The 72,089-nt window shown below is 43.8% G+C and overlaps 1 long non-coding RNA gene across 1 annotated transcript; it reads right to left on the bottom strand.

The window, feature by feature from the left end:
- Positions 1–34,747: 34,747 nt before the first annotated feature.
- On the bottom strand, positions 34,748–63,418 carry LOC123520243. Its single transcript, XR_006679208.1, has 3 exons — positions 63,159–63,418; positions 35,709–36,692; positions 34,748–34,784 (listed from the first exon to the last, which is right to left on the bottom strand). It is a non-coding gene; the product is annotated as an uncharacterized LOC123520243 (long non-coding RNA).
- Positions 63,419–72,089: the final 8,671 nt, after the last annotated feature.

Below are 72,089 nucleotides of genomic sequence, written 5' to 3'. Positions count from 1 at the left end.
GCCACAACCCCTCGAGTTACATCCCGTACCTATTTACTGCTAGGTGAACAGGGGCCACACATTAAGAGGCTTGCCCATTTACCTCGCCGCTTTCCGGGACTCGGACCCGAGCCTCTCGATTGTGAGTCGAGCGTGCTAACCACTACACTACGCGGTGTGTGTGTGTGTGTGTGTGTGTGTGTGTGTGTGTGTGTGTGTGTGTGTGTGTGTGTGTGTGTGTGTGTGTGTGTGTGTGTGTGTGTGTGTGTGTGTGTGTGTGTGTGTGTGTGTGTGTGTGTATGTGTAAGTTGGTTGACTGGCGGGCGTGTGTTTGTGAAAATATACCTACATGCAGGCCAACATAATACTTGAGTGAGACGCAAGATGTATAAGAGATGAGACCTGCAGGCAAAACTAATACCCTCATGTTCCTGTCAGACTATGTACCAAGTATTTTGTTTATACAACCTGTCATTATACAACCTGCGTGTCAATAACTGGCAATAGATTCTTCACAACTATTTCATTTTCATTCAAGGAAATACACGATTTACACCCATGGCAGGTTGCAAATGAAAATAACGTCCATGCCTTGCTCTCTCAAAAGCCACCACTAAACATACGTACCCTGCGAGGCTCCCACTGACTTACAAAAGCAACGTGGTAAAGTATAGATAGAAATGGATGTCTTCCTGGTCCCTGCGCGAATCAATAGAACAGGAAGACACGCCCGTCGGTCATCACTTGCCAGGCACACAAGTGACGCGGTCCTTCCCCTTCCCCGGACAGATAGTCATTGCAGTGCGATAATTAGTATCTGATGCAAGGCGATATTCAGTGCGGTGGGTGAGCGGCTGTCAGATGGCGGCGGAGAAATGAGCGGGGAGTGCCGAGAAGGGCTTTCCAGTGGCCAGAACAATCTATTCACTTGAAGAATATTATAATGATTACTTGACTTATGATAGAAAACAAAGCAAATGATCTCTTTTTTTCCCTTTTGTTGATACTGAAAGGATTCATCTCCACCTCGTTATCATATTACAAGAAAAGTTCAGAATACTTGCACTTAACATAATCACTTTCAGGAATGCCAGAAGTGGAAACTGCAATCCTTCAAACCCCTCAAAATAGATATCACAGAGAAGGTTTTGTTAAACTAGATCACCTAACAAGTATTTTCAGGCGCTAAGAATGTGAAATGCTGCACAAATATCGTGTTTCCCTTTACTTTTGCGACACCTGAGCTCGGATGAAACGCGCGATGAAAAGACATGAGTTGGCAGCAGCGTGAATCAAGAGCCACCTGTTGCCACACCGCCTTGACCCCCAGCTGGCAGCCAGGTAGATCCTCGTGGCAGTCAACCACTACAGCCACACCACAGCGGCCCCTCACTGGCAGAAAAGTTATCTAAACTCTCCATTTTTCTACTTCCACAACGCAATCTGCTTCAGAGAGAGAGAGAATGTGGTGGAAGCCTCATCATCATCACCACCACAAGCCCCATTATCAACACCAAGATTTCCATTATCATCACCAAAAGCCCCATCATCACTAAAAGCCCCATTATCAATACCAAAACTTCCATTATCATCACCACAAGCCCCATCATCACCACAAGTCCCATTATCATCACCAGCAGTCCCATTATCATCACCAAAAGAACCATCATCATCACCAGCAGCCCCGTTATTATCACCATCATCTGTCGCTTCAACCACCACCACCACCACCACCATGAAGATTAAAGATATTCGTATGTAAATGATCGGACGTGAAGTAGACATTACCTCACTCAGACCTCATCCAGCAGGATTTTCCCTTTCTCTTTCTCGCTTTCAGTGGGATTCAGTAACACAAAGGAATATGGAATGATAGAGAGAGAGAGAGAGAGAGAGAGAGAGAGAGAGAGAGAGAGAGAGAGAGAGAGAGAGAGAGAGAGAGAGAGAGAGAGAGAGAGAGAGAGAGAGAGAGAGAGAGAGAGAGAGAGAGAGAGAGAGAGAGAGAGAGAGAGAGAGAGAGAGAGAGAGAGAGAGAGAGAGAGAGAGAGAGAGAGACAGACAGACAGACAGACAGACAGACAGACAGACAGATAGATAGATAGATAGATAGAGAGAGAGACAGACAGAGAGACAGACAGAGACAGACAGACAAACAGACAGACAAACAGACAGACAAACAGACAGACAGAGACAGACAAACACACAGACAGACGGACACACAGACAGACAGACGGACAGAACCTTTTATTTAATGTAGTAGAAGAGCAGGGAAGTAAACAAAACCTTTCCGGAACTACCAAAAAGATTAATGCTTGCTTCACCTTGACTCTGCTAAGGCAAGGTACGTGAAGAACATAATGAACAACAGTGAAGAGACGAGGTAACACTAATAGCAGCTGCTGGAGTAGTAGTAGTAGTAGTAGTAGTAGTAGTAGTAGTAGTAGTAGTAGTAGTAGTAGTAGTAGTAGCAGTAGTAGTAGTAGTAGTAGTTGTTGTTGTTGTTGTTGTTGTTGTTGTTGTTGCTGTTGTTGTTGTTTTTGTTGTTATTGTAGTAGTAGTAGTAGTAGTAGTAGTAGTAGTAGTAGTAGTAGTAGTAGCAGTAGTAGTAGTTGTTGTTGTTGTTGTTGTTGTTGTTGTTGTTGTTGTTGTTGTTGTTGTTGTTGTTGTTGTGTAGTAGTAGTAGTAGTAGTAGTAGTGGTGGTAGTGGTAGTAGTAGTAGTGGTAGTAGTAGTGGTTGTTGTTGTTGTTGTTGTTGTTGTTGTTGTTGTTGTAGTGGTAGTGGTGGTGGTAGTGGTAGTGGTGGTGGTGGTAGTAGTAGTAGTAGTGGTAGTGGTAGGTAGTGGTGGTGGTGGTAGTGGTAGTAGTAGTAGTAGTAGTAGTAGTAGTAGTAGTAGTAGTAGTAGTAGTAGTAGAACAACAACAGCAGACGTAGCAGTAAAAGTGTCAGACCGAGTAAGCACCATCCATCACACACACACACACACACACACACACACACACACACACACACACATCACTGCATCACTCTATTACCTGCCACACAAAGAGCTTGGCAAATACATCAAGTGACGCTTCACGCCAAAAAAGACTGAGAGCTCCCCGTGCACAGAAGAACTCCATCAGGTCACCCAGTGGAGAGAGAACCACTGAATTTAACTCGCATGTTTTTTTATTCATTTATTTTTTCCCGTGGCCTTTTTCTCACCGCCACCAACGCCTCCTACGCCGCCGTCAACTTCATCACCATCATCACCAAACCCGCCCACACTGTCCTTTCCTCAGCCACCACGACCACCGCCGCCATCGCCCCCGCCTCTCATCATTAACGTTGTTATCACCTTACCTTCCAGCGACGTTATCACCTCACCGCCTCGCCGGGCTCGAAACACACACGAGTCTTTCCTGGACACACGGCACACCTACACACACTCAACACCACCACTACCACCACCACCACCTACACCCTTCCCTCCCTCCCTTACTGACAGCACAAAGACTCAACTATTAAATCAATTCTTACAAAGACACACAAAAAATGGCGTTATACTTCACGTCAACCGTTCAGAAACACCGTCCGCCAAAAATCTGCCGGGATAAACATATACTGATGACGTTCTGGCCCCTCACTGCCTGGGGCTCGCTCCCTATCAAGCACCTGGCTGAGCAGGGATGAGGCCCCAGATGAGGGAACGCCCAGGGAACCGCACCGCAAGGGGATATAAATGAGGAAATGTGCGAAGGAGCGTAATGAAAGGGAGCAGCGGGACCGAGAGAGTACAGGTAAAGGATGGAAAATGTGAATACTGATGAACGTGCTGAAAGAGAGAGGGAGAGAAAGAGACAGAGAAGAGAGAGAGAGAGAGAGAGAGAGAGAGAGAGAGAGAGAGAGAGAGAGAGAGAGAGAGAGAGAGAGAATGTGGAATACTTGAATGATGCAAAGTGAAAGAGTGAGAAGGTGAGTGACAGTGAAATGGAATAGGATTGTTGCAAGGGAGAAAATTGGCCATCAGTAGAGCTGGCTATTCAACGGAGAGAGGAGGAGGAAGAAGAAGAAGAAGAAGAAGAAGAAGAAGAAGAAGAAGATAATAATGATGATGATGAAGAAGAAGAAGAGGCAGAGGGGGAGAAAGAGAAGAAGGACAAGGAGTAGGAAGACGACAACAACAAGACAAACACAACAACAACAACAACAACAAAGGGATCCTAACAAGGCAAGGACAACAAGCTCAAACGGAACGAAAAAGAACACAAAACAGGAATAGCCCCAAAAAAATCCCACACATGAAATCAACAAACACTAAAAATTAAAAACACTTGACCAAAATAACAACAACAATAAAGTGAAGCAGACGAAGAGAAGGACACAGCATAAGGAGGGCCATGTGGAAGCAACATTTGGAACCGAGGCACCGCACGCCGCTAATGGCCGCCGAACAGCCTCTCGCTCCGTCAGGCATTCCACCATGGCGAGCCTGCAATTAAGGAGGGACGCTTCGCCAACACTCGTGCTTGGCTTTGGAGAGACAGGTAGGAAAGGAGGGAGGGAGAAAGGGAGGGAGAAAGTGATGGAGGGAGAGGATGGACGTGGGAGAGAGGGAGAGATGGAGGGAGGAAAGAGGGGAAGAAGGGAGGGAGGAAAGGAGGAAAAGAGGGAGGGTAAGAGGGAAAAAATAGAAAGAAGAAGGAAGGAACGAGCGATAAGGAAAGAGGAAAACCAAAAATAAATGAGCAGTAAAGTAAAAAAACGTAACTTCATCATTATTAATCACTGAAATGAACAAAAAATATACAGTAAACATTAAGTGAAAAGCGGGAAGACTGGAATAATGGAGTCTGGAATATTGGAGTATGGATGTACAACTTAACGTAATCTATACACTCTTAACTCGATCTATATGAAGTGTACACGTGTAGGAAAAGGATAATTCAGAGGCAGGTAAAGGCATTCACTCAGACAACAGGTGTGTGTACTATAAAAAGAGAGCGAGGTACTTTTCATTAGAGAATTTCACTGAGAATATCAAAATCGGATCAAATCATTCATCTCTCTCTCTCTCTCTCTCTCTCTCTCTCTCTCTCTCTCTCTCACACACAAGTTTCTCAGTAGAATTCCCAAACTCTTTTCCTCTCCCGTGTTTTCTATTTGTCCACTGTCTCCCTCTTCCTGTCCACACTTGAACTTCGATGACTTTTCTTGTTCTCGTTCACTTTTCCTCGTTCTATTTCACCCTCCCCCTCTTTTGACCTCCCATCATCCCCTCTCCCTCACACACGTTAAGTCTTCTCTATCTCTCTCCTCCTCGACCCTCCAGCGCCATCTTCTCAATGTTTCTCTTCACCTCTCATTGTAGCCTCGAGGGATCAGTGAATGAGTGCATAGATTTTTTTTTTTCAATTTAAGAGAGTTTGGCATCTTTTGAAGGCATTTTAAGAAGTTTGGCATATTTTGAGGGCATTTTAAGACAGTTTGGCATGTTTTGAGGTTTTTCAAGACAGTTTGGCATGTTTTGAGGGCATTTTAAGAAGTTTGGCATGTTTGGAGAGTATTTTAAAACAGTTTGGTATGTTTTGAGGGCATTTTAAGACAGTTTGGCATGTTTTGAAGACATTTTAAGAGTTTGGCATGTTTTCAAGGCATTTAAGACAGTTTCGCATGTTTTGAGGGCATTTTAAGACAGTTTGGCATGTTTTGAAGGCATTTTAAGACAGTTTGTCATGTTTCGAGGGCATTTTAAGACAGTTTGGCATCTTTTGAAGGCATTTTAAGACAGTTTGGCTATGATAAGACCATTTTGTTGACATTAGCAAGGGTGTACAGAGGGCAGAAGAGTAATGGTCACACTTTTCACCAGCACAGACTATTATTTTGGGGGGATCCAGCGTGATTTTCATTTTTTTTTTCTTTCTCTGCATGAAACGAAGCGATACTGAATCCGATGAATCATATACATCATTACGATTGAATTACGTTTCTTTCCACTTTATGCGTATTGGTTTTCAGAGAAGTTTTTTTTTTTTTCTCTCTTCACTTTATTTCTTTCGCAGATAATCCGAGCATTTTAATAGAATTTTCAGTTTCCAAAGGGATTATGTGTGCACAGTTTTAGACGTTATGTGTTTGTTTCTCTCTCTCTCTCTCTCTCTCTCTCTCTCTCTCTCTCTCTCTCTCTCTCTCTCTCTCTCTCTCTCTCTCTCTCTCTCTCTCTCTCTCTCACACACACACACACACACACACACACACACATCAGTTTATCCTAACCTTCCCTCCAGGGCTGGAAAAGATTCAGTTAGTTTTAAGTACAATAGGCACTTCTGTACAAATACTCATTGACAGGCTGGAGCTTCTTAAGTGAGAGCTTTATGCCGAACAGAGCAGTGCCACGTCCACCCTTGAGAGGAATTCCCGATACTGTCACAATAGGAAAAAAAAGAAAAAGAAAAAAATATAGATAGATAGATAGATAGATATTGATTGATTGATAGGTAGATAGATAGATAGACAGATAGATAGATATAGATATAGATATATATTGAACGAAATTGACGATAACAATTGAAAAACTTCAAGAACAAATTCCTGTGAATGTGATGGCAAGCTCGTTCATCCGATGCACCAACTGCTAATCCCACCACTGCTGCTGGTGCTAATAATGCTAATGCTGCTGCTGCTGCTGTTGCTGCTGCTTGTGCTGCTGCCGATGCTGCCACTACTATCTCCTCTACTAATACTGCTACTTAAACTACTATTATATAAATACTTTTACTTTTACTATTATTATTATTATTTTGTTATTATTATTATTATTATTATTATTATTATTATTATTATTATTATTATTATTATTATTATTATTATTATCATTATTATTATTATCATCATTACTATTATCAGTTACTATTATCATTGTCATTATTATCATTATCATTATTATTATCATTATTATTATCATTATTATTATTATCATCATTATTATTCCTATTAATAACATAATCATCATTATTACTATCACTACCATTATCATTAATCACTACCGCTGAACCTGCCACTACTTCACGACATGACTCTTCCAGGTAAGTAATGAGTGAGGAAGCAGGAGGATATTTCAGCAGCACAGGATGAGACCACCTACGGAATGATGAATTACTGGCAAATACTTACCAGGTTACCAGGAGCCATGCATATTTCTGGCGGAGAGTAAAGGCAATTATTGATCAGCGCCTCTTTTAATTAGTCCCTACTGAAAAATCTGGCAGGTAATGTCAACAAGGATTCTGCGATCGGATATCCAGCAGGGAATATGTGCGCAGCTTTGTGTGCACGCGTGGACAGAGTCAACTTTTCCTCAACCCAAATTGACCGTGTAGATATTGTTGAGCCTGACTGACGGAGGCAAGACCAGCTGCCTTATCTAGCCAGCACAGCCTGTCCCCCACCGCCCAGGGAAGCATGGTGGTGAGCGCGACCAGTAACGCTGTGTGTGTGTGTGTGTGTGTGTGTGTGTGTGTGTGTGTGTGTGTGTGTGTGTGTGTGTGTGTGTGTGTGTACTTCTCCTGCCAACAATCGCCTCCCTTTCACTGTTATGCTTCATTCTCACACACTTCCTTTAAAACAATACAAGCAAATCAAGCAAAGACTGTTGACGTCACCGAACAGTCTAACAAAGGTTTACTGTGCAGGCATCGCGTGGTCGGACTGTGTGAGTGCAGGGCGAGTGTGACTGAAGTGTTCTCTCTGTAGGCAGCAAGTATAGGAGGACAAAAACGTAAGACATGTATACTCTAAAGAAATCAAAACTTTTCTTCACCCATTGCATCATCCACTGTTTGTTGAGCTTATTAATTTCTTGCCAGTTTACAAGATTGTAAACGAAAATTTCATTGTTGTGAGAGAAAAGAAATATTTGGAGATTTATTTTTCTTCATTAGTAATCATGCAGAAGTAACAACTCTTATGCCAACGTCGTCAGAAAATCACTTCTCGGAGGCCATCACATCTCTCGTCACCTTCATCACAGCACAGCGAGACTCCTGCTTCATGCAAGGAGTAGACCGCACCGACTCAAGGAAACATCTCTGTCTTTTGTACATGTTGCACTATTTTCCACTCCACATCACCACCGAGACAACATTCTCCGACATACATTCAAATCATTCATTCAATTCATATAAATGTTTGCAAATATGTTTACGTAAAGCCTTTCACGTTGTTGCTTTCGGTGAAAACTACGGTTGTAAAACATTCAAAGTAATAAAGATCACAGAATCTAGTATTTAATTATGTTACAAGAGAATAATCAGACTAAAATCAATACTTTTACACCACACTCATGTTCTACATTCGAGAATAATTACCGTGAAAAATAAACAAAAAACATTCTGGTGTACATATCACAACATTTTTTATCTATTACTAAAACATTATGATATTTTCCCTGCTCATGCTCTGTACGTGCACCCGTGGCTGGTGAAGGCAGGGAAGTGTTGCCAGCATAACACATGTCCTCACCACGCCTTAGTGTCGTGTCACGAGTGTAACAAGCTCATTCCAGCCACTGTTGGAACCAGTTTATTCAAGAAGAAAAAGTTAGCACAAGCAGGCTCCTCTCTGTTCACGTATGAAGAAATGTATCCTTCTCGGAATAGTAATCATTATATATTCCTGTTAACGTTATTCATATTTTTGTTTACTTTTCTATTTTTTAAAGGAATTCTCTTGATGAAGTTTGAAGAATCCACCCCATTAATTGAAAGCACTGAATTAGCACGTTTGTGCACACAGACAAAAAAAAATGAGAACACAAACAGTAGTTCAGATTGAACTCCAAAATATAAAAGCTTCAATAAAACATCATTTTTGAAATGCGAGGTGGTAATGACTTGCTCCTCTGAAATTTCGGTATTTTATCAGTATTGTATCTACCGCTCCCGTATACTGAGCTCAGCATAAATCAATTTCACTTAACTAGTCCTCTTCTTCCTCCTCCTCCTCCTCCGTCTCCTCCTCCTCGTCTTCAGTCATATAATTTGCCTCACAGAAATCTCTTCCGTTTCACCGTCAGACACCCTTCATCCCTCTTCCTTTCTCTCCCTCCCCGGCTCCTCGACCTCCACTGGCGCCATGTTCCGTGGCGACTTGCTCCTTGGCGTCCTTCTGACTGGCGTCCTCCGGTGCTGAACTTATCGATTTCCCTCCTCCTGCCCGGGTAGCAGCACCGGGGCAAGATCCTGGCAGCCACTAACAGTGCCTGCCCGTACGTCTCGCAGTGGTGACACATGCACCACCCCACCACAGGGACAGCATCCTCATGCCTCGCCAAGCTCGGTTCAGCTGTCTGCAAACCGTAATACCTTCAAAACAAAGACTCAGCAGTCCCACATTACGTGCACCAGATGATGCATTGTACTTGGCCGCGAATTCCAAGAACGATAAATTCACCTACAAAATTCTCTGCAATAATGGTAAAGGACAGCTTGGGTAAAGAGGCGGATATACAGCCGTATTGTAGTGCGGTCTTCCTTGTTCTCTGAGCCATTACTAAGTTACAACACCTGATATCGATTACTACCCCCATGGCAGCAACATTCAGGCTTCCCTTTGGTGGCCATACAGAGGAAGAATATTGTCACACATCACTTGCATCCCTTTCCTGCATGCGCTGCCACACAAACCCACCACACCGCGCACCAAAACTTTTCTGTTTTGATTCGCGAACTTCCACGACAGATCAAAAGCAGCGGTTCAGCATTAAAGCCTAAAACCGCAACAGTCATTCCCGTCACCCAAACTGTGCTCGCTGGTGAAGTAGGAGAGCAGGAGCCACCAACTTGAGGTTCAGTCAATGTGAATCGAACATTGAGTAATGTTGAATTATGTAGGGTAACTTCGACCCCGCTACACTGACGCCCGGCCAGTGGCAGGGTGGTGGTGCAGGTGAAGACAAAATTAAGCCTGGCCTGGTGGCTCAGTGCGGTGCTGATGGACGCGTCTGTAAGAGTAATGTAAATACCGTGCAGTTTCATACATCATAAATACATTAAAAGTGCGTTCCTTTACACAGAGAGACTTTCGATCGAGGCAGTAAGCTAAGTAAATGTGTATCATATTGCGTTGATGTAAGTAACAATTTAACGTGACCTGCACACCACCACCACCACCACCACCTCGTCCATATCCCGAGAGACTAGCGCGATATTGAGCTTTTTGTCAAAGAAACACACAAACACATGTATCCATGAATTCCGAGAAAAAATTATTTGTTGCAGCAAAGAAACGAAAGTAAGGTTGATTGGGTTTGATTTGTTTATTTGAATGGTTGATTTAGTTTTGTTGGGCCGAGTCAAGTATTCTCTTTCCATTAACATCCTAAAACATTCATATATTTATTTTCTCTCTCTCTCTCTCTCTCTCTCTCTCTCTCTCTCTCTCTCTCTCTCTCTCTCTCTCTCTCTCTCTCTCTCTCTCTCTCTCTCTCTCTCTCTCTCTCTCCTACAACCCTACCAGCGAGGACATGCCAAGCGCCACTAAGGTAAAACTAGGGGCAGTATTCAGAAATGTTTTGTTCTTTCATCATGACTATTTCCAAATGCCACAGAGATAATTAGCCTGGTTCTCAAGAGTGCTTAAACACCTTATAATACAGAAATTTCATTAATCTGATACTAGAGTTGTAAAAAACACTCTTAAAAACCCATGAAACTTCAACTAGAGCCTTTTGAAAGTAGAAAAGGAGAGGACAGAAGTGTTTTAGAATATAGTTTGAGGTTAGGCACTGTTTTGCCTTTAATCACGACTATTTTCAAAGGCCACAGAGATAATTAGTCGGGTACTCAAGAGTGCTTCTACTCCTAATAATACAGAAATCTCACTAACACTAATCTGACACTAAAACCGTAAAAACATCCTTAAAAACCCACGGAACTTCAACGAGAGCCTTTTGGAAGTAGAGGAGGGGCGAGCAGAAGTGTTTTAGAATATAGTTTGAGGTTAGGCGCTGCTTTGTCTCTACCGTTTCTCGCACCACTTTGCCTTTACCTTTCCCTGACATCCGTGCCTAGAACCTGCAGACTGTCACTTGTATCTAGACCAGGCATATTTTTTCCTTTAAGTTCTCTGTGCTACTTTTCCCGTTGACCTTTTCTTCTTTTTATGTCTTCTTTCTATCCCACCTTGTCACGTTCGAGTCCCACAAGCACACGAGGGAAAGCAAGACAACAGCAACACATCATAGTGGTACTGGAGGGTAGACTCTAATACAATACACAGAAAATAACGTTGATTGTGAGGCTGCGATGGCAATGGTTCTTAGTGAAGGGTTGTTTGTATTACTAGTATTCAGAAACGCCTTCTTTCGCCACGACAATTTTCCATGACAACAGAGACGACTGGCCATAATTTCAAGACAGCTTCTCTTCTAATAAACTAGAAATCTTGTCAGTCTACCACAAGAAGCACAGAAATACCCTTAAAAAACACACGTATCTTCAACTACAGCCTTTGGAAAGTAGTGACGGTGAGAGAGCAGTGTTTCAGAATATGGGTCTCTAGTTAGTATTCTCAAACACTTCTATGCTTGAGATATGAACAAGAGACAAGCGCACAGACAACCAACACGGGATGATACTCAGGTTTACTCCAAAATTATTTTTGCAATCTGGTTTCTGTAACATTAGCGGCGGCATCGGTTTCATCAAGCAAACTAATGGCGGTCTTATCCCTCACGCCTATTGATCCAGCCTCTCCATCCACGCTAACAAGGCCTCGCATAAATCGAAGCGCCACTGTATCGAACACTCATGCTTCACGGGAAAGACACACTCGGCTCGCTTTATGGTCGCGGTGGTGATCGTAATGTTGTATTTATGGTGATGATGCCTCGGGGTTGGTGCGCTAAGTCTCCTTCACAATACGAGTAGTAGGAGAGTGCGCGTGCGCACACATACACACACACACACACACACACACACACACACACACACACACACACACACACACACACACTGCCTGATACATTATTCATATCGTGCCAATGCGTTCTACCTTTGTTTTTGTTTTTATTTGTTAAGAGATAAATTATATTTCTATTATGATAATACAGAGGTAAAAGAATTGTAATAATAATTCATTACGAAACACTCAGTGATTCAATGACATTAAATATTAATGTTGCGTGTAACCTTTTCAAGTGTGTTGTTTTTGTTAGTGAGAGGACGATGTATCTGTTCAAAGCAAGGATTTACGTGATGCCAGATGATCATAATGTCTTACTGGCCCCGACACCCGCGGCCAGCTGCACCTCCGGCCAGACTGCTACCGCCGCTGCTGCTGCTGCTGCTCCTGCTGCCGCCGCGGCTCTCCTGATACAATCTTAATCAATTACCAACACAGCTGCCCTAATGAGTCCCGCCCCACCCAGGAACCACGCCCACCAATGAAAGCAACACACACCGTCCTACAATAAAACCGTGATTTCCATAACGTGCAAGTCAACTCTCGTCACTACGACTGTTGCAGCACACCACCACCACCACCACCACCCATAGACCGCCACTACAACGGCGCCATGATCTACCAGCGAGAAAGAAAACGCAGAGTTACTAATAATATTGACGTGGTCCTCTCTAACCACCACCACTACCACTTCCTCATGAAAGAGGCTCGCGGCACTCTGCACCTTATAAATGCACCGGGATGATAAATTACTATAAATGAAATATAGGTAAGATATGAGGCAGAATACACACACACACACACACACACACACACACACACACACATTAAAGATACCCGCTCTTTCCATGAATTCAGTCAAAGGTTCCTAAATCTCCTAAATTCATCATCTCCTTCCCACGTACAAAACATCATCACGCCACATAGTTTCCGTTTTCTTTTCGTCTTTTTATCCTTCTTTCATAAATCATGTAAAACCTCCTTCCTTCACGACTCCTTTCTTCTCACTCCGCCAAAGAAGATTCATTAAAATATACGACTTCTCTTCACTGTTCCCTGTTTACGTTCTAGTGTAATTCTATCCATCCTTCTCTCCCTGTAATCCTATTCCTCCTCCTCCTCCTCCTCCTCCTCCTCCTCTCCTGAGCTTGTACCTTTCTGGCAGACAAGCGACAGCCTTTCTCTACACCCCACCTGCATTTCCATACGAAAGCCCGTCCACGTTCAATAACAGGAACACACCATAACACCGATAGTTTTTCCGCGTCTACTTCTCCCCGCTCTGTTGCCGCTGCCTTGTAAACTCAGAGCCGTCCACCATGCAAGGAGAAGCACATTTAAAGACTCAGTTACGCCAGGAATAAAGATGGAGCCACAAGAAGTTCGACAGACTCTAAGTTGCGCGTGGCTGAAGGCAACGTAAGCCAGAACTGGGGCGGCACCTTATGTAACAGCCATGCAGATGAGAAACAAGGAAACTCGCACGAACTTCTTCACCTCACGAGTTTCCGTTTATGGTGCTAAATGCCGTACAAACTCTTTACAGTATACACCAAGCTCTTTCCATGTGTGTGTGTGTGTGTGTGTGTGTGTGTGTGTGTGTGTGTGTGTGTGTGTGTGTGGGGCGCCATCTATCGGTACATTTAGCCACGCCTTTCTGACGATGAACGGAAATTGTGATATAAGTGCTTAAAATGCCATGACCTCTGGCTGCAGTTTGGTTGCTGCTGTGAGAGAGAGAGAGAGAGAGAGAGAGAGAGAGAGAGAGAGAGAGAGAGAGAGAGAGAGAGAGAGAGAGAGAGAGAGAGAGAGAGAGAGAGAGAGAGAGAGAGAGAGAGAGAGTCGGAAACAGGAAGGAAACAAAACTAAACGAAAGACGAGGAAGGGACGCAAAGACGCAGGCAGGAAGGCAGACACAAACAACACAAAGACAAAGACTAAAAGTTTATCACGCATTTTCAGAACAATTTATTTCACATCGAGGAGCAAATAAAAGCCTGGAGAAGCCTAGATTTTAAAGAAACGTTTCTGCATTGACATTATTTACTTAACCAAGAATTAGTAGCAACAACAGCAACAATAACTACTACTACTACTACTACTACTACTACTATTACTACTACATGTCCACCAATCCCAACAACGTATGGCATAAAAGTCGATCCTAGTGAGGGGAAATTCTGAGACAACTGAGTCACGCCATAATATGCTGAAGGCGGCGACTCCAACTTGGTTATCAACGGAGTGTGAAGGTTAGAACAACACTTTCCGAGAGTGTGACAGAAGCGCTGCGGTGTTCTAAAGTTGATAAACGCGCAGCAACACATAATTTACTCGACAACTAATGAGGCAGAGAGGGAGTGCTGAGGGGATTTGAGCCTTTGATGCTGCCACAGTGAGCAGTGAACCCTCAAAGCAGGCCTGAGACGTTCTGTCCTCTACTGGAATTACAAAACCAAATTAAAGGAGGAGGAGGAGGAGGAGGAGGAGGAGGAGGAGGAGGAGGAGGAGGAGGAGGAGGAGGAGGAGGAGGAGGAGGAGGAGGAGGAGGAGGAGGAGGAGGAGGTGGAGGTGGAGGTGGAGGAGGAGAAGGAGGCAAAGATATAGCCAACAACGGTAAAGTTATAGAATGGATTCGCTGCGAACATGACCAAGTTAAAGGAGTTTTTGAGAGTAAGGTGAACGCAATGGACTGATATATGAGAAGGAGGGGAAACAAGTAGGGAGAGAGAAGGGTGGGATGTATAAGAAGAGCAGGCAGGGTTTGGTTCTTGCACTTACAAAGGCTCTCTGAGGTAATAACTGAGAGAAGGCAAAGGAAGAGTGTGGGCGTTGTACGGCACATAACTCCATAAGGAAGAGGAAGAGAGAAGCCTAAGAAAGTGATAAAAGCAGCCAACTGATGGAAGGGCGGAGGGGAGAGAATTACAGCAGTGCTCGGAGAGAAGAGGTTGCCAAGGGAGAGGGTTGCACATCAGCTTGCCGCCGCGGTGTGGCCAGCGCGTGCCGCTTCGAAGACTAAATATACAACACTGCCAGCCAACAGGTGGGACACGGTCCACCAGATGCACAACTACACAAAAAAACGTGATCGCACTCGCCGTTGTGCAGTCGGACCACCGGCCCAGCCACGCCAGAGTGCCGCCATTTATATCACCAAGGAAAAAAGAACTTTTCTTCTGAGAATAACGAAACGATGAGCGACACATAATTACAGGGTTGCCAGTGCAGAGTTCACACAATAGAGACGATGACTAATGCAAAAAGTAAAGAAAGCTCTTGTGCATCACATGAAAATGTGATGAGAGATGTCACAGAGAAGCAAAACTCCGCCACAGCGCAGCCTCGCCATCCGCGGAGCACAAGACCAGTGCGTCGGAAGCGTTCAACACTCACATTCTACATAACTCACAACTAAATAATTCCCTACATACAACAAACAAAACTAGAAATTCACATCAGTAAACTAAACTTCCAGGAGAAAAGTCATTAATTATGAAAGTGCACACGTGTTCAGCTCCGAGGCAGAGGCAGCGCTGCCTGGTCACTCAACACCTAACCAAAGAAAATGAGACGCAGTCGGTATCAGCAAAAGAATTAATTAGTGGACATTGTTCACCTGACAGCACCTGTCGCGCCCTATTTCCGTCATCGCTTTCCACCGTCATCACAAGTTCTAAATTGAATACATTTATCGGGCACTATCAAGAAATAACCCAATAATTACAAAAGTTACATATAACTTTATTTATATATATATATATATATATATATATATATATATATATATATATATATATATATATATATATATATATATATATATATATATATACATATTTTTTTATAGACTCATATGTTGCCTCTTTTCTCTTGTACACGGAAGCACATGGTGAAGTGGTGGCTGCCTGGCTGGTCGGGTCGCTGCTTCCTCCATGATAGCAACAGCCATTTATAATTCCCGCTTTAATAAATAATATCGCTAAAGGTCAAGCAATCAGAGCCACAGAGATCAGCTTATTGAATCACGTCGCAGCGTGCCTCGAGTCACATGACCTGCCTATAAAACATTCGGTAAGCACATCAGGACTGCAGGTTTCCTTTGGCCAAGAGGAACACTCATCATCACTATTCTATCAGCAACATTGCCTTGTGTGGAGGATTTCTACTGGAGGGATATATGTTGCCCACTCACCGATATTAAGAGGTGTGGTGTGGTGTGGTGTGGTGGGGTGTGTGTAGTGTAGTGTAGTGTGGTGTGGTGTGGTGTGGTGTGGTGTGGTGTGTGTAGTGTGGTGTGGTGTGCGTGGTGTGGTGTGTGGTGTGTGTGGTGTGGTGCGTGTGGTGTGGTGTGGTGTGTGTGGTGTGATGTGTGTGGTGTGTGTGGTGTGGTGTGGTGTGGTTTGTGTAGTGTGGTGTCAGGCCTGTGGTGAGTGTGCGAAGTATGGGTCCAGATGTGCTGTGTCACAAGGCGGGCGGCACACGGGGCGAGCACAGAGAGGCCTTGTTGTGGGTATTTCTTTGTTCTAGTATTGATGTGGGAAGGGACAGGAACAACGTAATGATCTGCTCAGGTGGACACGCGGCGGGGCAATGGCTACACATACTGTAAGTACTTCTTAGTGAAGGCTTTTGCGTGAAATCACATTGTGTGCGTGTGTGTGTGTGTGTGTGTGTGTGTGTGTGTGTGTGTGTGTTTTAGTTTGTCTGCCTGCCTGTCTGTGGTAAACACAAACATTGTTGTCTTGATTACCTTGAGTGATAAAGGTACAAAACAAGCAGTTTTTACAGAGGCGTGAATGGACGCGCTGTGGGAAGTGAGCGGATGCTGCACCGCCGCCACCACGCCATCCGCCGCGCGAGGGTCATGGCGCAACACAAACACGGATCACACCAAACATGAACTTTGCACCCACCTCTCCCTCTCCCTCTCATCCGGCTCCGTGAGCGCCGCCTTCGCTCCATGTTTAGTGAAGTACATGAACGGGAATAATTAAAATGCAAATGAAGCGACGCTGACTTCGTTCAGACTTTTTGCCTTTCCTAAATGTGCATACATTATTCACTCTTCAATTACTCAGCCAGGATAGATTACTTTTTGCCTCTTATTGAAAGCAAATACCACTCCAAAGTTTTCATTTTATTTTGATTATATATATATATATATATATATATATATATATATATATATATATATATATATATATATATATATATATATATATATATATATATATATGCAAGCTGCGTGTTTGATTGTGGGTTAGCCGTCACGCTGGAATAGAGGAAGCAACGCATCATGCACGTGGCGGGGTGTCATCGTGCTTCCTGATTACAACAATTCAAGAGGAGCAAGTGTAAGGATATCCTGCTTTACACTTGCCAACACTGGTGTTGCTACATGTTTACTCTTACATCTCCGAGAGTTTGTGTAGAAGCTGTTGTAAATACAATTAATCTCACCTCTGGTTTTAATAAATTTTGTAGTCGTCCCAAAACATTACCAGCACATACATATAACTAAAAACTCCATCTAATGGCTCCAATAACATCACTGGACTCTTTTTGTTTTGTTTCAAAGAACCGACTCAGGACACAAAATTTCCATTAATCTTCCTTAGTGAGAATAAAGTTTGAAGACTTCACGTCAAGATTCCCGTTAGTAAGCAAAAAAAAAAAAAAGCGTCAAATAGTCAAGGCTTACTAGAGAATAGAATTTAGTCTTATTGATCGTCAGAAAATATCTATTTTTGCACAGCTTCCTCAAACCTCCCGTCACTCACAATACTCTACTACTAGATTTTCATTCCGCACCTGCATCAACATCTTTCGCCCTCTTCTCTTCCCCTTCATTCCCTGCTCCTCCTTACCACGTGACCGTCCTTGCTTCCCTCACGCTTTTAGCCCGCTCTCACACCATCATTCTATCACATTCCCTTAACCCCCATGCTTCGCAACTCTCTCTCTCTCTCTCTCTCTCTCTCTCTCTCTCTCTCTCTCTCTCTCTCTCTCTCTCTCTCTCTCTCTCTCTCTGTGTGTGTGTGTGTGTGTGTGTGTGTGTGTGTGTGTGTGTGTGTGTGTGTGTGTGTGTGTGTGTGTGTGTGTGTGTTAATGAGAGTGTGCGCGCGTTTACTGTCAATCCATCTAAGTGTCTTGTATATGTCCGCTATCTGTCTACGCCAGTCGTGCCTGCGTGCCAATATGTCTGTTGTCTTCTTTCTCCTTCTTATCCCTTCGTCCTTCTCTTCGTCCTCGCCCTCGCCTCGTACTCCTTTCCGTCAGACCAAATAAGGGTTTAAGGAGCAGCACGGCGCCAGGCCTCTCCAGGGCACCGCCTCCTCTGTTCTGCTCTGTCTCCTTCTCCCACAGTAAATTTCCTCCTCCAGGGACACAGCGGCCCTCTCCAGTGGTACGACTCGCCTCTCGCCACTACTGTCTTCCTCCTTTCGCCTCAATAATCCACCTTCCACCAGGTCTCTCCACCCTCCATCCCCGTTCTCTTTCTCTCCTCCCTATGAATATAAAAGTGTGTTCTCATGTCAGTATATGGTGTTGTATGGTGTTACTGGTGGTGTTAATAGCTTTTCTTTATATTGTCTCCCTTATTTTGAGGTTGTGACGCTACAATGAATACAAAATAAATAACGAGGAGAAAATTTTGAATCCAGGCAAAAAAATATAAGAAAAATAAAGTAACATTATGAATTTTGAGCTCCACATTTCAACTAACTGTCTAAGTCGCTTTGTTGAACCATAAAAAAAATTAACCCCTTCAGTACCGTGACGCGTTTCAATATTCAGTTTTCTTACTATTCGGTAATATTTATAGCTTCAGAAACTTGTGTAGGGATTAAAATAGTGAAGACTCTGGCCATTAATCTTCTGACCTCCATCGACCCATCCTAATGTCAATGAAATGGTCTAATTGTACACAAATCTCAAGGTAAAAATGTGTCCCAGTATTAAAAAAGGTTAAAAGAAAATACTAAGTTTCACCACGGTACACCCTCACAACCTGGCGAGGCGTGTCTGTCCAGGAGTCCCTCTGAGAAAGTTACAGGTGTGGTGGCAGAGAAGTATGATTATTGTAGCGGAATCTTATCTCAGGTGTGAAAATACTACACGCCATAGCGAGAGAGAGCGAGAGAGAGAGAGAGAGGTTCGTATTCTGAAACGCTTTGATCTCTCACCATCACTGCTTTCCAAAGGCTCCAGTTGAAGATATTTCTGTTTTTAAGAGTATTTTATGGTTCTGGAGATAGACTGACAAGATTTGTAGTTTATTAAAAATGAAACACTGTCTTGAAAACGCGGCTAGTTGTCTCTGTGGCCATGGAAAATTGTCGTAGGGAGAAGAGAAGGCGTTTCAGAATACAAGAGAGAGAGAGAGAGAGAGAGAGAGAGAGAGAGAGAGAGAGAAAGACCTTTCAACTCATCTTATGCATACTTCATTTAAATATGTCACCAGTGTATTCTCAGAGCATCACCAATATTTCGCCTAACAAGAGACGCAAGCTGGGCCAAACATTGTAGGACACAGAAGCCAAGACCGGTGCTCGCATTACTACACAAGCAGCCTCGTATCTCGGCCACACGTCCACCACTTGTCTCATTACCATTACAGCACCACCAAGCTTCCAGAATTCAAAGTATTTTCTCCTTTACATACATTCATTTAATTATTTTTCCATGCAAATCTTGGGTTATTCGCAGGTTTTTTCTTCTTTCCTGTTTCTGAAAATTTAACAGAAGTGTGAGTCAAGGCAAGATGTGATTCTCTGATTCTCTCTGTCTCTGTCTCTCTCTCTCTCTCTCTCTCTCTCTCTCTCTCTCTCTCTCTCTCTCTCTCTCTCTCTCTCTCTCTTTGTGGTTTCTGAGTCTGTATCTTTTCACACACAAACAGAACAACTCGCAATGCAGCAGACGTTGTTCCCTGCCAGCCACACACCTGCAGGCCGCGTGGGGAGCTGCAGGAGCGATGAGGGAAGGCGTGCGGTGTAAAAAAGAAAATATAAAAAACACAAACACTGGTAAAATTAAGGAAATACATGAGAATCGTGACATTATCTGCTCCATCTTATAACGAGGCGGGCAAATATTTTTACCAACCTAATAGATCATAATAGTCAACCATACCAAGAACGATCTATGGTATGGAGATAAGTATAATGCTATTTCCTTCTCATACTACAATTCTATCTACTGAAACCTCCAACGGAAGCGAAAAGGTGTGTAGTCCCTGAAACAAAACCGAGCCAGAGATTCGTGCCACTCCACCAAGCACTGTGCTCCTGACTGGATTGAAAACACTGCTATCATTGAGAACACGCTGTCTATCTGTCCTTCTCTCTGTTTATCTATCCGTCTCTTTAGGAATATGGTCTATTTTAAGGACAAAACTAACACCATCCATCTTAAAAAGCCGACTATATCAAAAGCCATGGGTATATAACACGGTAGGCGCGTCTGGCGTATCGATAATTCTCATACTGTGCCCTTTTCACTCCACAATTCAACGTCTTCAGGAACCAAAACACGTACGACTACGAGGGAAAGACACTGCAACTTAAGGATTACAGTCAGATGATTTTAAAAAGTGGTGATATACAAATTGATATCTAGTCTGGTGATGATACAAATTGACGCCTTGTAATATGTGGCGATGGGACGTCTGCAGTTGGCACGATTCACTGTCCATCAAGTCCACCACACTGGCCGGCGTCAAACTCTGCAGATAAGCCTTCATGAGTGATGCGATAAAGTGAATAACAGGGAAATGGTTTTAAGCTATTCATTAAGCATTAACAGCTTCGAGCGACAACAATGCCCAACGTAACGGCACACACACACACACACACACACACACACACACACACACACACACACACACACACACACACACACACACACACACACACACACACACCGCGTAGTGTAGTGGTTAGCACGCTCGACTCACAATCGAGAGGGCCGGGTTCGAATCCCGGTAAGCGGCGAGGCAAATGGGCAAGTCTCTTAATGCGTAGCCTCTGTTCACCTAGCAGTAAATAGGTACGGGATGTAAGTCGAGGGGTTGTGGCCTCGCTTTCACGGTGTGTGGAGTGTGTTATATGGTCTCAGTCCTACCCGAAGATCGGTCTATGAGCTCTGAGCTCGCTCCGTAATGGAGAAGACTGGCTGGGTGACCAGCAGACGACCGAGGTGAATCACACACACACACACACACACACACACACACACACACACACGCACACACATACACTCACTATTTCTCCAAAGAACACACTTTCAACATATTTCATAAAGTTTTTTTGTTTTGTTTTTGAGAGAGAGAGAGAGAGAGAGAGAGAGAGAGAGAGAGAGAGAGAGAGAGATTCTTGAAAACATGTTACTGCGCAGTTCAATGTTCAAATAAAGATACGCGTAGAAAAATGCCAGAAAATCAATCTACCCATTTGACAGTGACGTGGAATCCAGCGCGCCCACCAAGGCTTAACACTCAGTCTATTATACACGCCTGCTGAAATGTAGGCAGCGCATTACACACAAAAAAAAAAAAAAAACATCGTGTATTTTCTTTTATTTTTTGCTATCAGATAGTAATTCAGTAAGCGTCCACACACACACACACACACACACACACACACACACACACACACACACACACACACACACACAACGTTGAATCTGAATGCTCAGATTTAAGGCTATGGGCGAGACTTTCCCTGTGAACCCAATATTTCCCGTTGAATTGCTCCCCCGCCCTTCTGGTTCACCTGCCGCGTGCCCTCACCTTTCCTCCCGCTCAGGTGAGGTGCGACCACCAGGCAGGAGCGAGGTGGTGGTGGACGGTGAAATAGTGATCGGGGAGGGGCGGCATTCTGGTGGGAGGGATGGATACCCTGACTGTGAGCGCCTGCAGGGCCTCGCTCGATATGCTAATGCTATACTCGCACTCAGCAGCGAGAAAACACTCACCGGAGCCCAGAATGGAGAAGAGGCGAGAACGAGAAGGAAACTCAACAGTATAAACTCATCGGGAAAAAAAGAAGATAAAAAATACTTTTATATAAAAACAGAGGAAAAACTGTTGAAATATGTTATTCTGGATGAAATAATTTTGAATAGTCTTTGGTTATATTTTGATAACATACAATCAATTAACAAATCCAACCTTCATCCACGAAAACAACGTGTCTTTCAGATGTCACATTTACTGATACTTTTGTCTGAACATCATTCCATGTAAAGCCGTAAGTAACATTTCCCTGCAATGAACCATCACTCAGGCTCAAAGATTAATTACCACACCTGATGCGTGACACGTGACACACGAACACTGAATGAAAAACTAACACCTGCCGCCATTATAAAACACTCACACACCTACAGGCAGAGATATGGACCCTTTCATGAATGCGTGAGCACACACACACACACACACACTAACAAAAGCACGACTTTAGTCAATCAGCGCAGCATGAATGGAAGTGAATGATTGGATGGAGACGGGCAGATTCAGTGAATTACATTTAGATGTGCAGGGATGTGCATGGGAGGGAAGAATGTGCGGGTGTGGAAAACTGCATCAAGGAGTGAGAGGCTGTGTGTCAGGGCGCCAAGGCCTCTGTGTTACAGGGAAGGAGTATCCTAATACAGTGATTCACCTCGTGGAGGAACACTAATATATATATATATATATATATATATATATATATATATATATATATATATATATATATATATATATATATATATTATTTTCATGTTTTCGACAACCGACACCATAACTTTCCTCTTTTCTCTTCATTTTGATGCTGCTTCTACTCCCTCCCTTCTCTTGTTTCCTTTTTCCTCCTCCTCCTCCTCCTCCTCTTTTCTTCTTCCTCCTCCTCCTCCTCCTCCTCCTCCTCCTCCTCCTCCTCCTCCTCCTCCTCCTCCTCTACTATTCTCTGTTTTCCAATAATAGTTGGGCAGAATAGTTGTCCAAACAACCTTGTAAGGAACTCAAAGTTTGTTGCTGTTTGGACTATATTCCTTTGCACTCCTCCTCCTTCTTTTCTTTCTTCTTCTTCTTCTTCTTTTTCTTCTTCTTCTTTTTCTTCTTCTTCTTTTCTTTCTCCTCCTCCTCCTCCTCCTCCTCCTCCTCCTCCTCCTCCTCCTCCTCCTCCTCCTCCTCCTCCTCCTCCTCCTCCTCCTCCTCCTCTTCCTCCGATTCCTGCCGCTTTTGTTGCTGCTGCTGCTGGACCGTCTCCACCACAGCAGCAGTCTCTCACCGATAACACCGCCTCTCCCTCTCACCAGTGTGCTGATGGATGTCCGGAATGTTATTTATTGTGACGCATCTTTCCCGTCTGTCGCCACGCACCACACACACACACACACACACACACACACACACACACACACACACACACACACACACACACAGAGTCATCTTCGGCTCTGTCTACACCGACTACGACGACGCCCTGACCACCCTGAGTCTGCCGAAGCTCAATACCAGACACTGAGAGGCCCTGGAAAATCTTGGGGGGGCCTGCTGCGTCACCCACGCCTGCCCCACCTGCTTCCTCCTTGACGTATCTCGCCCGGCCCGTGCCACAAGACACCCTTGAGGGCACCACGCACGGAACGATACCACCACAGTGCGATCCCCACCATGGTGCGAGCCATAAACCTTTAGGAGAGTGCACCATTCTTAAGCCTCCCCGCGTCCCCCATCTAGATTTTGAGTATGTAAGTATTGCAATTCGAACAAACAGTATATTATTATCATTATTATTATTATTATTATTATTATTATTATTATTATTAGCATCATTATTATTATTATTACTATTTTTACTATTATTTTACACACAAACGCGCGCGCACTTGATGTGTGCCTACATTGACGGGAAGGATGCAATTACTACTGTAAGCATTACCTTCACTAGTGTGATCTACACATTCTATTACTTGTGCTTTTTATTTTTCCAAAAAAATTAAAACTGAAACTAAAGAGTTCCTTCGTGATCTGCCAGCATTCATTAAACCACAAGTTTCTTACCTCCCACCGTCGCCCCTCCCTTCCCTTCTTCCTCCTTTCAGAATAATCAATAGCGTTCCCAGCAATCATGCCTCGCTCCTCAGCCTTCACCGGGGCAGGTACTGTAAGCCTCGCACCTCCAAAGCGCGCATTGAGTGAATAGAGAAAATATCATCAGGCGTTCATGGCGGCCGGGTTCATCTCCCCTCATCCACTTCTGGCAGGTCCGGAGGCTCAGGTGAAGCACGGCACGCAGCGCGCTCATGTCTAATCTAGATCATTAATTGAGTTAACTTAAAGTTTAAGGCAGTCAATTGAGCGAGGAGGAGGAGCATGACTGGATAAGAAGAGTAAAGATAATGATGGAAAAAGAATTTGCGAGAGGGTGTTGTTGACTGACCAGCCACGCTGCGCCCTGGGGATCCTCACCATTTTGTTCCTAAAGAGCCGTGATTAGCGCGGCCGGAACCTTTCCATCAGCTTCATCTTCGCCATAACACAAACTAAGTGTCTCAAATGATACGCTACTCGTCCCTTACTTTATTTCACCGTGTATCGTATTATCTACTACTACTACTACTACTACTACTGTTGTGGAATTAGTAGTAGTAGTAGTAGTAGTAGTAGTAGGAGGAGGAGGAGGAGGAGGAGGAGGAGGAGGAGGAGGAGGAGGAGGAGGAGGAGGAGGAGGAGGAGGAGGAAGAGGAGGAGGAGGAGGAGGAGGAGGAAGGACACTGCACCCGACTCTTAAAACATCAAATGACATGAATATGCATGGCGCAAATAAATGGGCTAATCTGCTGTCCATCTCTATTCCTGAGTCGTTTAAAAACATTCACTGATAGACTGGCCAGCCGCTCTCACTAGTAAACACTCGCTATACACACATACACAGGCTTGTGGCTACCGGCTGTCCCTGTACCTGTCCTTCCCACCATTCACGACGAGTCTAAATAAGCCAGCTATATTGAACTCGTAGTGATTCCGTGTGCGCCCCCGAGGGACATCCACGGAAGAGGGTTTGAACAAAGTGACTGCAATAAATCTGCCTTCAGAGTCGATTGCATTTCTACGACATTTTGTCCTGAAGGAAAAAAAAAATACAATCAAATCAATAGCTAAGAGTATAATCTCTCTCTCTCTCTCTCTCTCTCTCTCTCTCTCTCTCTCTCTCTCTCTCTCTCTCTCTCTCTCTCTCTCTCTCTCTCAATAAAAAGGTTGCATATTAAAATGAATGAATAAGTAACACACACACACACACACACACACACACACACACACACACACACCGATTCCCACCCTTACCTCTAATCCTATCTACTTACTTACCTATCCTACCTGCCTAATCTTAGCATGTTTATTCTGCCTACCTAGTTACTAAGCCTATTAAGTTCCATACAGACCTATTTACACACCACTGCCCTGCTTTCCTAACTACCTTCATGGGACTTACAAAGGAATACAAAGGAATACAAACAGCAACAGACCCTTAGGTCCTTACTAGGCTGTTTGTGGAGACTATCTACTAACTACCAGTGGTAGAGACAGGACAGAAAAGCAGAAGGCTCCTCCCCACCCACCCCTCCCTCCAGCCAAGGCTGGCTGGAAAAAAGGCAAAACCATGTGATATCAAAAAATCACACGGAATTTTAGTAGAGAGTGAAAAGGAAATGTATAATCTACGTCTGACTAAGAAGAAGAAGAAGAAGAAGAAGAAGAAGAAGAAGAAGAAGAAGAAGAAGAAGAAGAAGAAGAAGAAGAAGAAGAAGAAGAAGAAGAAGAAGAGGAAGAAGAAGAAATAGAAAAGAAGAAAAAAAATTTTTAAAATAAGAAAGAGAGACAATAACAAAAAAAGAAGAAAACGAAGAAGAAGAAGAAGAAGAAGAAGTCACCCACCCATCACTAATCAATACCTGAGAGATGAACGACAAAATAGAGCAAGGAGAGACTGAAATATGTAGCAAGAATGAAGCTCGTCGTGTGCTGGGTGACCTGACACATCAACTCGAGACCCAGCAGGAAAAGAAAAACGCAAAGTACACCAAGGACATAATGGAGATGAGAGAGTGGGAGTGGTGTACCAATGCGGGTCAGGAGAAAGGTGACGCACGCTGTGTAAATCAAGGGCGAGTGTAGCCAGATGTAGTTCAATGTAGTCAAATCTCTCCTCTGATGTCACGCTGGAGAGCAAAACAGGAATGAATTTTACTGGCGAGAAGGTGAGTCAATACAACGTTGGTGCGTGTGGGCGGTGGTGTGCAGGTCAGTGGCGTGAGGGGGAGGCAGGGATGGGAGGGCGATTCACGGACATTCAAGTCAAGTAAAAACAAGAAAATAGCTACAAAATAATAGAACATGATAAAAAAAAATAATAGAATAATATATAGAGTAATAAATAATAGGAAATAAGGTAAAGAAACATAGTACCTATTTGTTGTTCTAAAAGACTATAAAGAGCGTGGAGATTTTACACGTGGCAGCACAAAGTCGAAAAGAAAGAGTAGGTCAAACACTATAAGTTAAGAGATGATAACCAGTTGTGGTCTTAAGAAAATCATGGGTGGAGTGTTTCAAAGAGCGTGAAGATTATACACACAACAGCACCAAGTAAAAGAAAAAGAGTAGATCAAAGAATTAGAAGAGAACATGATAACCAGTTGTTGTCTTAAGAAAATCATAGACGAACTGTTTCAAAGAGCGTAAAGATTATAATACGCCGCACCACCGAGTCAACCAATTACAACAAAAAATAGGTCAAAAACAAGAAGAAGAAGAAGAAGAAGAAGAAGAAGAAGAAGAAGAAGAAGAAGAAAAGAAGAAAAAGAAAAGGAGGAGGAGGAGAAGAAGAAGAAGAAAAGAAAAGAAAAGAAGAAAAAGAAAAGAAAACGAAGAAGAAGAACAAGAACAAGAAGAACAAGAACAAGAACAAGAAGAAGAACAAGAACAAGAAAAAAAGAAAAAAGAACAAGAACAAGAAAAGAACAAGAAGGAGAAGAACAAGAACAAGAAGACAAAAAAGAAAAAGAAGAAGATTAAGGAACATAACACCTATTCGTCGTTGAAAATTTGAAATAAAACTAATTAGAAAGTAAACTAAAAAAAAAACATTCGAAAACCTGTAAAAATAAAAAAAAAATAATCTAGAGAAAAAAAATAACAACAGCAACACTAAATACACCAAATAATTAATGAGGAAGGTTAAAAAGAAAAAACGTTGAAATCCTGCCCGAATACAGCGTCCAATAGCGCAAGACACACAGCTTATCGCAAACCCAGTGATCAGATCCATTCACGCCAGACAACTTAATAAAGGTGTGATGGGAGTATTCATCTCAAAGGCTTCTAAATCAACTGGGCGACTAACACTTTGGATTACATTTGCTCTATTGAAACTGATCTCTCTCTCTCTCTCTCTCTCTCTCTCTCTCTCTCTCTCTCTCTCTCTCTCTCTCTCTCTCTCTCTCTCTCTCTCTCTCTCTCTCTCTCTCACAAACATATGGTGATGTGCCTAAGGAGTCTTCTTTGCACCAGTCCCCGCCGGAAGTCAAAACGTCAAGAAGCATCTCAGAGGAGCACAGCACAAGCCTTCCTCTTGTCCCTGAAGGCTGACTTGTAAAGTTATTGTGGGACCCCGAGCAGTGCCCTCTGTGTGTGTGTGTGTGTGTGTGTGTGTGTGTGTGTGTGTGTGTGTGTGTGTGTGTGTGTGTGTGTGTGTGTGTGTGTGTCGTGGTGTTCTATCATGTTTTGCGTATTCCTCGGCCAGCACAAGGACAAAGGTCAGAGGCTGCCGAGTAAATATCACAAAAATGCCATCCGCTGTACGCCGTTCCCTTAAGTTAAAAGTTGGAGGTCATATAAATTCTGACCATGTTTGCCACCTTTCTCGCCAGGAGTCTAAAGGTCATGAGTTTAAGGATATAGAAGAACACGGTGCCTTTTGCAGACTTTCCTTTCTCTCTCTCTCTCTCTCTCTCTCTCTCTCTCTCTCTCTCTCTCTCTCTCTCTCTCTCTCTCTCTCTCTCTCTCTCTCTCTCTCTCTGTTTATAGTAGGATTGGATGACACTTTTAAACACACAAGCTCATTTAGTGAGCGCGCGACATTTAATGAAGGTAAGAATGAAGCTTCAGCCAAGAGGTAAAATAAAAATACAGTGAAGATTCAGTGTCAAGGGCGCGACAGTAGCTGCTGCCACCGCTGCCAACATCAGTACAAGTTAGTGTGGCTCGACAGCAAAACTGGAAAAGTAGCGCAAGAGTATCATGGTCCAGCTTGAGTATCGGTAAGGCACACATATTTGGTGGAATAAAGATGATATTCCACTTCACGGAAAAATGAGATTGCACGATGGATTTAAAACTGTTGTGACGCTTTGCAGGCAATTGCAGTGAGTCACTCGGCCTGGAGATATTTTTAGATAATCTCCACATTCCCCATTTCCAGGACATTCCCGAATTTCTAAGCATTATTATTAGGAGCAGCACATGCAAGGACACTTTCACACACGAAGAGTTACTTTGTGTTATAAGGAAGAGACAAAAAGGTTAGACACGACTTGGGGAGTTCAGGATAAACTTTCAATATCCATCACCCAAATATTACAGATTGTTGTAATCCTGCCCCATGAAGCGTCTCACTGAAGCATCATGGAGCTACGTGGCATTGCCCTCCTTCAGGCAAGTGACGCAGCATTTCATGGCTGTAATTCACACCACCATACTCACCATGGCCCCTTATGATCCCTCGAGTGTAGCGGACTATTGTGGCGAATTATGCACATTTTTTATTTAAACAACAGTTGTCTTCGTGGATATTGGATGCATTAGACATGGATATACTTTTTCATCTTCAGTAAAATGTATTCCCTGTGTCACGATTTATCATTACAAAAGGTTTCTCGCGTGGAATGATGAGCGCAGCGTCAGACAGAACACAACCTGAAGGATCAAAGCACAGCAAAGTTAAAGTTGATAATAAATGCAACAGACCATTGTACAGATTTACTATTGGTAGTCAATCTCGCCTCGCAGTGCCAACAGGGAGTATATATAAAGGGTGGTGGTGGGCGGCGGAGGGCGCCCTCACGCACGAGCAGGATGGTGAAACACAGGCTCCTCTTCAAGTGTTACCGAACAACAGTTATAAATCTGTGCTACGCAAGGCGAGCCCTCCGTGGCCAGCCCCCTGTGTGACGCAACTCGCCGATTCCAGGACAAGAAAAAAGTTACAATAAGTGAAATGTGATACCTATCAATATTTAAAGGCTGTACCTGACGCAACGCCGGACAGGGATACGTTACCGAGGCCTCTCCGCCCTCTACTCCCCCCGGGGTGATAGGGAGCGTTTCAAGCGATGGTGCTTCCTAGCGAGCGGAGTGTGCGAGAGTAGGACAGTAAACATTGCTTCCAGCTTTAATGCGGCCACGCCACGTTATGAGCATACAGCATTGTACACCTACTCACAGGAACTCAACTCTCAAAAACCATCAAAAGACAAATAAACAAAAATTGCGAACCATTTCACTGTGACATTTGGCGTGGCTGAGGAAAAACATTAACCCAGCAACCTCCTTCCTGTGTATCAAACCTGAAGAGAGAAAGTAATGGAAATCTTAGCAAAGGTCAGTGTGAAGCCAACCAGGTGATCTGCTTCAGGCGTCAGGAAACAGTGCAGATTATAACACTTCTTAGATACTGTTCGTGGCACGATAAGCTATGCCTGGGACGAGAGCAGGAATATACACTTTGTCTTATAAGTAAAAGGACAGAAGAAGTTTTCTTTTTTCAAAATTGTATGCATCGAATATACCTCCAGACTAATACACTTAATAGCCCTTTATTAATCTCCTTTCAAGTTCCGCAGCGTGGTGGGTAGGGAGAGCGGCACTGAAGGGGGCCGGGCAGAAGTATTATGCTCCTACAAAAGACTTGGAGCAGAGGACAGAGTTGGAAAATATAATAGCATTAAGTAAGAAGTAATGCCATTATAAAACGAAGAGACGGGAAAAAAGGAAGCAACAGGACAAGGAAACTTTTGGCAAAAAGGAACAAAGGAATAAAAAGGAGAGTGGGCCGGAAAGGAGAGAGGGAGCCATCCAGCCAGCCAGCCAGTCAGCCAGCCAGCCACACTCAGGCTCACAGACACTGGCAAGGGATCCTCTGCACCGACAAGATACACGTGGGGTGGTTCAAAGACACTCGCCTGAATAACAACTTTATTCGTTGCCTCCAGCAGCTGTTAAGTTTGCTCGTCAAGGGTTACGATCTAGGAAAGAAAGGTAACTCAACCATCCCTTCAAACTCAGCTATCCCTTTAAACTCAACCACCGCTTTACACTCAGCCATCAAACTCAGCCATCCCTTTAAATTCAACCATCCCTTTAAATTCAGCCATCACACTCAACCATCCTTTTAAAGTCATCCATCAAACTGAACCATCCTTTTAAACCCAGCCATCCCTTTAAAGTCAGCCATCGCTTTAAACTCAACAGTCCCTTTAAATTCAACAGTCCCAGTAAATCCAACCATCCTCTTATGAGAGAGTCACAACAATAGCACTCGTTTCCTCAGTAAAGAAAACCTGCACCAGTACGAACATATCGCTCCTTACTTGATGAAGCAGCCTTTCTACCCTTACTTTTACCTAGAGCGACTTTTCAACTCAAGGGCTTTTAATAGATAAACCTCTGGCCAGAAGTAGTGACATCTATTAAGCCATACCTCATTTTCTCTACATCATTCCAACACCGCCTCTCATTTCACTCTGCTTTCTTGTTTCTACATTTCTTATACCGCCACAATCACCTTCATCTAACACCACTAGAGAGAGAGAGAGAGAGAGAGAGAGAGAGAGAGAGAGAGAGAGAGAGAGAGAGAGGGGAAGGGAAGGAAGTGTGGGGATGGGACGGAAGTTGGCGATGTGGGAAGGAGAGTAGAAAATAAGGAACAGAAGGGTGGCAGGAGACCTCACACACAACCACCACCACCACCAAGCTGCCATTCAGGAGGTGGTGACGGAGCATCTCGTCCAATCCAATAAACTTATCGCAATTTAAGGAATGAGCCAAGTTGTGTCCCGAGGGTCATAAATCGTCCCTCACCGACTCACTGACACACTTCTGCCGGAAAAAAAAAAAAAGAAGGATGGAACGGCGCAGGAAGCAAGGAGGCGGCCGGCGCAGGGAGGGTGAAGAGGAGCGGCCCAAGGAAACAAGCATAGGAAGGAAAGGAAGGAAAATGAGGTGAGGGAGTGTGAATTCTGATCTTAAACACTAGCGACCTCAAACACACACACACACACACACACACACACACACATATCACTAAAAACTGTAGCTTTTTCGTTCTTCTTTGAATATTTTTTAAGCTAATAAACACACACACACACACACACACACACACACACACACACACACACACACACACACACACACACACACACACTACTAAAAAAAAAAAAACTAACTTCTTCACTTTCCTTTGAATCTTTTTAAATCAACAAACACAATAAGAACAATGATATATATATATATATATATATATATATATATATATATATATATATATATATATATATATATATATATATATATATATATATATATATATATATATATATATATATATATATATATATATACATACATATATACTATACATATATACACACAAACATACACATACACATACACATACATACATGATACCAGTCAGTGCAAATTACATACAAGCCCAGTGAATAGACATCAGAATGCAAAACAGATGTGAATGTGACCGTAAATTTACAGAGAAAAGACAGACATCGAAATCTGAATGTCCACAGAGCAACCTGGAGCAACCTAGAGCAACCTGGAGCAACCCAGAGCAACATGGAGCAACCTAGAGCAACCTGGAGCAACCTAGAGCAACCCAGAGCAACATGGAGCAACTTAGAGCAACCTAGAGCAACCTAGAGCAGACTAAAGCAACCTGAAGCAACCTGGAGAAACCTGGAACAATCTGGAGCAACCTAGAGCAACCTGGAGCAACCTGGAGCAACATAGAGCAACCTAGAGCAACATGGAGCAACCTAGAGCAACCTAGAGCAGACTAAAGCAACCTGGAGCAACCTAGAGCAACCTGGAACAACCTAGAACAATCTGGAGCAGCCTAGAGCAATCTGGAGCAACCTAGAGCAACCTGGAGCAGACTAGAGCAACCTGGAGCAACCTGGAGCAACCTAGAGCAACCTAGAGCAGCCTAGAGCAACCTGGAGCAATCTAGAGCAACCTGGAGCAACCTAGAGCAACCTAGAGCAACTTATAGCAACCTGAAGCAACCTGGAGCAACCTGGAGCAACCTAGAGCAACTTGGAACAACTTGGAGCAACCTGGAGCAACCTGGAGCAACCTAGAGCAACCTGGAGCAACCTGGAGCAACCTGGAGCAACCTGGAGCAACCTAGAGCAACTCGGAACAACTTGGAGCAACCTGGAGCAACCTAGAGCAACCTGGAGCAACCTGGAGCAACCTGGAGCAACCTAGAGCAACTCGGAACAACCTGGAGCAACCTGGAGCAACCTGGAGCAACCTAGAGCAACCTGGAGCAACCTGGAGCAACCTGGAGCAACCTAGAGCAACTCGGAACAACTTGGAGCAACCTGGAGCAACCTAGAGCAACTTGGAACAACTTGGAGCAACCTGGAGCAACCTAGAGCGGAACAACTTGGAGCAACCTGGAGCAACCTGGAGCAACTTAGAGCAACTTGGAACAACTTGAAGCAACCTGGAGCAACCTAGAGCAACTTGGAACAACTTGGAGCAACCTGGAGCAACCTAGAGCAACTCGGAACAACTTGGAGCAACCTGGAGCAACCTGGAGCAACCTAGAGCAACTTGGAACAACTTGGAGCAACCTGGAGCAACCTAGAGCAACCTGGAGCAACCTGGAGCAACCTGGAGCAACCTAGAGCAACCTTGAACAACCTGGAGCAACCTGGAGCAGACTAGAGCAACCTGGAGCAACCTAGAGCAACCTAGAGCAACCTGGAGCAACCTAGAGCAACCTTGAACAACCTGGAGCAACCTGGAGCAACCTAGAGCAACTTGGAGCAACCTGGAGCAACCTGGAGCAACCTAGAGCAACCTGGAGCAACCTAGAGCAACCTTGAACAACCTGGAGCAACCTGGAGCAGACTAGAGCAACCTGGAGCAACTTAGAACAACCTGGAGCAACCTAGAGCAACCTTGAACAACCTAGAGCAACCTGGAGCAGACTAGAGCAACCTGGAGCAACTTAGAACAACCTGGAGCAACTTGGAGCAACCTGGACCAACCTAGAGCAACCTGGAGCAGCCTAGAGCAACCTAGAGCAACCTAGAGCAACCTGGAGCAACCTGGAGCAACCTAGAGCAACCTGGAGCAACCTAGAGCAACCTTGAACAACCTGGAGCAACCTAGAGCAACCTGGAGCAACCTAGAGCAACCTGGAGCAACCTAGAGCAACCTTGAACAACCTGGAGCAACCTGGAGCAACCTAGAGCAACCTTGAACAACCTGGAGCAACCTGGAGCAGACTAGAGCAACCTGGAGCAACTTAGAACAACCTGGAGCAACCTAGAGCAACCTTGAACAACCTAGAGCAACCTTGAACAACCTAGAGCAACCTGGAGCAGACTAGAGCAACCTGGAGCAACTTAGAACAACCTGGAGCAACCTGGAGCAACCTGGAGCAACTTGGAGCAACCTGGACCAACCTAGAGCAACCTGGAGCAGCCTAGAGCAACCTAGAGCAACCTAGAGCATCTTGGAGCAACTTGGAGCAACCTGGAGCAACCTAGAGCAACCTAGAGCAACCTGGAACAACCTAGAACAATCTGGAGCAGCCTAGAGCAATCTGGAGCAACCTAGAGCAACCTGGAGCAGACTAGAGTAACCTGGAGCAACCTGGAGCAACCTAGAGCAACCTGGAGAAACCTGGAGAAACCTAGAGCAACTTGGAGCAACCTGAAGCAACCTGGAGCAACCTGGAGCAACCTGGAGCAACCTGAAGCAACCTGGAGCAACCGCTCTCAAAGCCGGGGTAACTGACCTTTTTTTCGGATTCATCCACTTTTCTGACCTTTTTATTTTTTTACTATCCAGTAGTTTCGCTTTTGTCTTATTTTCATCTTACCCTTTCATTTATGTCTATGTGGGCACCTATCTGTCTATATGTATGTCTGTCTATCTATGTCTCACTATCTGTCTATCTATCTCTGTCTAGTAATCTAATCATGTTATGTCTCTTTACTACCTCGATGTATCTGGCCGGTTCAAATCGACGCCAGAATTCGGCCAGCCATCAATAGCTTCAGATTTATTGACAGCTGCAGTTGCCCCTCATACACTGGGAAGTTCCTTGAGAGAGAGAGAGAGAGAGAGAGAGAGAGAGAGAGAGAGAGAGAGAGAGAGAGAGAGAGAGAGAGAGAGAGAGAGAGAGAACTTTAAATCCTTCACGTAACGGAGAACAGCACTGACAGTAAACCACATAACTGGCCATTGGTAAAAGTTAATAAAAATCTTCATGGGTGAAATTCCGAGATGAAAAAAAAATAATAATAATAAGGAAAGGTGGCACGAGGTAAGCACACAATTTGTACCATCAAGTATAAACAAACAAGCGATGAAAACTGTAATTGGGCAGACAACCGAGCGGACCTGAAATCCTAGAAACATGAGAGGCTGAATAGGAAGGCAATAAGGCAAGGAGGAAAGTAAAGACACAGTCCAAACTCGAAAGAGAAAGACTTTAAGGAAGAATGAAAAAGTATAACTGACCGTGTATTGGTGTTGCCCGACGACCGTTCAGGCCTGACAAAGACAAAAGACGAAATAAGAGGGAGAAGTGGCGAGGAGGAAGAAAAATTATGTCTCATTGTCCTCGTCAACACATTATTAGGACACTCTTGCTTCTCCCCTCCAATGCTGAAGCTGCTGAGGGAACAATGAGGACACAGAAGAAGCAGTCATAATTCTCAGATATGTTTTTGACTTATCAAGCTTCAATGAATAAGATATTGGAGGCAAATCATTGGGTGGTGTGATCGTTTGTTTAAAAACTTTCATGAGTTATGTCTCGTGGTTTATCTGGAGAGACTGAAAAAAAAAGGAAAAAGATGAATGAGGCAAGAGATTTAAACTTTGTGAGTGAAATAGTGATGTTCTGTACTTGGAAAGATACATCGCAGGCTGACATTAATTTCAGGCTTGCGTTTACGAGTGGTGGCCGCCGCTCCTCCACGGTCCGTGGCGCAGGCCGGGACACCAAACAGACATGCGGGGAACGAAAATCTTTTTATTTGTAACGGCGGCTCCTTCGTCTGCAGACAAGCCAAGCTCATACTTACGCCAAGAATGTATAAACTCTTAAGTACATACGCCAAGAACGAATAAGAACGATGCATGATATTCGATACTAGTAACTATTTTCATTTTGTTATTCCGCATCCATGTGCACAAAAAATTATAGCCACATCTCAAAAGAAGCAAACGCCCTGCCATTTCCTTACATACATACATACTCTGAGAGCGAATGGCTGAAAGCTGTACATGGAAGCCAGAGACAACAGATAAATATTAAAAAAATGTTATAAATTACTGAAGGAACGCATGCATCATAAAAAAAAAAAAAAACTAGGCAGCACAGAGCAGGCCGGCAGGCGGACCAGCAGGCAGGCAGGCAGGTGGGGCTGCTCCGCGAGACACACAGGCAGGAATACATACAGACAGACTCACTTGATGAAGCTGCCCGCGTTGGCATTACACGAGATCATGGCTGGAGGCGGAAGGCGAGTCCAGGCTCCAGGCGAAGCTCCAAAAAGAATATCCAAGAGGTGTTAATCCACTCAAGTAATCCAGAGAACAGGATGATGCCCGCATAAGCTTAAGCGAGAACACTCTTTTTCAATTACTATTACTATTATTACTATTATTATTATTATTATTATTATTATCTTTATTATTATTATAACTATTTTGGCACCTTGGCGATACACAAACACACACACAACACAGGCGTTAATATGAGGAAGCGACGACCCGAGGCTCTGGCGGGTCTGAGAGGTAAACACACACGCAGCTACACACTATACAGTACTTTGGCAAAATTAATACTATTATTTTTCAGCCATTAATATATACTGCTGGTTTCTGTTTATTTTATTTTCTCCTTTTTTCCTGCACGGAGACACTAAAGCTTGTCAAGGATCGACAGACAAGGTAGGTTTGGTGACACACTGGCGTCAAGGGGCGTTGATTCCACTGGCCTCGGCCTCACACGACCCCCACAGAGGCGCGCCATCCACGCCAAGGCTGTCTCACTATTAATTCAAAGGCCTTGATCACTTCACACACTCCACTCCTCCACACACCCCAATCAGGACAAATCTCATTCGAAAAGCAACCACCAATTTTTTTTTTTTTTTTTTTTTCTCACAGGGTTTGATCATCTTTGGCCTCGGTAAGAGGAGAGGAGGGTGCTGTGCCCGGGCTGGGGGTGGTGGTGGTGGTGGTGGCGGCGGTCATCCCGAACCGGTCAGTCGATGCGAGGTGTGGGAACCTTCACCAGCAGTCCAAGGCGGCCCACACCCCCGCCGGGTTCACATACTGCTGGAGGCCGCCGTGTGGCCCACTCACCTACACACAGCACCACTAGCTCTGGTGATACCCGGACTGGCATTAATTACACGCCATGCTCCTTCATTTTGTCATCTGCCTGCACTGGAGGAAAGGTGAAAGTTGACACACGGAGAAAAACAAGTGGACAAATACGAAAAGAAAAAAAATCCAGTACATTTCACAATGATAAGAACTCACAATAAGCAACTGTATGTCAATAGCTGCCGAACGAAATATAACTCTTAACCTTCAGCGTGCAATGAGTATCCAAGTCACGCTTTAGTTCAAGGTAAAGTGGGACAATCCTTCAGTAGGACGAGGAACACGCCTTCCCACTACTGATAACACTGTGTTGCGCAACTTCCACAAGATTTATTTGACTTCATTTCTCCTTCTCCCTCCTTGGATTCCTTCACTTGCTCGTTTCCTTCGGTCAGCCTTCACTTATTTTCCCTTGCTGGCTCAACCTTCCTCTCTCTTTCCTCTCCCTTTCTTTTCACTACAGACTTTTCCCGTACGCCACTATTTGCATCCTTACTTGCATGTGCGCATAACACAAAATGGACAACACATGCAGCCACGAATCCAAACATTTATAAAGAAAAAAAAAGAGCACTGAAAACATTTTGTCGCCACCAATAAATTCTTGACTCACTGGATAGAAAACCGGCGCCTCTCGTGGGACAAATCTTTGCAGACTCACTTTTGTAGGCGCGATGCAGGTGGTAATGCTCAGACGCTGCATGCAAGAGTCTCCAGCTTCCCACCAAACACATCAGTAGATCTCGGCAGTGCGCATTACACATTCCACTCCAGAAATTAGTAATTCCACACGTAAACTGCAACATAATCCACATCCCACACTCGAGACAAACCACAACCACATCCTATAGATTGAGTCTCATTCCACTTGTAAGCCTCAAAAATATCACAAATACACATTACATTCATGTCACTCAAACTCCAAACACTCAATCTCTCCTCCAAGCAACTCCTAGCTTCTTTAATTACTATTAGCTGATTTTATACAGCTTCAGAAACTCACGAGATTATAATAGAATAGACTGTGGCCTTTAATCTTCCGGCCTCCGTTGACCCTTCCTGATGTCAATGAAATGGTCTAATCGTAAACTCAAGGTAAAAAATGCATCTCATTACTGAAGGGGTTTAACTGTAACAACTGTAACCACTCTCTCCACTTCCTTCATCAGCTTCTACCATACGCTTTGGCATCCTTCCTTTCCCTCGTCACAGCTCTCCAATCCCTCTGCCTCCCTCAGCACCCCTCCCCAGCTCAGTTTTGGCATCCAAGTCCGAGGCGCCGTGAAAAGTTTACAAAACACGGACTTCATCTTTGGGAGAAACTTGGAGGGTCAAGTTTCCAGTTTATTGCGATGTAAAGTTTTATATATACTAGCCAGAGAGAGAGAGAGAGAGAGAGAGAGAGAGAGAGAGAGAGAGATTCCACGATGCCTCTCCCGAATATAAGAAAGAAAAATGTGATATTACAAGACATTCAGGAAAAAATAGGAGGAGGAGGAGGAGGAGGAGGAGGACAATGTCCTTACCGTCGCTCCTGCTAGGCCTCTCACGGCGCCTACACCTCTGCCTTGCCATCCATCACATTTTTCCTACTAATACTGCCTCCTCCACCCTCCCTCCCTCCCTCCCTTCCAAAGCCAGCTCAGATTAAATTATTGGGAAAGAAGGGTATGACAAAAAAACAATCTCTCTCTCTCTCTCTCTCTCTCTCTCTCTCTCTCTCTCTCTCTCTCTCTCTCTCTCTCTCTCTCTCTCTCTCTCTCTCTCTCTCTCTCTCTCTCTCTCTCTCTCTCTGTGTGTGTGTGTGTGTGTGTGTGTGTGTGTGTGTGTGTGTGTGTGTGTGTGTGTGTACCAGAGAGAGAGAGAGAGAGAGAGAGAGAGAGAGAGAGAGAGAGAGAGAGAGAGAGAGAGAGAGAGAGAGAGAGAGAGAGAGAGAGAGAGAGAGAGAGAGAGAGAGAGAGAGAGACACACACACACACACACACACACACACACACACACACACACACACACACACACACAGACACGCACACACACACACACACACACACACACACACACACACACACACACACACACACACACACACACACCTGGAGGAGGTAGTAGACACCTACCGAAACAATAACTTACTCCCAGTGAGATCTAATAGCACTAGTTCAGGAGGTGCTGTGAACCTTCCATTAAAGCTAGTTGTGATCTCGTTGAATGTTTCCTTTGTGTCTCACAACTCAAGGGGTAGTCACAGCCTACCCTCTAAAGACAGCTCTCCTTCTTCACACAAAACTACATGCACTTACCACACATACACCCTTCACTCCAAATCAAAATTTAAAAGAAAATGGGACCCAAATAAACAACGCCTCGGAGTCCCCTCTGGGAGGGGACCAAAATGTCCCCAGGTCGGACACCTCTCCTGTTGAAGACCACAAATGCCTTGACACCTCCCTCAACTTTTTCTACATTAACTTCTGCAACATTCGCGGTCTTAGATCTAATTTTCAATCTGTGGAACACCACCTCTCCTCTACTAAACCTCATCTTCTTTTCCTCACCGAAACACAGCTGTCTGAGGCAACTGACAGTAGCCCTTCTCTGTTCCCTCCTACTTTCTCTATTCTCATTTTCATTCCAAAGCTGGATGTTGCGTCTATGTACGCAACGACTTAACTTGCTCTCGTGCCCACGCTCTTGAGTCTTCCGAATTTTCCACCATCTGGCTACGACTTAACAGTCACTCTCAAACTAAATTCATCTGTGCTGTTTATCTCTCCCTAACTCTTCTGACTATAGTAATTTCTTCGACTACTTAACTTCTAAAGTGGAGCACATTCTGTCCCTCTACCCTTTCGCTGAGATTTCCATTCTTGGAGATTTCAATGTTCACCACCAGCTTTGGCTTTCCTCTCCCTTCACTGACCACCCTGGTGAACTAGCCTTCAACTTTGCTATCCTCCATGACCTAGAGCAACTGGTGCAACACCCTACTCGTATTCCTGACCGTCTTGGAGACACGCCCAACATTCTTGATCTCTTCCTCACCTCTAACCCTTCTGCTTATGCTGTCACCCTTTCATCTCCGTTGGGCTCCTCCGATCACAATCTCATTTCTGTATCTTGTCCTATTTTTCCAATCCTCCGCAGGATCCCCAAAGCGAAGGTGCCTCTGGCGTTTTGCCTCTGCCAGTTGGGGGACCTGAGGAGGTATTATGCTGATTTTCCTGGAATGATTATTGCTTCCGTGTCAGAGACCCATCTCTTTGTGCTGAACGCATAACAGAGGTGTTAGTATCTGGCATGGAGGCGTACATTCCTCATTCTTTTCTCAACCTAAACCTTCTAAACCTTGGTTTAACTCAGCCTGTTCTCGTGCTATACATGATAGAGAGGTTGCCCACAAAAGGTACTTGAGCCTTCCATCTCCTGAATCTCATGCACTTTATATCTCTGCCCGGAATCATGCCAAGTCTGTTCTTCAACTTGCCAAACACTCTTTCATAAATAGGAAAAGTCAAAATCTTTCAAACTCAAACTCTCCTCGTGACTTCTAGCATCTAGCCAAAAACATCTCAAATAACTTCACTTCTTCATCTTTTCCTTCTTTATTTCATCCTGATGGAACCACTGCCATCTCTTCTGTCTCTAAAGCTTAACTCTTTTCTCAAACCTTTGCTCACAACTCCACCTTGGACGATTCTGGGCTTGTCCTCCTCTCCTCCTCCCTCTGACTATTTCATGTCTACAATCAAAATTCTTCGTAATGATGTTTCCCATGCCCTTGCTGGCCTAAACCCTCGGAAGGCTTATGGACCTGATGGGGTCCCTCCTATTGCACCTTGCCTGGCCAAACTCTTCCAACTTTGTCTATCGACTTCTACCTTTCCTTCCTGCTGGAAGTTCGCCTACATTCAGCCTGTTCCTAAAAGGGTGACCGTTCTAACCCCTCAAACTACCGTCCTATAGCTTTAATCTCTTGCTTGTCTAAAGTTTTTGAATCTATCCTGAATAGGAAGATTCTCAAACATCTGTCACTTCACAATCTTCTGTCTGATCGCCAGTATGGCTTCCGTCAAGGTCGCTCTACTGGTGATCTTCTGGCTTTCCTTACTGAGTCTTGGTCATCCTCTTTTAGAGATTTCGGTGAAACTTTTGCTGTTGCGTTAGACATATCAAAAGCTTTTGATAGAGTCTGGCATAAAGCTTTGATTTCAAAACTGCCCTCCTACGGCTTCTATCCTTCTCTCTGCAACTTTATCTCAAGTTTCCTTTCCGACCGCTCTATTGCTGCTGTGGTAGACGGCTACTGTTCTTCTCCTAAACCTATTAATAGTGGTGTTCCTCAGGGTTCTGTCCTGTCACCCACTCTCTTTCTATTATTCATTAATGACCTTCTTAACCAAACTTCTTGCCCTATCCACTCCTACGCTGATGATACCACCCTACATCTTTCCACGTTCTTTCAGAGACGTCCAACCCTTCAGGAAATCAACAGATCACGCGGGACGCCACGGAACGCCTGACTTCCGATCTTTCTAAGATTTCCGATTGGGGCAGAGAAAATCTAGTAGTTTTCAATGCCTCAAAACTCAATTCCTCCATCTATCAACTCGACACAACCTTCCAGACAACTATCCCTCTTCTTCAATGACACTCAACTGTCTCCTCTTCCACAATGAATATCCTCGGTCTGTCCTTTGCTCATAATCTTAACTGGAAACTTCACATCTCATCTCTTGCTAAAACAGCTTCTATGAAATTAGGTGTTCTGAGGCGTCTCCGACAGTTTTTCTCGCCCCTCCAACTGCTTACTCTGTATAAGGGCCTTATCCGTCCCTGTATGGAGTACTCTTCGCATGTTTGGGGGTTCCAGTCACACAGCTTTGCTTGATAGGGTGGAATCGAAAGCTCTTCGTCTCATCAACTCCCTCCTCTGACTAACTGTCTTCAGTCTCTTTCTCACCGCCGAAATGTTGCATCCCTTTCTATATTTTATCGCTATTTTCATGGTAACTGTTCTACTGATCTTGCTAACTGCATGCCTCCCTCCTCCTGCGGCCACGCTGCACAAGGCTTTCTTCTTCCTCTCATCCCTATTTTGTCCAACTCTCTAATGCAAGAGTTAACCAGTACGCTCAATCATTCATCCCTTTCACTGGTAAACTCTGGAACTCCCTCCCTGCATCTGTATTTCCGAATTCCTACAACTTGTCTTCTTTTAAGAGGGAGGTATCGAGGCATTTGCTCCCCTAATTCTGGCTGACGGTTTTGGCACTTTTTGAACTCTTTGGAGAGCCAGCGCTCAAGTGGGCCTTTTTCTAACATTCTTTTGTTTGCCCTTGGCTGGCCCTCTTCCCTACGTAAAACACACACACACACACACACACACACACACACACACACACACACACACACACACACACACACACACACACAAATCATAATAGTTCCCATGAAACACCTTCAACTTTGTCATTTTTTCCAGAGAGACGCGAAAGTTGAAACGATCCCATCCAGTCAGCAGCAGATTGACTCGTGCCCGTGACACTCTTCACTTATATCTCTTCCCATACACAAGAGACAGCCTGTGATCTCCCTACGTCTCCCCTCCACATCGCATCGACCCCTCCTGATGCCCTCCACTTAACCCCTTCAGTAATAGAACGCATTTTATCATAAAGTTTGGTGTAATTAGACGATTTTATTGACATTAGGAAGGGTCTGTGGCGTTGAGAAAATTAATGGCCAGTCTTCACTATTTTGATGCCATCCATTTAACCCCTTCAGTACAGGAACACATTTTTATCCTGAATTATTGGTGTGATTAGACGAGTTTATTGGCATTAGGAAGGGTCTATGGAGGTGAGAAGATTAATGGCCAGAGTCTTCACTATTTTGATCCCCACATGAGTTTCTGAAGCTGTATAAAATCAGGAAATAGTAAGTAGAATGGATATGAATACACGTCATGGTACTGAAGGGCTTAAGTCTTAAGACGATGCTACACGTCCATCATGGGGAAAAATTCAATGGGGTGGTTTTAATATTCAGTCTCCTTACGTTCCCTTCTCTAATTAACTTGGTGGGTAAATACTTCTCTCCCGATTCTTGTACACGATGAACGTTCTGGACAATAAATCAAGTACTGGTGTCAATTCTTGGGTTAACCTCTTCAGTACCATGTCATGTTTTCATATTTATTTTGCATACTATTTGGCGATTTTATACAGCTTCAGAAACTTATGTGGGGATGAAAATAGTGAAGACTGCATGGCCATTATTCTTCGGATCTCCATAGACCCTTCCTAATGCAAATAAAATCATCTAATCACATCCCAAAATAAAGGTAAAAATGTGTCTCAGTATTGAAGGAGCTAATATGAAGAGAATGATGAAAAATAATAAGAGATTCATCCCTTACCAAGTCATCATGTGTTAATATCATGCATTATTCATGTACCGCTCTCATTTCCATCTCCCTTTCATCCCAAGACACTGCCACAAGTTTCCCTCATGAATGTTTCCGTCTACTTTTCTATTTTTCCCCATTCCGGACTTCCCCTTGACTCCTTCCTCTCTATCTTCTTAACCTCGATTGCTTCCTTCCCTCAGTACATTATTCCTTCCCTCCACACTCCCTTTCCTTCTTTGTGCCTCTCTGTCTCTTTTCTTTTTTCCTCCATATTCCCTCATTCCCTTCGTAACCTCAGTTTTCTATTCCTTCCCTCCACGTTCTATCCTCTTCCTCCATTCTTCTCCTTCACTGGATTATCTTCCCTCCTACATACAGTTAGTTCTCTTCTTTCCCCCATCCCTCCCTCTCCCCTTCCTCTCATGCATCCGCCTTCTAAGCGAGTTGAAAAAGACAAAAGAAGTGAGTGAGTATAAATATTGCCTGAGTTTCTTCTTTACTGTCTTCCTTAACGCATCTCCATCTCATCACTTGTCTCTCCCTTCCTCTCCCAGTCACTGACACATCTCTCCCCTCAGCGACCTTCCTGACACTCATCTCTAACTTTCACTTCCTCCTCAATCCCGTCTCTTCTCCCTTTAAGCGTCTTTTAACTGGTGCTCCATCATCATCGTGACTCAATTTTCAGTCATGAGGAAACAAGGATGCATTACAAAAAGAATAACAAGGAAATAGAAACTGAAATAATGTGTTTACAGGAAGTACACGTGTTTCAATTAGTGAGCACGACAGCACGCACGCACGCACACACACACACACACACACACACACACACACACACACACACACACACACACACACACACACGATCGATAAGCAAACCAGTGGCTCTGTTACCCACTTGGCTGTTATTTATAGAGACAAATATTAAGCAAATTTATCAATACAAGTAGAGTGACGTCGAGGTTTTCGTGATGGCGATGCGCGTCGAGAGTCAAGACGAAAAAGTGGAATGGAGCAAGAAGCAGGAACGGCTGCCACACTCTCTCCCATCTTCCTTTCCTTTTTTGCCGAGGAATTCTTATCTTGTCTTTCATTTTTTCATACGAAATTCTTAAGTAAAAGCGAAAAATTTACAGTAAATGTGTGTGTGTATCTAAAAATACCCCCAGCAACGCTACATCGCTACTCCTGCGTCTCTTACTCCTTGCCTTAAATCTCACGAAGCCAATAAACATAGAAGGAAAATTTACAGCTCGATTACTCTTTGTTTAACTCGGCAACACTTCTCCAGGTGCCGAAATATACCATGAAGTGTGTTTTGAACGGCAGGAATGTGTCTCGCTGTTGCCTTAGTGTCCAGATCATACCCAGCCTTGCGCCCTGACCGTCATATCCTCTTTAAAGGGTTTTAATCACATTCTTACGGACACATCTCCAATCATGACGCGTTCCATCTGACCGCCAGACTGTCTGCCACGCTCGGCTCCCTTCGCCACCACCCATTACCCATAAAAAAAATTAATTATGCTTAAATACGAGGCAGTCTAAAGAGAAACCAAGAAGTCCGCCACGCCACGTCTCGCCGTTTTTATAGCGAGATGTAGCGTCGTGGTCGAGCCCCTCACCCTATTTTCTCAAACTTGCACCCCTTCCCTTCCCACCCACTTTCTCTTGGCTGGCTTTCTTCTTTTTTTGCCATCCTTTAAAATAATCTCGTTCACAGAGGAGTGGCGGTAAAACATTCCTCTACGAGGTCCAACATGGCTCCCTAGTCTGCCTCCTCACAGGTAAGATGAAGGGCCCGTGAATGGCAACAGTCACGCAGCTCTTGACGCGAGCCACGGACCGCCACGCACACCCAACGTAACACAAACGGAATGGAGCAGACACGAGTTTCTGACACGATACACAACGCCCACAGAGGCAACATTCCGGATCAACATCCAAAGCCTAAACCAGGAGCTGTGCCGCCACGACAAAAGAAGACAACAGGGCTGGAGACCCAAATACTTCATGATTTAAAGCGGCACAGCGATCTGGTGGCCGAGCGATGGTGGTGTGGCTGCGGGGAGCGAGAAGAGACAGTGGGGAGGGGAAACCAGGAAGGATTAAGCAGTGCAGTGGTGCGGCCATCCATCGGGAAGAGAGACTGGACGGAGGAGGAATGCCTTTACACTTAGCAATGGTCACCTGTAAATAATGAAGCGAAAAGCAGGTTAATTGAAGGTGCCAGGTAAGAGTGCGTGGGTGTGAACGAAAAGCGAATCGGTGACAGGTGAGTTGAAGCTTAAAATGGCCGGTTAACTCAATGATCCTCGCTTTACATGACTGACTGCAATGTTTCACCGCTAATTTGATGTCCGGGATACATTCATGGCTCGTATATTGATGGAAGAATTATGGACGCGGTAACAGTGTATGAGCAGAGTGTCAGTGTGTGTGGGCTGAGCGGAAAGCACTCTGATGCCCCTGCCAACCTTACCAGCCCTGTCAACCCTGTCAACCCTGCCAATCCTACCATACCCGCCAATCCCACCAGCCCTGTCAGCTCTTCCACACCACCACAGGGGACTTAACATTCATTTCCTTCCCTTCCTTACCACCACCAACTCTCTCTCTCTCTCTCTCTCTCTCTCTCTCTCTCTCTCTCTCTCTCTCTCTCTCTCTCTCTCTCTCTCTCTCTCTCTCTCTCTCTCTCTCTCTCTATCTATCTATCTATCTATCTATCTATCTATCTCTCTCTCTCTCTCTCTCTCTCTCTCTCTCTCTCTCTCTCTCTCTCTCTCTCTCTCTCTCTCTCTCACACACACACACACACACACACACACACACACACACACACACACACCATTTAAGTGTAAGAAAAACGTAACCAATTTCTTCTATTAGGTATTTAAGGAGGATAATTCAGCCCATTGGAATAAAATTGTATGGCGGCGGGGAAATCACACAGAGGAGGGTGGGAGGGAGGGAGGGAGGGAGGGAGGGATGGAGCAGTCAGTGGTCGCCGGCAGCCTGGCTCACACACTCCCAGCATTTCCGCGGAACGAGAGCATTCACATTTTTCCCGTTCGTGTCTGGTGGAGAAGTTGACCCTGACAATTCCTTCCACGACCCGCGTTCGCCTCGCTGGAGGAACCACGAGCCCCGCAAAACAAGTGACACATATTTTTTTTTTTTCGATATTCCCAAGAGACACACTGGTAAATAAGAGTATCTAATAACGCTGAGTCTGGTGGCCTTGTTTTCCTCGCGACTTGACAGTGTGTGCTCTAAACAGACGGTGAAGCCAATGCGATGTGTTGATGGTGATGCTAATTATTGTAAGTATGTAAGTTAACAATGCTGTCCGCTACGCTGCTCAGACTGCTTACATGAGAGGAATAAGAATAAAGAGGAAGAGGAAGAAAATTAAAGAAGAAGAAGAAAAAGAAGAAGAAGAAGAAGAAGATCCTTTGGGTTTTCTGCCTCTTTTTTACAAAAAGATTGCTTCTCCTCTCGCTCCAAAATTGGCAGTTATTTTTAGAGCTCTTTTTCGTAAGGGTTCTTTTCCGGTATGCTGGCGTACTGCAAATGTTACCCCTATTCCAAAGGGATCTTCATCCTCCATTCACCCCGGTGACTATAGACCCATTTCCATAACCCCGGTGTTATCTAAGATTTTTGAGCGCCTGCTGGCCAAGCGTCTCAATCGTTTTTTAGATATTAATAATTTGTTGCCATCTAGTCAGTTTGGTTTTAGAAAAGGTCTCAGTACTTCTGATGCTCTCGTTTGCATAACGCACGACATGCAAGCTGCCCTTGATGCTGGTCATGAATCTAGAGTAATTTCACTTGATTTTAGTTCTGCATTTGATCGTGTTAATCATAGAGCCCTTTTATCGAAAGTTAGATCTATTGGTATTGGTGGCCGCGTCCATCAAGTTCTGTCAGAGTTCCTAACGAGTCGAAGGCAGCGTGTGACTGTTGATGGCTGCCTTAGTTCTTTTAGTCCAGTTGTATCCGGTGTTCCGCAGGGAAGTGTTCTGGGACCTCTTCTTTTTATTATTTATACATCTGACATGTGGTGTGGGATTGAATCTAATATGGTTGCTTATGCTGATGACACCACTATATATGCGACAATTCCTTCCCCACAGGATAGGCAGAGAGTCGCTAATGTACTCACTCAAGATGTTTCAAGGATTCTGTCATGGTGTGATCGGTGGGGTATGAAACTGAACCCGAGTAAATCCCATAGTATGGTTATTAGCAGATCAAGGACACCTTTCCCAGTTCACCCTGATATTGTTGTCAACGAAGTACCTATTCCTAATTGTTCGTCTCTGAAGTTACTCGGAGTCACCCTTGATCCCAAACTTACTTTTGAGTTGCACTTGCGTTCACTTGCATCATCAGTCTCATGTAAAGTTGGTTTGTTACGCAAATGTAGGCGGATATATTCCTCTGATGATATTGTAAGAAATTGCTTTTACTCTTTCATACTGCCTCATTTTGAATATTGTCACTCTGTGTGGATCTCTGCAGCAGAGTCTCACTTAAAGCTTTTAGATAGAGCATTCAACCAGATTAAATTTCTTCTTCCTAATCTTGAGATTAATCTTCGGCATCGTCGTTTGGTTGGATCATTGTCCTATTTCTTCAAAATCATGTCTAATTCCAACCACCCGTTGCATTGTCATTTGCCTGCCCCTTCACTACCAGCACGTGCTACAAGACAATCCTTGATCATGAATGACCGTTCCTTGTCTGTGAATCGATGTAATACTTCACAATTTTCCCGGTGTTTTATCCCAGTATCTGCTAGACTCTGGAATACAATTCCCAACGAGATTGTTAATTCTAGTAACATTGAAGCATTTAAAAAACGTGTGAATACCTTTCTTCTCTCTGAACTCACTACCTCTTAGATCTCTACCAATCTTCCTATTCTGTTGTTCATTCCTGTTACTTCCTTTCACTTATCGGTGAGGTGCCGCCCACTGGGCCTTTGGGTTTATGCAGTTATGCTTTCCAGTGGGTCGCCTTCATTGACCTCATAATAATAATAAAAAAAAAAGAAGAAGAAGAAGAAGAAGAAGAAGAAGAAGAAGAAGAAGAAGAAGAAGAAGAAGAAGAAGAAGAAGAAGAAGAAGAAGAAAATAAAAAAAGAGGAAGAAGAAAAGAAGAAGAAAGAAGAAAATAATAATAATAACAATAATGATAACAACAATAATAACAATAATAATAATAATAATAATAATAATAATAATAATAATAATAATAATAATAATAATAATAATAATAATAATAATAATAATAATAATAATAATAATAATAATAATAATAATAATAATAATAATAATAATAATAACAATAACAATAATAATAATAATAATAATAATAATAATAATAATAATAATAATAATAATAAAAATAATAATAATGATAATAATAACAATAAGAAGAAGAAGAAGAAGAAGAAGAAAAATAACAATAACAATAATAATAACAATAATAATAATAATAATAATAATAATAATAATAATAATAATAATAATCATAATAATAAAAGATATCTTATTTCTCTCAATGGCATCTTATTTTTTTTTTGTCTCTGTTCCCTCAGCGGCACCTTACAAGAATATTCTCAACAAGCATAAAGAAAATAAATAAACAAATAATTAAATAGAAAGTCCCTTCCATCAAACACCGCTACCTCCTCGTTACCTCTCCCTTTTCTCTTCTTCTCTCCCTTCCTTCCTCTCCTCATTTCCTCCTCTTCAGCCTTTCATTTCTGCTTCTCTCTCCCTTTCTCCCTCTCTCCCTTCCTTCCTCTCCCCCTTTCCTTCTCTTCAGCCTTTCTTTTCTGCTTCTCTCTCCCTTTCTCCCTCTCTCTCTTCCTTCCTCTCCTCCTTTCCTTCTCTTTTGACTCTCTTTTCTGCTTCTCTCTTCCTTTCTTCCTCTCTCCCTTCCTGCCTTTCTCCCTCCTGCGTTTCTGTATCTCCCTCCCTGCTAAACAGCTTACTTTTTTCCTCCTTTCCTCCTCAGTTTCTTTCTCAATGCTTCCATCTTCCTTTCCCCTTTATCTCTCCCTTTCTTCCTCTCTCCCTTCCTTCCTTTCTCCCAGCTGCGTTTCTGTTTCTCCCTCCTTGCCACACACCTTACTTTTTTCCTCCTTTCCTCCTTCTCAGCTTCTTTCTCAACAATCTTCCTTTTCTCTTTACCTCATCCCCTCTTCCTCTCTCCCTTCCTTCTTTTCTCCCACCTGTATTTCTGTTTCTCCCTTCCCGCCAAAGAGCTTATTTTTTTCTTGGTTTCCTCCTCCAAACATTCCATAAAAACCGGTAGCTCGATTTCACAACATTACCAAAAAGACATCTCGGATACCAGTAGGAAAAAAAAAATTACTTCATCTCTTTTTCCTTTTTAGCATTAGCATTTTGGCCCAGCAAGGAAGTCTCGGGCCATTCAGAGGAAGTGTTAAGCGTCATATTCTCATTAGCAGCCAAAAACTCTGAAGCTGACCTAAGGATGTGGCTTCCCAAGTGAGTGAGTGAGGGTTTCATGTTCAGGAAAGCACACGATGTGTACCCTTTCTTGGGAGAGGAAATGCTGGAAGGAAGGGAAGATGTAACACGGGACAAGAAGAAGAAGAAGAAGAAGAAGAAGAAGAAGAAAAGATGATGATGATGATGGTAATAATAATGATGATGATGATGATGAACACGAAGAACAACAACAAAACGGAGAAGAAGAAGAAGAAGAAGAAGAAGAAGAAGAAGAAGAAGAAGAAGAAGAAGAAGAAGAAGAAGAAGAAGAAGAAGAAGAAGAAGAAGAAGAAGAAGAAGAAGAAGAAGAAGAAGAAGAAGAAGAAGAAGAACAAGAAACAGAAGAAGAACAAGAAGAAGAAGAAAAGAAGAACAAGAAACAGAAGAAGAACAAGAACAAGAACAAGAACAAGAACAAGAACGAGAAGAACAAGAACAAGAAGAAAAGACGAAGAAGAAGAAGAAAAAAGAAGAAGAAGAAGAAGAAGAAGAAGAAGAAGAAGAAGAAGAAGAAGAAGAAGAAGAAGAAGACAAACACAAAGAAGAAGAAGAAGAAGAAGAAGAAGAAGAAGAAGAAGAAGAAGAAGAAGAAGAAGATGAAGATGATGATGATGATGATGATGAAAAAAAAACAACAACAACAACAACAACAACAACAACAACAACAACAAAACGAAGAAGAAAACAAACACAAACTAGAACAACAACAAGAATAAAAAAGAGAAGAAAAAAAACAAGAAAAATATGAAAAAAAATCAATAAAAAGGCTACCAAAAGCAAAAGAAACCGACGAAATAAAACAGAAGAAAGAAGAAGACGAAGAAGAAGAAGAAGAAGAAGAAGAAGAATCACCACAACACAACACCAATACTTTCCCACTAAATAAAAACGCTACCGAGAACAAAGACGGCCAATAAAACAGAATAAAGAGGAAGAATAAGACCCGCCACAGTACAATCCCCAATACTTTCCCACGCCTCCATCCTCTCCGTGACACACTTCAATCTGTCTCCTTACGTCGCCTCAAAAGTGTCAATTTCACTCCGGGGTACACAGAGGCTCGTCGCTTCGTCCTTGTCTGTTTGTTATGGTGATGCAGAGAGAGAGAGAGAGAGAGAGAGAGAGAGAGAGAGAGAGAGAGAGAGAGAGACAGAGAACAAGAACTATATGAAAGGAATTGACACCTCTCTCTCTCTCTCTCTCTCTCTCTCTCTCTCTCTCTCTCTCTCTCTCTCTCTCTCTCTCTCTCTCTCTCTCTCTCTCGCTCTCTCTTCTGACAGGTTAAGTTCGGTGAGTGAGTAATTTTTTTATCTAATCCTTACAGACTAGATTCGTTAAATAATTGTGTTGACTTTTGACTCAGTTCGCTTCTGTTTCTCTTTCTCCTCATCACTGCACCTCTTGTCCTTCCTCCTCTATCTCCTCCTGGCTCATATTCATCCCTCTATTCTTCTTTAAAATTATCTTCCTCCTTCTCTTCTCTGTCCTTCTTTTCAACTTCGGTTTAAGTATATTTTGGAGTCTGGAAAATAAAAATATAAAAAATGAAAAAACATATATATATAAAAATCAATCAATATATGAAATAACAAGCAGCGAAAGTTCAGGACGCCGTATTCAAGCGGGCGTCCTTCCCAATAAGCCCGACGCATGCCCTGAATTGGAAGTCATTTTCTGCTCTAGCGAGTGAACCTAACAAACTTTTAAGCCTATCAACGAGCGCCCTCTGTGTTATTAAATCTATATACTTACATATCTCTTCACCAGGACGATAGGGGAGGAGGGAGAGGGGAGTGGTGGAGGAATGGAAGGAGGAGGAGGAGGAGGAGGAGGAGGAGAAAGAAGAATGTTTGGAAATGGAGGATAAAATGAAGGAATGGAGCAAATGGAGTTAAATAAGAAGGAGGAGGAGGAGGAGAAAGAAGAAGAAAAAAAGGAAAAGAAGGAGAAGAAGACGAAGAAGAAGAAGAAGAAGAAGAAAAAATAATAATAATAATAATAATAAGAAGAAGAAGAAGAAGAAGAAGAGATAAAAAAGACTAAAATATATTAATAAGATGAAAAAAAGAGAATGAGGAAAACAGATACACGAACTAGGAAAGAGGAAGAGGAGTAAGATAAAGAGGAAATATGGGAAGAGGAAAGACGAAGGGGAAGGAGAAGGAGGAAAAATACTAAATCCTAGAGTGAGGAAGGGAGGAAAATGCGCGAGGAAGAAGCAGAGGAAAGAGCCAAAATGCTACAGGGAAACAGAAAGACGAGGAGAGAAAGAAAGAGAGAGAAACCCAAGGAAATTTAAATAGCTCAGTGTATAAAGAATGAAATGTATAAAATGTATGAAAAAAAATATTTATTAGGTGTTGTTAATATGAGAGTATAATTTTCCTATCTATTTTATTTACGTTTTCTTCTCTTCTCTTTTTTCTTTGTCTATATTTTGTCCACGCACCTACGAAGTGAAATTTAACCCCTTCAATACTGAGACACCTTTATACCTTCATTTTTAGGGTATGATTCGACGATTTTACTTGCATTAGGAAGAGTCTATGGAGGTCAGAAGGTAAGTGACCACAGTCTGCACTATTCTAATCCCAACACATGGTTCTGAAGCTGTACAAAAATCGCCAAATAGTAACCAAGAATGAATATGAAAACGTGTGCTGATCTGAAGAGAAACAGAAAGATCCACACACTTGACTTCTATCACTGGATTTCTCACTTTTCCCTTCTCGTTTCATCTGAAGCTGTAAAAATCACCACATACTAACCAAGAATGAATGTGAAAACGTGTGTTGGTACTGAACAGAGTGAGAAGGAGACGTGGCAGATATAAAACAAAATGATACACAAACTTTACTTATGTCACAGCATTCCTTACTTTTCTCTTCCGTTTCACCTTTTCTTTCTTATTCATCGTATTTTTTTTCCCTTCCTCTCTTCACCTTTACAAATATGAAACAAAAAGATACACAAACTTTACTTCTGTCACAGCATTCCTTACTTTTCTCTTCCGTTTCACCTTTTCTTTATCTTCTATCGTAATTTTTCACTCCCATTCATCTTTACAAATATACAGCAAAAAAATCCATACAGTTTTCTTCTTCTGTTACTGCAATTCTTACTTTTCTCTTCCGTTTCACCTTTTCTTTTTTATCTATCGTAACTTTTCTCTCCCTTGCTTCACCTTTCACCTCCACTAAGACCACCACAAGTAGAGAAGAAACTCACGGTAAGAAAAATAACATCAATAATCATAAAAAACATTTCATACCTTTCAACATTTCTCCCTTCACCTTACCACATCTCTCTTCATTTCCTCATTTCCTTCACATTTCCCTCCCGTTTTCTTCACCTTTCATCCACAAAAAAGGGGAACCACAACAAATACCCTGAAAGAAAACTCACTCCAACATGAAGAAATTAACGTAACACCAACCAGAGCCAACACAACACAACACGTTAGTTTAGTACAGTTCTAAGCCTCACATTTCCCTCCCGTTTTCTTCACCTTCACCCACTAAAAAGGGGGAAACCATAACAAACACACTAAAAGAGGAACAGGAAGAAATTAACGTAGCACCAACCAGGGCCATCCAAACTACACAACACGTCAGTCTAGTACAGTTCTAAGCCTCGCCCTGAAGTCTCGCCCCCCGCCACGAGAGCTACACAAACACCCGGCAAACTTTATCAATAAGAAGACGCCCCGAGATGTCACGCTCCGGCACTTTACGAGCACGGCATACTGAAGGTGGGTGTGGAGGAGAAGGCGTTGCTGATGTATAGGGCAAGGAAGGGATAAGGGAGAGGTTCAGTGGTTCTTTCGCCTTTTCCTTTTGTTCTTTTGCATTTATTGTCGCGTCTCTCTTCCTTGTGTTTAGTGAGAAGTAAAGTGTCAGTTGAGAGTGAAGGGAGAGTGAAATGAGTGAAGTGAGAGTGACGTGAGATATTATTGTTTGTCTTCCTTATATCTATTCATCTCTTCTTTCATTTGTTTCGTCGTCTCAATCTCTTCAGTACTCGGACGCATTTTTATTTTGATGTTTTTTTATGTGATTAGACGATTTTATTGACATGAGGAAGGGTCTATGGAGGTCAAAAGATTAATGGCTAGAGTCTTTGCTACTCTAATTCTCATACAAGTTTCTGAAGCTGTATAGAAATATGAAAAAAATGTGTTCTGCTACTGAAAGAGTTAATCATGTTTTTTCAATGTTTTTTTTTCACTTTTCTCCTTTTATTTCCCTTCCATCTTTATTGTGTCTTTTCCTTGTGTCTGTTTATCTGTTCTTTTATTACTTTTATTATTTTTTTTCCTCCCTCTCCTAGTCTCTTTTTCTTTTCTCTCTTTTCCTCTTCCTTCTTCATCATTCGTAGTCTTTCCTCTTCACCTTCCTTTCATATGTCCCTCCCTTTTTTCCTCTTATCATTTTTATCGCCTTCCCTCTCCTTCCTCATTTATCACTTTTACTTTCCTCCATCCTTTCCTCCTTAATTATCGTCTCTCTTCCTCCTTCGTCTTGATTTTCTCTGACTACCTCCTTCCATATCTTACTTCCTTTATTGCTTTCTCTTCATCTCCTTCCCTCATCGCTGCCTCTTTCTTTATTCAAATTTCCCTCCATTCATTCTTTTATTTCTCGCTCTCCCATTCTTATTTCCTTCTTTCTATTTCCCCTTCTCACTTTTCCTCCCATTTCTTCTATTCCTCCCTTCCTTCATTTCCTTTCCTTCCTGTGCTTCCTCTTCTCTCTCTCTCTCTCTCTCTCTCTCTCTCTCTCTCTCTCTCTCTCTCTCTCTCTCTCTCTCTCTCTCTCTCTCTCTCTCTCTCTCTCTCTCTCTCTCTCTCTCTCTCTCTCTCTCTCTCTCTCTCTCTCTCCCATTTACGTCTTTCCTTCCATCCTCACTTGTTTTCTTTCTTCTCTCCTGTATTTCTTTCTTCTCTTGTCTCACTCACCATTCCTTCTTCCTCTGATCTTACTTAATCTCTCCTGTTATCCCTTCTCCTCCATGTTCTCATCTTCCCCTGGCACATTTCCTGTTTCCTTTCTTCTTCTTTTCTCTCTACGTATTTTCAAAGTCTCCATTTGTCCCCTTCCTGTATTTATATCTACTTTTCCACCTCGAGTCTCTTACGTCGCGTCTCTGTCCCTCTAAGATATTCCTTTTCTATCTACATACTACAGTCCCTTCGTCCATCTATTTATTACCTCAATGTTCTCTGTCCGCAGCCCTTTCCTATATTCTGTCCCGTAATTCACCTTCTGCCCGTCCTTTTTCTCCCCTCAACGCGACCTAAGGCTCCTTTCTGCTCGGGTAAAGGTAGACACCCGGAGAAAAGAACCCATTTAGACGGCACTACATTCACATTAGTCCTTGGGGAAGAAAATTCTCTAGATCCCTTTCCGCTGAGGTGGGATGTTGGATCATACTTGACACGCTCCGGGGAAAAACATCGCGAGGGTTGATGAGAACAGGAGAGCAGGTAGGAGATTGTACAAGGCAAGACAAAGGATTGGATGGAGTGAGATAAGGTAAGGTAAGGTGAGACGAGGTAAGGTGAGGTGAGGTTAGGTGAGGTAAGGTAAGGTGAGGTGAGGTTAGGTAAGGTGAGGTAAGGTAAGATAAGGTAAGATAAGGTAAGGTTAGGTAAGGTAAGGTAAGGTAAGGTGAAGGTAAAGTGAGGTGAGGTGAGGTGAAGTAAGGTGAGGTACAGGTGTGCGTGAGGAGACCAAGCGTGGGAGGAAAAACTATGGTAACAGGAGAAAACTACCTAAGATGGACGAGATATGGAACGTGTGTGTGTGTGTGTGTGTGTGTGTGTGTGTGTGTGTGTGTGTGTGTGTGTGTGTGTGTGTGTGTGTGTGTGTGTGTGTGTGGTGGAAGTAGGAGGTAACACAAAGGGCTGCTGAAATACATAAAGCACTCAATATCACATCACTTCAAGGCTCTCTAATTTTCCTACCGGCAACAGAGGCTACATCGACAAAAGAACCCGTATAGTTAATTCTCTCTCTCTCTCTCTCTCTCTCTCTCTCTCTCTCTCTCTCTCTCTCTCTCTCTCTCTCTCTCTCTCTCAATTATCTGTCTGTCTGTCTCTATCTTATTGACTCGTTCACTCATTCGTCATCCCTTTGGCATCTCATCCGTGCAAGTCAATTTTCCTTTATTCTCTTCCTTAATTATTTCTAAATTTAATCAAGTGTGCGATTAATCTCTCTCTCTCTCTCTCTCTCTCTCTCTCTCTCTCTCTCTCTCTCTCTCTCTCTCTCTCTCTCACCTTATCTTCACCCAATGTCTTTCACTGCAACCTTTCTTCCTCTCTTCCTTTACGTCTTCCTTTAAGATCTGTTATCTGCATCCTCTCAACGTCAGTCTTTTTCCTTCGCTGGGACTCCTTGCCCTTCAGCCTCGGGCCCCACTTACCTCATGAATGGGCCAGGTGCTTCTCTCTACCTATTCTCCCCTTCCCCCGCTACCACTTCTCTACCACCCTCCTCCTCTTTCTCCTTCTCCTCCTCCTACTCCTCCCTGTTTTGCTTCCATCGAGACCTCAAATGGCTTCTGTTTTCCCAAGTTTCCTTCTGATCGTTGAGTGAAAGTATTTGTTTTAGACTCAGCCTTGTTTTCTCTCACGCACTCACTTTTTATCTTGTCCCTAATGTTCCTCTTCTCTTTTCTCCCTCCCCCCTCCTCTCCCGCCCCTCCCTCGCCTTATTCCCAGGACCACTCCCCATCGTCTCTCCCTCAGCCCCTCTCCGCCGTTTCATCTCCTGACATCCGGATGGAGGGCTTTTCTTACCTCCGATCTTGTTTTTTTTTTTTTTCGTCCGTTTTCTTCATGTCTCCTCCCGCTTCTCCTCTTCCACTTCCTTCCCCCCTTCCTTCTTTTACATCCTCTTCTTTATTTCCGTCATCCTTTTTTTTCTATTTTCCCTTTTTTTTTTTTGCTGACTTCATTTGCTACGAGATGTATTTCTATCACCAGTTCTCCTTTTTTTTATCTATATTTTGTTTCTTCATTATTGTTCTCTTCCTCTTTCTCTCTTTTACTCTCCTCAAATTTGACACAACTTTTTTTATTCTATTAACGTTGCCTTCTTTTTTCTGTCTACTTTGAATTACTCTTATCCTTCTCCCTCTCCCTCTCTCTCTCTCTCTCTCTCTCTCTCTCTCTCTCTCTCTCTCTCTCTCTCTCTCTAGCGTCTTTCTCGTCTCTATTTAGTTTGAGCGACATACATTTATACGTTCACCTCTTCCCCTTCACGTGCCGTTGTCCGCTGCGCCCATACATCTCCGTTACTCCAATATGCCATTAATAATTCTATAAAACCCGTTATCGCCGCGGGCAGGTGCTAGGGCTCTCGTGGTCTCCTAAATCGGTCCATATTTTAGGCTTTGTGCTGCCTCGACATGTTCCTTGACACAAATCCACAGTGAAACACGCGCCAGTTGTTAGGTTACGTAGTACTTCTAAACCTCCTGGTGAGTGTTGAGTGGGTGAGTGGTGTGAGATGAGCATGTGGTAAATATGGTGGTAGGTGTGAGGCGTTTTACTACTACCATTATCATCATCACACACCACACCACCTGCTCTACCTTCACTACATACAACAACACATACACGCGTTACAGGAACTGCGACGTGTAAACCTGACAGTCTCTTGTAGCTTCCCTGTTTTTTATGCTTGTATGTTCTTATGTTCAATACACCGGTGAACCTCAACTGGCTTTAACTCAAAATTCTGGTTTTCCTGTGTGGCATTTCATAGAGACTTCAATTCTACGTGTAATGGCAGAATACGTCTTGGTTCTCGGTCAGATGAATTATAGTCGGTTAAAACTGTAGAAGTCCAAATTTGACATAATGAGTTACATAATATGAGGGGTAAATGACATACCAAGTTCCAGCATCATTATTACGTGAGACACCATTCCACATTTTGTAAGTTCCCCATCAACTCCACTCGCCAGAAGTACGTGATGTAACTTATATTGAACGTCTCCACCGGCCAGAACTGGATTGGGCCGCTCCAGTGCAAGGTCCATCCACCTGAGCATAATTCTAAGGCGTAATTATCTAATTATTCCATGTCCATTTCACAACAAAGCCACTCAAACCAACCGTTTCATCAATATTACCACCATCACCACCACCACCACCACCACCACCACCACCACCACCTCACAACAACGACATTATTTTTTTCCAGAGCATTATCCTGGCACTTATGATGCACACTAATGTTGTTTCACTTCCCCACACGTACAGTAATTATAATGCTGTTTGCTGTGCTGGATGATTATGAGCAGCGAAACTAAGCAACTGTTAATATCATTGTAAGCAACAAACACAAAATCATCCCTGTCTACACACCAGATTCACACGTTAGCAAGGGAAGGGAGCCAGTGAGAAGATCTTTACCCTGTGAATGCCGGACTAACACGGACTTACACCGCAGCCTTCCAAGACCTGATGATGGCGGCAGGCGAGGCAACACACCATCAGTCCAGCGAGACCGATTATCGGGAACAGCTCTCGTCTCGGCCCATTTCCATCCAGGCCACCATGAGTAAGATGCAAATGAAGCCGCCAACCCGTCAAGAGGACCTGAGGAGACTAAACAACCCACCAGCACTGACAGGCGGGGATACTAACCACTATGCTACCGACTTTCTTACTCCTCTCACCCTTACTCTGTCCAACTCTCTAATGCAACAGTTAACCAGTACTCATCACTACTCTGTCCAACTCCCTAATGCAAGAATTAATCAATACTCTCAATCATTCACCACTATTCTGTCCAGCTCTCTAATACAAGAGTAAACCAGTACTCTCAATCATCCATACCTTTTTCTGGTAAACTCTTGAACACCCTGCCTGCTTCTGTATTTCCATCTTCCTATGCGTTGACTTGATTTAAGAGGGAGGAATCAAAACAGTTTCCCCTTTCTTTTGGCAAACTCTCTCGAATATGCAAGGGGGCTGGTAACTAAGAGAGCCTTTTCTTTTCGTTTTATGTTGTCCTTGGTCTCTCATACATAAAAAAAAAAAATTATCAGTGACGGCATGACTTCAATACCCTCCATCTCAACAACCACGCACTGTACGGCAATAAATCTGACGGCCTCCACTCACACTTGGTCTCTGCTTGGCATGGCTCGATGTCAATCTAAACCTCGCATGTCCAAGAAGAGTGTGGTTAATAATGACCCAGGCGAATGTCCTAATAAGAACGAGATGAGGCTGATGATGATGAGGAGGAGAAGGAGGAATAGGAGGAGAAGGAGGAGGAGAAGGAGAAGAAGGAGAAGGAGGAGGATGATAATGACAATAATGATGAGAAAGACATTACCGATAAAGGATTCAAAGACTAAATAATAAAAAAAAAGAACAAAAGATCAAAGGAAATAAAGACATCACTAAAGACAATTAAAACAACTTATACCGCACGTTTAAAGCCACTTGAATAGTTACCAAGTGAAAAATAACACTCCACACACACACACACACACACACACACACACACACACACACACACACACACATAAACACAAGCTCCAGTTATTTCAAACACGCCTGCCAAGCTAAACATCTTCCTTCTCCAGCCTTGAGGACGCGTATTAAGACAGCCACTCACGAGAATATTTACTCATCTATTCGGGCAAATCCTGCGACTACTGCTGGAGGAGAGACGCAGGGCAGGAAATGGAGGAGAAAGGACGCACACCGCACCGACGCGACATAGTGACAGGCGGGAGAAAAATTTAAAAGCTTGTGCCCGAATTCAGAAACACTGTGTTCTCTCACCACAGCTATTTTTCAAGGCCACAGAGATTATTAGCGGGGTTTTCAAGACTGTTTCTCCAGTTAATAATATAGAAATCTTGTCACTCTGCCTCTAGAACCGTAAAAAAAAAACACCTTAAAAAACGCGTGTAAACTTAAATAAAACCTTTTGAGATAGTAAAAGTGAAGCACAGAAGTGGTTGAGAATACGAGCCCTGGTGTATGAACAGGAGCAACTGTCACCTTTAGGCAGCTCTAGTCTGTGTGTGTGTGTGTGTGTGTGTGTGTGTGTGTGTGTGTGTGTGTGTGTGTGTGTGTGTGTGTGTGTGTGTGTGTGTGTAACCCATTAAGCCGCTGGGATGACAGGGTAAATCACACCATATAAAGGCAAGGCAGGCAAGACGGACGGGCCGCGGCTCCCACTAAGACGTAAGGGCATTACCAATATTGGGTCGGAATGCCAAGCTCCAGAGATGCAGGGTGGGAGGGTGGTGAGGGTGGTTGGGGTAGCGGTGTAGATGGAGGGAGGTCGTGATAGGCCTGCAAAAACTTGGCATGACGGTCGTGATGATGGTGATGGTGATGGTGATGGTGATGGTGGAGGGAGGGTGATGGGAGGTCGGGCGAGGCGGAGTTTTAATCCCATCAGTACCATGACGCGTTTTCATATTTATATGGTTACTAGTAATTTGGTGATTTCTATACAGCTTCAGATACTTATGTTGGGGGGAATTAAAATAATGAAGACTCTGGCCATTAATCTTCTGACTTTCATACACCCTTCCTAATGTAAATAAAATCGTCTAATCACACCCAAAACTCATGGTAAAAATATATCCCAGTACTGAAGGAGTTAAGGCACACTGACCACACCGCGGCAAACTCAGGAGCGGCGAGACTTGCACCAAACATTTGCGTCGGTAATTCAATAAATAATGTATAAGTGAATTACGAATTGCTGAGGACTGTGCAACTTTTACTTCTACTCCGGATGAGAAAAATATGCAATTCAGATGTGATTTCTTTCAGTGTACTTTTTTAAAGCGTCTTGGTGAACACATTTCCATCTGAATTTCTTTAACTTTATTTTTCATGTCCTTGTAACAGTTCAAGTTACACGAAGGCTTGGCTGGAACACGACTGATGGCATACTGTAGACTGTAGAGCCGCAATAGACTAGTAAACCACAGGCACATTAGGATCAAGCATAGCATACGTTCCTTTACATGGTTTCAGTCACTTCCGAGCCTACATGTCTCCTTGTGAATGAATTACACCCACAGTATCTCATCATCCAATGTGAACACTCCGCGGCACAGTTTCCACTCCCTCCCTTCATCACTCACACACACACACACACACACACACACACACACACACACACACACACACACACACGCCCGGTAGCTCAGTGGTTAGAGCGCAGCAGCCAGAGGAGTTCAATTCCCCGGCCGGGTGGAGATATTTGGGTGTGTCTCCTTTCACGTGTAGCCCCTGTTCACCTAGCAGTGAGTAGGTACGGGATGTAAATCGAGGAGTTGTGACCTTGTTGTCCCGGTGTGTGGTGTGTGCCTGGTCTCAGGCCTATCCGAAGATCGGAAATAATGAGCTCTGAGCTCGTTCCGTAGGGTAACGTCTGGCTGTCTCGTCAGAGACTGCAGCAGATCAAACAGTGAACACACACACACACACACACACACACACACACACACACACACACACACGCCCGGTAGCTCAGTGGTTAGAGCGCAGACTTCACAAGCCAGAGGACCGGGGTTCAATTCCCCGGCTGGGTGGAGATATTTGGGTGTGTCTCCTTTCACGTGTAGCCCCTGTTCACCTAGCAGTGAGTAGGTACGGGATGTAAATCGAGGAGTTGTGACCTTGTTGTCCCGGTGTGTGGTGTGTGCCTGGTCTCAGGACCTATCCGAAGATCGGAAATAATGAGCTCTGAGCTCGTTCCGTAGGGTAACGTCTGGCTGTCTCGTCAGAGACTGCAGCAGATCAAACAGTGAATCACACATACCGCAACAGTTCAGCACAGCCCGCCGCTTGGTAGAGAAATGGTCACATCTGCTTTGTTTCGCTACACTCGCACACTAGATCAACTTTACATTACTGGTGAAAATTAGAACCATAATCCTAGACTTATATTCTTTAATGACAGAGGAATCGAGACATCATTTCCCATTGTTATTAGGGCTAAGCACGTGTGTGTGTGTGTGTGTGTGTGTGTGTGTGTGTGTGTGTGCACGTGCATATATGTTTGCATTAGTGAGTGCGTGCCTATTCATGCCTGTGTGTGTGTGTGTGTGTGTGTGTGTGTGTGTGTGTGTGTTTGGACGTGCATATATGTTTGCATTAGTGAGTGCGTGCCTATTCATGCCTGTGTGTGTGTGTGTGTGTGTGTGTGTGTGTGTGTGTGTGTGCTCTTGCTCACTCGCGCATGCATATATGCGTGCATGCATGCGTGCGTGCGTGCATGTGCCTGTCTGCTTGCATGTGTGTGTGTGTGTGTGTGTGTGTGTGTGTGTGTGTACGCGCCCCCTGGTATAAAAGCTTTTCCCAGTAGTGCAAGCAAGGAAGCAGCTGTGATTCCATTGGTGCCTAAATACACATTCTCTCATCTCCCATCTTGTCTACGACTGAAATGTCAACTCAGATTTACCAAGACTTGAAAATTAATCAATCACGACTTTTCTTCATCCTTGTATCAATATCGGAACGCAAGCAGCTAATCCCTCTCACTCAAACACTCGCTAATGGACACACTGCAAGGCCAACAGGTGGACAAAGGCAGGTGCTTTAAGCTGCTTTGACTCTCATATTCGCTCCACTCCACGCCAGCCCGTCATCTCACTTCCATCTCCCGAAACACGCTTATTTTCTGTGCTGCTACTCTTGCTGCCTCCGCATTGCTCATTACCCAGCGGCTCTTCACTCCCTCCCGGCAACTCGCCCACCTGTTGAAGGTCGCTGAAATTATCGCTTTTATAGTGTCCATTCAACCAGTGATGTCAAGAAAGAGCTTTGCAATCCATTTACTTTACGATCTCCTTCTGTTTCCTTCTCCTTGTCCTCGTCCTACTTCCTCCTCCTCCTCCATAAGACACCCTTCAACGCCCTCGGTCAGGCCGGACAGAGGCTCATGGCACCAACACGTGCTAATGAAGGCAGTGGCCCCTGACCCGCCACGACACCTACGCTGACCCTCGCGCACTTTGTATCGACCTGCTGCCTTGGCACTTCACTTCCCCTCCTTGTGGTCGAAGCTCCACCAAGTATTAGCAATCTCATTAGCAAATTGAATCGCGTAACTTAATACACATTAATATAGTGGTGATATTCTAGTCCTCTCTGGAAAAGAAACTCTATCAAGACCCAAAGCAAAACATCTATCTATACCTCCAAGATATAAAGAAACAGTCTTCACACTCGAACGCAAATCTTTCTAAAACAAAACTAAAATTCAAGTCGGAGTATAAGTGTAACAACCACAGGATTTTTTTTTTATTAGCATTAGCAAAAGATTTCATTTTGTATCATAGCGACTTTCTTAACTTTTTTTTTTCTTTTTTTCACTGCTGATCAAAGAAAGGTTACTTTTCTTTGATACCTCAAAATGGACACACACTGACCACAACTAGTGAAAATATCTGTTCATCGTCACACTTTCTCTGCTTTGCTGCCTTATGTGGTTCATTCAGATAATCACCAGAAGCACCCAAGTCACTCGCAATCACATATTCTGGGAGCCGAGTTGCACATTCCCCTTGGTATGTCGTTCACTCTACCTGCAACAGATCTTGATCCTTCTAATCCACGCGACACGACACTGAAAACTTCGGAAAGACCAGCAAATCAAAAGGGACAGGTGCCCTGGCGCTGCTGAGGAGGGAGGTGAGCGAGGCACAGGCCATGTAGCGTGGCACTGGGCCGGGCCGCACGCTGGATGCCGGTTCCCTCCCGCACTCGCTCGCCTGAGTGACTGGCCGCCGAGGCCACTTCCCCACGCTGGCCGAGAGGGACTCGACGTCACCTGCCTGCCGCCACCACCGCCCCGCCCCGCCTACCCTGGCTGGCTGCGTGGGCGGCGACAGGCGGGACTCGGATTATACAATGCACGACGGAAAGAATAGCGTGCGTTGGCACTCCTCGAGAAGGAAACACGTGTGACGGTGAGTGAGGGAACTAGTGGTTGTGACGACCAGCAGCGGCGGTGAGAGCTGACTATGTCCTCAGCAGGAGGGGAGGGACAAAGAGAAAGCCGTGGGGCTGAGGCTCTCATACTGGCCTTAATGGTACTTGTCATAGAGGTTCCGCCTTGAAGCACTGTGAAGGGAACATGGGGAAGGGAGCAGCAATAACATCTCTATCACAAACAAATGTATGGCTCTTGTAAGCGAATGACGCGTCAAGGAAAGCAGACAGTGGTGTGTTTCTACGGTGGCATGATGAAGTAATAGAGAAGACAATTTGGCGTGGGAATCGTTCGTGAGGGCACAAACATTTTTGCTGTTCCCTGCACCTGCGTTTCATTCATGAGCCATTAGTCCCAGTGAGACTCAGCACCGACACACCAGCCTGGACACCAGTAATGGTGTTGTCAGCGGCAGTGCGTACAGTGTCCTGTGTATCATATTTATATAGAGATTTTCTTTGTACCCTTTTTTTTGTTCTTATTTCCGTCTCTGCCTCAAGTCTCCTTTACTTGCGTACTTCAATGAAATATTCTTTGCTAACTCATGCAAATGGTGACGTTATGGCTGCTGCTGTACGCTGCACACGCCGCCTGGCGCGACACACCGAGGCCACCGCGGGAAGTACGAGGCCAAGCTGCCTTCACACGCATACAGAAGACCACCAGCATCTCTCTCTCTCTCTCTCTCTCTCTCTCTCTCTCTCTCTCTCTCTCTCTCTCTCTCTCTCTCTCTCTGTGTGTGTGTGTGTGTGTGTGTGTGTGTGTGTGTGTGTGTGTGTGTGTGTGTGTGTGTGTGTGTGTGTGTGTGTGTGTGTGTGTGTGTGTGTGTGTGTGCTTTATGCTTCAATCCTCAGCGTCAATAACTTAACGTCTGGCCACTTACTGAAAGGCGCTCCATGTTTCACCCACTTCTCAACCACTGCAAGAAAGAAAAAATAAAGAAAAAGGAAAAAAAAAAAAAGGAGATGTTAACATTTGAAGTGTGCTTGGAATTTTATCGCCGATTCTTTCCCTCGTTCTTTTCCAATGTGAGTAAAGCATACGAGGGGAGGCATAACATCCATCTGTCTGTCTGTCTGTCTGTCTGTCTGTCTATCTGTCTGTCTGTTTGTCTGTCTGTGTACCTCTCTCTCTCTCTCTCTCTCTCTCTCTCTCTCTCTCTCTCTCTCTCTCTCTCTCTCTCTCTCTCTCTCTCTCTCTCTCACTTCACTCTGCCCTGCGCTGTGAGACGGATGTTGAGATTTAAAAAAAAAGTAAAAAAGAAAAAGAAAGAGCATCATTAAAACTCGGTGATATAACATGACGTTCCACCGCCAGTGTCTTAAAAATGTGCGCAAAAGTGACGAAGTTTATGCACGAGGTTGGCAGGCGTGTGGCGCTTCGGAATACAGACGCGTGGGAGCCTGGCATTGGCACCACCACCATACAGCCCAGCTCCGCCGTGCCTGGAGGGGTGAGGAGTGGGAAAGGAGGAGGAAGAGAAGGAATACAAAGGAATACAAAGGAAAGAACAGACTACAACAGCGCTACTGCGTCTAACAAGGCCGTCTGTGTGCCTATTCTACCGCTACAAATTCTACGAGTTAAAGACTAAAGGACACTACGTTTCAAGGAAGGAAAACAAGAGAGCACTGGGAAAAAGAAAGTCAAAGATGTGATAGGAAAGGTTGAAAGAGATATGCAACCATCTAGCACAGCAACAAAAAATAATTACGCAGGCGGAAAGTATGTTTTTTGAGGGGTTGATGCGAGGTGATTGTCCAACCTTTGTTTAAAAGTTTCTATTGTCTTACTACCGACAACATGTACTGGGAGAGAATTCCAGACATTTAAAATTTTATTGAATATATATATATATATATATATATATATAATTTTAGATGTTATAACTTTTTATAACTGTAAAATTCTTTGTGACTGGATTTAGTGACGCTTGCAATATACATTTCTAGATTTTCCTGCTCTATTCAAAGAGCTTCTTTGATTCGCGCCGAAGTCTGTCATACTCACGTTTATCGCCCTCGTTCTGAGATATCAAATGTTAATGGTAAGCACGATTTTTTTCTGCAGTAGCAGTGATTCATTGTGGTTAGGTTTGTTTTTCTTACATGAATATCTTTTACGCATCAGAATGTATGACTTCACAGCATTTCCTAACACATACTTAAATTTGGCCCATGATTTCGTTCCAATCTGTGGCAGCAGGTAATGATTTGAGTCCCTCGGAGTCTCCTTTGTACATGAAAACTTTTTCGTTGCTAACACAGTCTTTATATGCCTGAAGGTTGATTTTAAAGGAGACAATCTTGTGGTCGCTGGTACTAAATTCAGGATCAATATTAACGTTAGATATTAAATCATCTTTTATTGAAAGAACAAGATCTAATATGTTGTCACTTCATGTGAGTTGTTGACCGTGTTGCTTTTGAGCATATTCTAATAAACTGTTGTATAAGTTGTGACCAGAATGAGAGCTAAGTGGATTTTCCCATGAGTTAATAGGTAAGCTGAAGTTACAGATGACTGTAACAAAATTATAACTTATCTCAGTAATTTGATGTTGTAAATTCTTATCAGAGAAAACATCGTGAACCGGAGGCCTATAAATAAGACCTACATAAAACAGTTTTTTTTAGAAAGTATTCTTAAATGCAAGGAGGAGGAGGAGGAGGAATATAAGGAAGAGGAGAGACGCAAAATAAAGAAAAGAGAAGGAAGGGAGGCTAAGGAAGTGACGAAATAGGAAGGAATGTGTCGTGCGGTGAAAAGCTGCTACGCAGCCGTCTTCACACACACACACACACACACACACACACACACACACAGTCCACGTTCGTTTGCTCAGTAGATACAAGAAATAAGCTATATAGAACACAGTGTTATATTATGTTAAATATCTAAAGACGACTATCTAAGGTCCACAAATATATATAATACCAAGAAATACGTAAGTGTGTGTCCAGTGTATAGTTAGTTTTATTGACCAGAATGTGCATGTTTAAAGTAAAGTGAAAGCTACAAAATTTCCATTGGTATAAGATACAGAAGTATACTTATACAAACATTTTACAAACATTTTACAAACTTTTAAACAAAAATAATGTCATCTAAGTATTCTTTAACTCCCCTTCAGTACCATGACAGATTTCCATATTCATTCTGGTGACTATTTGGCGATTTTATACAGCTTCAGAAACTCATGTGGGGGATTAGAATAGTGAAGACTGTGGCCATTAATCTTCTGACCTCCATAAACCCTTTCTAATGTAAATAAAACCGTCTAATCATACCCAACACTCATGATAAAAATGCGTCTCAGTATTGAAGAAGTTAAGACTAGGCATGATGTGTTCTTTCACTTAGCCTTCGTGCAATCTAAGTGACAGTCTGAAAAGACTGAATATGTTCCTTATTCCTTCCCTTCTATACCTTCATTCCCTCTTTCCTTCCACTGACAACACCAACACAACAGGAGGAAATCCAACGCGCCGTCTCGTCACCGCCAGTTTCCTCCTCAAACACTGACAAGGACACAGAAAGAATCACCAGAGAGGAAGAAAATTTGAGACAACGTAGCACTGAACTGACAATACGACAAATGACGCTAACAACAGCAGCCCGATGTACGTATATTCGACTCCATACATCTATATTTATCAACTATATCACCGTGAAATATCTCCAGCAACGAGGACTCCCAAGGGACAGGCAAAAGCGTGACACGAACGAACGGCTTTAGTCGCTATGGCAAATGGTGGGACAGCTGTGTTTCCTGTGGCGTTTTCCTTAACCCAGCGGCGCACAATGTTACTCCCAAGACAGCGTTTGGTACCCGGCAGCCACTTGTCTTCGTCTTTTATTTCAACACACACACACACACACACACACACACACACACAGAGAGAGAGAGAGAGAGAGAGAGAGAGTCGCGGTCATCCAGAATAAAAGAGAGCCACAAGTTCCCTCACAAATAATCGTGTTGCTTATCTCTGCATCGCCAAGGTCAGAAAAGTTTCCACCCGAGACATTAGTTAACCCCAACATGGCCACTGGGCAAACTTCCCTTTCATTTCCCTGACAAACAATGAATCGCTGCTGTCAAACTTTTGCTTCATAAGGTGTATTCGGTCTCAGCTCTTGCAATCCTCTTTCTCCTCCTCCTCCTCCTCCTCCTCCTCCTCATCATCATCATCATCCTCCTCCTATCATCCTCTATCTTCTTCTCCTCTTCTCTTACTCCACCAAATCCTTTCTCCTTCTATATTATCTCTTCTCTCCTGCTTTCATTCCGCTTTCCTTCCTTTGCTTTCTTCCTCTTTTCGTTTTATTTTTCTCTTCCTTCTTCTCTTATTTTTCTTGTTCTCCCGCCTACAGTCTTTCCCTTCTGTCCTTTCTCTTCCTTTCATTTGCTTTCTTTCCTCTTCTTTCTCTCGTTTTTCTCCTCCTCTTCCTACTTCTTCTCTTCCTGCTCCTCCTCCTCCTCCTCCTCCTCCCCTCCTCCTACTACTACTACTACTCCTCCTGCTCCTCTCTTCCGTCCCGCTTCGTCCCACACACTTCCTCTTCACTCCCTATCTCTTCCATGTCCTTCCCTTGCCTTCCTCTTCTCCTTCCTCCTCCTCCGCCTCCTCCTCCTCTACAGTCCTCGGCCGTCACAACTGCTGTCGCCCTGTTCCTCCTCCAGTCTCACCCAATTTTGTGTCGCAATAAGAGGGTGAACCAAGCTCGCTGCCCGCCGCCGCCTCGCTACTCGTTGGTAATGCTCTCCTCACGCACATTTCCCGCTGGACGCCACTCACCAAGATTTATTCAGATTATCATGGTGTATAAAGAACAGCTGGAGGGATTCTCTGTCTCTCTGTATGTCTGTCTCTCTGTGTCTCTGTGTCTCTGTGTCTGTGTGTTTCTGTGTCTCGGTGTCTGTCTTTCTGTGTCTCTGTGTCTCTGTCTGTCTGTCTCTCTCTCTCTCTCTCTCTCTCTCTCTCTCTCTCTCTCTCTCTCTCTCTCTCTCTCTCTCTCTCTCTCTCTCTCTCTCTCTCTCTCTCTGTCTTAGAAACTGCTTCCATTTGTGTGAAAATATGAGTTTCTCCTTTTCCTTTTCCTCCTCCTTGTCCTCCTCCTCGTTTTCCCCTCTCCTCCTTCTCCTCCTCCTCCTCCTCCTCCTCCTCCTCCTCCTCCTCCTCCTCCTCCTCCTCCTCCTCCTCCTCCTCCTTCTCCTCATCCCCTTCCTCTTCCTTCTCCTTCTCCTTCTCCTTCCTCTTGACGTATGACATCTGTGATTGTTGGAAAGAGAATGCACTTGTCTTGCCGCTGGATGGAGGAGCGAGGCACGTCCACCGAGCTAATCCAAACAACAAACCGGACATCTCTGTAGATCCGACACACACACACACACACACACACACACACACACACACACACACACACACACACACACACACACGACACTGTAAATGATAATGAAGGAGGCGGCAAATGGGCAGCGACATGCACACGGAGCCACTAACAGCCCCCACTAAAGACACAACATGCAGTCCGCCACTCCCGGGGCTGCGGCGCTTGCTTCACCCAACAGGGCCGTTAAGGGACGATTACCACGGCTTTACAACACAGCCCGGGTAAGCACACGCGGCATTAAGCGAGTGCTAGGGTGTGTCTTCTCTGTCACTTAGGGAGTCTGGTGAAGCGAAAGGCACGACATGCGTTCACTGCCACTCAACAAACAACCAGCCAGCCAGCCAGCCAGCCAGCCAGTTCTCCGCAGCGTCCTGTCAACACAGCCACAGATGCAGCTCACTCTTGAAATGCCAATTAAATCTCAGTATTGAATATTAATTTCTTCAATACCGGGACATATTTTTATCTTGAAGTTTATGTACGATTAGGCCATTTTATTGACATTTAGCAAGGGTCTATGGAGGACAGAAGATTAATGGCCAGAGTCTTCACTATCTTAATCCCCCACATGAGTTTCTGAAGTTGTGTAAAATCATCAAATAGTAAGCAGAATGAATGTGGAAATCGAATTTTGTGCACGATTAGACTATTCTATTGACATTATAAGAAGGGTCTATGGAGGCCAGAGTCTTCACTTTTTAATCCCCCACATGTGTTCTGAAGCTGTAGAAACTCACTAGATAGTAAGCGTTATGGTACTCAAGGGGATAAAGCGGTGTGTTGGTCTCTCTTTGCCTATAACCTTGGTAAAGTGCGCGTGTTGATTATGTCTTGCCTGGTGACACTTCCATTGCTCCCTAAGACGTTGATGTAAGCAGTTGTTATTCTTCAGCTTTCCTACATTGTGACTAATTTCATACACGTTTAGACAGTCACCTTTTGTTGCTACATGGACATTCATTCTTAATCTTTCCAAGCGCCATACACTTCTTAATACCATCTATGCAAATAATAGAAATAGGGTTCAGAATATTTTTGAGAAAGCTGTCCAATACCTATTCATTACCCCTCTTCATCCTCCTTCCCAACACACACACGGGCAATGACAACTTGGCACTTCCCCCACACTGAACATAAGGTACTGTACAAGTCTCTCAGCGCTCCACACCTTGTCCTTTTCAGCAGGTGTGAAGAGGAACTTGAGTGTCCCCATAGAGCGGCGGTGGCAGTGGTGAGACAGTAGATGGCGAATGAATGAGACTGGAGGAAGAAACAGACAAGGGAGGAGACAAGGACGAGATGGAAAGGAAGTCAAGGAGAGCTGCAGGGAAGGAGATAACGAGAGAGAGAGAGAGAGAGAGAGAGAGAGAGAGAGAGAGAGAGAGAGAGAGAGAGAGAGAAAGAGAGAGAGTAGCAGAGAGATCCATTAGTTACGGTCGCCACTTTTGCTACCTTGTCATTCTTCGATCACTCAAATCCTCTCTCGAAATTTAAACAGCAATAATTAATGCATAGAATGATTAAGAAATATAAATCCCTTTAGAGGAAGATAATAGAGGCGAAGAGGAAGGGAGAGAACGCACCATTAAGAGCCCTAGGCAGATGTGATGGACGTCCCAAAAGATGATGTTGTCAATGAATGAGGAAGAGGAAGGAAAGAGACTCGATTATTCATAGCAAGGATAGTGAGGGAAAAAGATGATTAAAAAGTAGTGGTGGTGGTGGCGGTAGTGGTGATGGTAGTGGTGGTAGTGGTGGTGGTGGTGTACGCTCTTGTGTTTGTGTGTGTGTGCGTGTGTGCGTGTGTGCAGCAGGCTTCAGTAATTATGTATGGAGAGATTACGAACACAGGAGCGCTGAGAGATATAAAACTTTAATTAAGCACATTTAGATTTCACGAACTGGGAGATTTTTTTCTCTCTCTCTTTCTTTTCAATGAAGGCTCTGATTATCTTCCTCTTCTCTCCTTCGCCTAGAATTCAAATATGCTCAACTCTCCACCTCAGAGTTTCACGGTGTTCAGGTCTCTTCATCGCGGGTGTTGAGGGAGCGGGATGGAGATGGCTTGGGTTGGGCTGGGGCTGGCTGGGTGGAGCTAGGGGTCGAGGCTGGACGGAGGCAGGAGGAAGGTGGTTGGGGAGGAAGGGTCGCGAGGATGAGGCGGGTTGTAGGAAAGGTCAAGAGGTTTTATAATTCCTAGAACTCCTCGTTAACTTCCGAAGCTTTGAAGGAGATAAAAATGAAACAGGATGATTTGATTACCGTGATCTGAGAGCGGAGGATTTAATTACGAACAATAATCTTCCTCAAAATAAGTCATCTTGATACCCGCTCCGCCATTACACTGTTAACTTCAGAGATCAAGGGATAAAGCCACGACGCCACGGAATAAAGACCGGCGTCTGAAGTTGATAAAAGGCTGAATCAAACTGCATCGCCATTTTTCTCTGTGTAGTAGAGGATGACTGGCCAAAGGGAATAAAAAAAAATAAAAAAAAGTCCACATGAAAAAGCCAATTCAAAAAAGGCCCAGTTAGAAAAAGATCGACTTAAAAGGCCCACTCAATAAAGGTAAATTTATAAAAAAAAAGCCAACTTGAAAAAGGCCCACTTAAAAAAAGGTCCATTAGATAAAGGTCCACTTAGAAAAGGCCCACTTAGAAAGAAGTCCCACTTAAAAAAGGCCAATTTGAAAAAGGCCCAATTCAAAAAATGATCACTTAAAAAAAGTTCACTTAGAAAGCCCACTTTAAAAAAAGATCCACTTAAAGAAGGTCAATTTAGAAAAGGTCCACTTAAATAAAGGTCCACTTAATCAAAAGGCCCACTTAAAATAGCCCACTTAAAACCAACTTATTTATCTCTCCTTACAACAGATGATATTTTTTCTACTTAAGGGCGTCTATTTCTTTTAGTTACTCTCTCTCTCTCTCTCTCTCTCTCTCTCTCTCTCTCTCTCTCTCTCTCTCTCTCTCTCTCTCTCTCTCTCTCTCTCTCATCTTCTTTATTTAAAAAAAAAAAATTACGCTCCTTGTTAAATTGCACACCACCATCACCACCACCTCCTCCTCCTTCTCCTCCTCCTCCTCCTCCTCCTCCTCCTCCTCCTCCTCCTCCTCCTCCTCCT

This window comes from Portunus trituberculatus, chromosome 46 (genome assembly GCF_017591435.1).
Source record: "Portunus trituberculatus isolate SZX2019 chromosome 46, ASM1759143v1, whole genome shotgun sequence".
Classification (NCBI taxonomy): Eukaryota; Metazoa; Arthropoda; class Malacostraca; order Decapoda; family Portunidae; genus Portunus; species Portunus trituberculatus.
This window is presented reverse-complemented; position numbering and strand designations above follow the sequence as displayed.